The sequence below is a fragment of the Lolium perenne genome, chromosome 3 (assembly GCF_019359855.2).
Source record: "Lolium perenne isolate Kyuss_39 chromosome 3, Kyuss_2.0, whole genome shotgun sequence".
Lineage (NCBI taxonomy): Eukaryota > Viridiplantae > Streptophyta > Magnoliopsida > Poales > Poaceae > Lolium > Lolium perenne.
Genome location: NC_067246.2, coordinates 174,395,360 through 174,467,448, shown reverse-complemented (window position 1 = coordinate 174,467,448; position 72,089 = coordinate 174,395,360). Strand labels below are relative to the sequence as shown.

General features: G+C 44.4%; 1 protein-coding gene across 1 annotated transcript; it reads left to right on the top strand.

The window, feature by feature from the left end:
• Positions 1 to 41,777: 41,777 nt before the first annotated feature.
• LOC127342650 (uncharacterized) lies at positions 41,778 to 44,347 on the top strand. Its single transcript, XM_051368637.2, has 5 exons — positions 41,778 to 42,182; positions 42,629 to 42,751; positions 43,328 to 43,427; positions 43,556 to 43,722; positions 43,970 to 44,347. Exons 1-5 carry the CDS (start codon positions 41,829 to 41,831, stop codon positions 44,198 to 44,200), a joined length of 975 nt encoding a protein of 324 aa, XP_051224597.1. The 5' UTR covers positions 41,778 to 41,828; the 3' UTR covers positions 44,201 to 44,347.
• The last annotated feature ends 27,742 nt before the right edge of the window (positions 44,348 to 72,089 follow it).

The window sequence follows — 72,089 nt, the reverse complement described above, 5'->3', positions numbered from 1 at the left end:
AAAGTGCAAAGCCCCTTTGGGGCAAGGCACCATGATTCTTATTTTTTCTTATATGAACCCATCCCAAGTTTTTACTTTACAAGTTTACTGTTTTTTTTCTAAATGAGTTACTTTATAGTTAACGTTGGTCAAAGAAAAGAAGTACTAGGGTGGTAAAGTTAGCAAGCGATTATCAATGCAAGCTAGACTTTGCAAGTTAACCCCAGTGCAAGATAATACTCTAGCCCATTGCAAAGCTCACTATGAGCAAGGCATTACCCTCTTTACGTTATGCTTATGATCCTATTTCCCAGTTTTACTTTACAATCTTTATTTACTTTTGTTTTATCAAAGTACTTTTTGATTCATGATTCACTTGGTTAGTATTGGATTAGTACAAGAGTATCAAAGTTAGCCTAGAAGCAAAGCAAAATACTTAGCACCCCTCATACCTAGATGCTAGTGCCAATTTTGAAAGTGACTACTCCATTTGGGATTTTGGAATTTGAAATGACTTTGAAAACCTTGGAATGATGAGTCATTCTATTGAGAGATTTTGAAGGTGAATATGACTGGTGAAAGACTTGGTGAATTTTACAAAAAACACTGATGGTTGGGTTCGGATGCGATACCATTCCAATTTACAAGTACCCCCACAATACCTGAATCTGGGTAGGGCTTAACCGGAAATTTGTGTGTCTTAGTATGGGTTCCCTCTAAACAAGCGTCATCGGGGTTATGCCGAAAGCTGCCTCTACCACCATAGAAACGATATGATGCGAAATGAGGTGAATGTCCGGCCCAAGCCCTGTGCGCTCCTGTGCCGACTGTCTGTCTTCACCGGGAGGCCAAGCTCATGGGGAGAGGTGCCTATACTAGGGTATGTAAATGAAAGGTTATGATTGGTAGTTCGCGTCGCGTACGATAAATCAGGGCCAGTTACCCCTGACGAGCTATTGCAATTGTTGTGGCACAAGTGTACAACCTCTGCAGAGTTAAACCTATTCGAATAGCCGCGTCCTCGGTTAGGGACAGTTGGAAAGGCCATACTGTTCCGTCATCAGAACTTTTCGAAAACTATGAATGGTGAAGGGTGACTTGTGGTTTTAAACTTGAAAGGTGACACTGATTTTTGAATCACAACCGAGTTGTGGGAATGACACTAATGTTCCCACTTGAGTTAGTTAGCGCATACAGAGTTGTTTACAAAAATGTTTGTGAGCTAAAATTGGCTTTATGCAAAATAAACTAGAGCTTAGCACTCCTTACTAGAATTGTTAGTACTTACTTTAGTATTAGTTTGCGAGTACTTTAAAGTACTCACGGCTGTGTCCCTGGCTATTCAAATGGCCAGACTATGAAGCAGAACAGCCGTATGAAGAGGACGACCAGCAGGACGCCCACGACAACTAGGAAATCTTCTGACGTCAGACGTTGGCCTGTGGACGCAAGAGTCCCTTCTACTTACGCTTCCGCTATGAAACTATGAACTTTGTGTCCGTTGATCAATAGATCAACTATTTGTGTAATATGGATCATGTGATCTCTATTTGTAAGACGACTATGGTATGTAATGAATAATGACTTATGATATTCAACTGTTATGTCTCGCAACAACAATATTCCTGGGATTGCGATGTATGGCATAACAGGCATCTGGACTTAAAAATCCGGGTGTTGACATAGGTGCACTAGTTCGGCGAAGAGATAGTGAAATACAAGTGGTATGAATGAATATGAGCAGTAGTAACGGCGCCAGAAAATAGCTTGCTGGCGTGCAGTTGATGGTAGTAATATTGCAGGAAGTGAAGATGCAGTAGAACAGTAAATAAGCGATGATTGCAGTATTTGGAAACAAGGCCTAGGGATCATACTTTCACTAGTGGACACTCTCAACATTGATCACATAATAAAACCACTCTACACCCTCTTGTTGGATGATGAACACCATTAATTGTGTAGGGCTACAAGAGCACCTCAATGCCGGAGTTAACAAGCTCCACAACATTCGATGTTCATATTTAAATAACCTTAGAGTGCATGATAGACCAACGCAATTATACCGAGTACTAACATAGCATGCACACTGTCACCATCAAGCTATGAAAGGAGGAATAGATCACATCAATACTATCATAGTAATAGTCAACTTCATAATCTACAAGAGATCACAATCATAAACTACGCCAAGTACTGCATGATGCACACACTTTCACCATTACATCATGGAGGAGGAATAGAGTACTTTAATAACATCACTAGAGTATCACATAGACGAATAGTGATACAAAGCTCATATCAATCTCAATCATGTAAGGCAGCTCATGAGATCATTGTATTGAAGTACATATGAGAGAGATTAACCACATAGCTACCGGTACAGCCCTTAGCCTCGATGGAGAACTACTCCCTCCTCATGGGAGACAGCTGCGGTGATGAAGATGACGGTGGTGTCGATGGAGATGCCTTCCGGGGGCACTTCCCCGTCCCGGCGGCGTGCCGGAACAGAGACTCCTGTCCCCCAGATCTTGGCTTCGCGATGGCGGCGGCTCTGGAAGGTTTCTCGTACCGTGGCTTATTCGTATCGAAGATTTAGGTCACGGAGGCTTATATAGGTGAAGAGTCGGAGTCTGAAGGGCTACGGGGCAGCCACACAACAGGGGGGCGCGCTCCACTGGGCCGCGCCGCCACCATGTGTGGTGGCCCTGGGCCTCTCCTCTGGCCCCTCTTCGGTGCTCTGGAAGCTTCCTTGAAATATAAGATATTGGGCGTTGATTTCGTCCAATTCCGAGAATATTTCCTTACTAGGATTTCTGAAACCAAAAACAACAGAAAACAGGAACTGGCACTTCAGCATCTCGTCAATAGGTTAGTTCCGGAAAATGCGTCAAAACGATATAAAGTGTGAACAAAACATGTAGGTATTGTCATAAAACAAGGATGGAACATCAGAAATTATAGATATGTTGGAGACGTATCAGCATCCCCAAGCTTAGTTCCTACTCGTCCTCGAGTAGGTAAACGATAAAAAGAATAATTTCTGAAGTGACATGCTACCAACATAATCTTGATCATACTATTGTAAAGCATATGATATGAATAAAGCGATTCAAAGCAATGGTAAAGACAATGATTAAACAACTGAATCATATAGCAAAGACTTTTCATGAGTAGTACTTTCAAGACAAGCATCAATAAGTCTTGCATAAGAGTTAACTCATAAAGCAGTAAATTCAAAGTAAAGACATTGAAGCAACACAAAGGAAGATTAAGTTTCAGCGGTTGCTTTCAACTTGTAACATGTATATCTCATGGATAGTTGTCAACATAAAGTAATATAATGAATGCAAATATGCAAGTATGTAGGAATCAATGCACAGTTAACACAAGTGTTTGCTTCTAAGATGGAAGGAATAGGTAAACTGACTCAACATAAAAGTAGAAGAATGGCCCTTCGCAGAGGGAAGCATGGATTGCTATATTTGTGCTAGAGCTTTTATTTTGAAAACAAGAAACAATTTTGTCAATGGTAGTAATAAAGCATATGTGTTATGTATAATATATCCTACAAGTTGCAAGCCTCATGCATAGTATACCAATAGTGCCCGCACCTTGTCCTAATTAGCTTGGATTTACATGGATTATCATTGCATAGCATATGTTTTAACCAAGTGTCACAAAGGGGTACCTCTATGCCGCCTGTACAAAGGTCTAAGGAGAAAGCTCGCATTGGATTTCTCGCTTTTGATTATTCTCAACTTAGACATCCATACCAGGACAACATAGATAACAGATAATGAACTCCTCTTTAATGCATAAGCATTCAACAACAAATAATATTCTCATAAGAGATTGAGGATTGTTGTCCAAAACTGAAACTTCCACCATGGATCATGGCTTTAGTTAGCGGCCCAATGTTCTTCTCTAACAATATGCATACTCAAACCATTCAACTCATGATAAATCACCCTTACTTCAGACAAGACGAACATGCATAGCAACTCACATGATATTCAACAAAGGTAATAGTTGATGGCGTCCCCAGAAACATGGTTACCGCTCAACAAGCAACTTATAAGAAATAAGATACATAAGTATATATTCAATACCACAATAGTTTTTAGGCTATTTTTCCCATGAGCTATATATTGCAAAGACAAAGAATGGAATTTTAAAGGTAGCACTCAAGCAATTTACTTTGGAATGGCGGAGAAATACCATGTAGTAGGTAGGTATGGTGGACACAAGTGGCATAGTTTTTGGCTCAAGGATTTGGATGCATGAGAAGTAATCCCTCTCAATACAAGGCTTAGGCTAGCAAGGTTGTTCGAAGCAAACACAAGTATGAACTAGTACAGCAAAACTCACATAAGAACATATTGCAAGCATTATAAGACTATACATTGTCTTCCTTGTTGTTCAAACCCTTACTAGAAAATATCTAGACCTTAGAGAGACCAATCATGCAAACTAAATTTTAGCAAGCTCTATGTATTTCTTCACTAATAGGTGCAAAGTACATGATGCAAGAGCTTAAACATGAGCACAATAATTGCCAAGTATCACATTATCCAAGACATTATACCAATCTACCACGTGCAGCATTTTCTGTTTCCAACCATATAACAATCAACGAAGCAGTTTCAACCTTCGCCATGAACATTAAAAGCTAAGAACACATGTGTTCATATGAACCAGCAGAGCGTGTCTCTCTCCCACACAATGAATGCTAGGATCCAATTTTATTCAAACAAAACAAAAACAAAAACATACAGACGCTCAAAGTAAAGCACATAAGATGTGACGGAATAAAAATATAGTTTCAATAGAAGAAACCTGATAAATTGTTGATGAAGAAGGGGATGCCTTGGGCATCCCCAAGCTTAGATGCTTGAGTCTTCTTGAAATATCCAGGGATGAACCACGGGGGCATCCCCAAGCTTAGACCTTTCACTCTTCTTAATCATATTGTATCATCCTCCTCTCTTGACCCTTGAAAACTTCCTCCACACCAAACTCGAAACAAACTCATTAGAAGGTTAGTGCATAATAAAAAATTCACATGTTCAGAGGTGACACAATCATTCTTAACACTTCTGGACATTGCACAAAGCTACTGGAAGTTAATGGAACAAAGAAATCCATCCAACACAGCAAAAGAGGCAATGCGAAATAAAAGGCAGAATCTATCAAAACAGAACAGTCCGTAAAGACGAATTTTTTAGAGGAACCAGACTTGCTCAGATGAAAATACTTAGATTGAATGAAAGTTGCGTACATATCTGAGGATCACTCACGTAAATTGGCAGATTTTTCTGAGTTACCTACAGAGAACACTGCCCAAATTCGTGACAGACAGAAATCTGTTTCTGCGCAGTAATCCAAATCTAGTATGAACCTTACTATCAAAGACTTTACTTGGCACAACAATGCAATAAAATAAAGATAAGGAGAGGTTTCTACAGTAGTAACAACTTCCAAGCCTCAAATATAAAACAAAAGTGCAGAAGTAAAATAAACACATGGGTTATCTCCCAAGAAGTGCTTTCTTTATAGCCATTAAGATGGGCTCAGCAATTTTAATGATGCACTCGCAAGAAATAAGAGTTGAAGCGAAAGAGAGCATCAAAAAGAAAATTCAAAACACATTTAAGTCTAATCCACTTCCTATGAAAAGGAATCTTGTAAATAAACAAATTCATGAAGCATAATGCAACAAGCATAGAAAGATAAAACAAGTGTAACTTCAAGATTTTCAGCATGTAGAGAGGTGTTTTAGTAACATGAAAATTTCTACAACCATATTTTCCTCTCTCATAAAGATTTTCAGTAGCATCATGAGCAAACTCAACAATATAACTATCACATAAAGCATTCTTATCATGAGTCTCATGCATAAAATAATTACTACTCCCAACATAAGCATAGTCATTCTTATTAATTGTAGTGGGAGCAAATTCAACAAAGTAGCTATCATCAAATATAGGAGGCATATTGTAATCATAATTAGATTTATCCTCCATAGTAGGCGGCACCAAAAGACTACTATCATTATAATCATCATAAATAGGAGGCAAAGTATCATCAAAGAAAATTTTCTCATCAATGCTTGGGGGACTAAAAATATCATGCTCATCAAAGCCAGCTTCCCCAAGCTTAGAACTTTCTATATCATTAGCAACAGTGGTGTTCAAAGCATTCATACTAATAACATTTCCATTAGCATGCAAATATGGTTCCATAGGTTTTTTAATTTTTGCAACACACCATTTATGTCTTAACTCAGGAAATAGATTAAAAAGCTCAGAGCTGTTTTCCATTATGCCTTACTAGTGTTTAACAAGAAACAAAAAGATGCAACTGCAGGATCTAAAGGAAATAGCTTCGAGCACTCACCCAGAAAATAACTTAGTTGCTGAGATCTGGAGTGTGAGTGCCTTTTACCTTTCCTCCTCGGCAACGGCGCCAGAAAATAGCTTGATGTCTACTCACGCTTCTTTTCCTGTAGACAGTGTTGGGCCTCCAAGAGCAGAGGTTTGTAGAACAGCAGTAAGTTTTCCCTTAAGTGGATCAGCCAAGGTTTATCGAACTCAGGGAGGAAGAGGTCAAAGATATCCCTCTCAAGCAACCCGGCAATCACGATACTAGAAGTCTCTTGTGTCCCCAACACACCTAATACACTTGTCAGATGTATAGGTGCACTAGCTCGGCGAAGAGATAGTGAAATACAAGTGGTATGAATGAATATGAGCAGTAGTAATGGCGCCAGAAAATAGCTTGCTGGCGTGCAGTTGATGGTAGTAATATTGCAGGAAGTGAAGATGCAGTAGAACAGTAAATAAGCGATGATTGCAGTATTTGAAAACAAGGCCTAGGGATCATACTTTCACTAGTGGACACTCTCAACATTGATCACATAATAAAACCACTCTACACCCTCTTGTTGGATGATGAACACCATTAATTATGTAGGGCTACAAGAGCACCTCAATGCCGGAGTTAACAAGCTCCACAACATTCGATGTTCATATTTAAATAACCTTAGAGTGCATGATAGACCAACGCAATTATACCGAGTACTAACATAGCATGCACACTGTCACCATCAAGCTATGAAAGGAGGAATAGATCACATCAATACTATCATAGTAATAGTTAACTTTATAATCTACAAGAGATCACAATCATAAATTACGCCAAGTACTGCATGATGCACACACTATCACCATTACATCATGGAGGAGGAATAGAGTACTTTAATAACATCACTAGAGTAGCACATAGATGAATAGTGATACAAAGCTCATATCAATCTCAATCATGTAAGGCAGCTCATGAGATCATTGTATTGAAGTACATAGGAGAGAGATTAACCACATAGCTACCGGTATAGCCCTTAGCCTCAATGGAGAACTACTCCCTCCTCATGGGAGACAGCAGCGGTGATGAAGATGGCGGTGATGTCGATGGAGATGCCTTCCGGGGGCACTTCCCCGTCCCGACGGCGTGCCGGAACAGAGACTCCTGTCCCCCAGATCTTGGCTTCGCGATGGCGCCGGCTCTGGAAGGTTTCTCGTACCGTGGCTTATTCGTATCGAAGATTTAGGTCAGGGAGGCTTATATAGGTGAAGAGTCGGAGTCGGAAGGGCTACGGAGCAGCCACACAACAGGGGGGCGCCCCCCCTGGGCCGCGCCGACACCATGTGTGGTGGCCCTGGGCCTCTCCTCTGGCCCCTCTTCGGTGCTCTGGAAGCTTCCTTGAAATATAAGATACTGGGCGTTGATTTCGTCCAATTTCGAGAATATCTCCTTACTAGGATTTCTGAAACCAAAAACAGCAGAAAACAGAAACTGGCACTTCGGCATCTCGTAAATAGGTTAGTTCCGGAAAATGCGTCAAAACGATCTAAAGTGTGAACAAAACATGTAGGTATTGTCATAAAACAAGCATGGAACATCAGAAATTATAGATACGTTGGAGACGTATCACCTGGACACATTCTGTGCATTATGTTGATGCTGCTAAAAGGATCACTGCCAAGTTTAAAGTGCTTAGGAAGGTTTTGAAGGAGTGGGCTAAATCCCTCTCCTCTCTCAAGGATGAAACTGAGGACTGTAACTCTGTCATTGCTCTCTTGGACTCAGTAGAAAATTACAGATCCCTGACTCCTTCAGAGGTTGATCTTAGAGTTTCCCTTAAGAAACATCTTACACAGCTCCTTAAACAGCAATTGGCTTACTGGAAACAGAGAGGAAAGATCAAATGGGTCACTTTGGGAGATTCCAATTCAAAGTTTTTTCATTCTATAGCTACTGTTCAAAAGAGGAAAAATCATATCGCATCTCTGACACACTCTGATGGTTCCATTGCTACCTCTCATGAGAGCAAGGCAAGGCTGCTGTTGGATTCCTATAAAGAAACACTAGGCCAAACTGCTCCAACTTTAAACTCCTTTGATATGGCTAGTTTGCTTGCTTCTCCTGTGGATCTGTCTTTTTTTGGAAGAACCTTTTTCATCTAAGGAAATAGATGATGTGGTCAAGGAGTTTCCTAATAATAAGTCTCCTGGTCCTGATGGATTTAATGCTGAATTTTTAAGGAAGTGTTGGCCAGTGATAAAAAAGACTTTCATGATCTTGGTATTCAATTTCATTAGGGTGATCTTTGCCTAGAGAGTATCAATAACTGTTTCATCACTCTTCTGCCTAAAAAGCAAGATGCTGCCACCACCAATGACTATAGGCCAATCTCCCTTCTTAATTGTACTCTCAAGCTAATGACAAAGCTTCTGGCAAATAGACGTCAGAAAGTGATCATGCAGCTAATCCATGAAAATCGGTATGGTTTTATTAACTCAAGAACAATCCAGGACTGTCTCTCTTGGGCTTAAGAATATTTGCACCAATGTCACAAGTCAAAGAAAGAGTTGGTCATTCTTAAACTGGACTTTGAAAAAGCTTTTGATAAGGTGGAACATAGCTTCATTATGCAGGTTCTAGAGCACAAGGGTTTTGGGCATAAATGGTATCAGTGGATAAAATTGATTCTTAATTCAGCTACTTCTGCAGTTCTTCTAAATGGAGTACCTGGATCTTTATTCCACTGTAAAAGAGGGGTTAGGCAAGGAGATCCTCTTTCCCCTCTTCTCTTTGTGTTGGTTGCTGATTTCCTTCAAACCATTGTTAATAAGGCTATGAGAGATGGGTTTCTAACCAGGCCTCTGCCTTTAACCTCTTTATTGGACTTCCCCATTATTCAGTATGCTGATGACACTCTCCTCATCTTGCCTGCTGATGAGGTTCAGTTGTTGTTTCTGAAGGATCTGTTGATTGATTTTGGAAATGCCACAAGGTTAAGGGTCAACTATGATAAATCAAATTTAATTCCAATCAACATTTCTGAAGATAGGCTATAGGTTCTCCTACAGACCCTTCAATGTCAGAAAGGCTCTTTACCTTTCACATACCTTGGATTGCCCTTAAGTACAACCAAACCTGCAAAGGAATTCTTCATGCTTATTCTTCAGAGTGCCCAGAGAAGACTTTCTGCTTGTTCAATGTACCTCAGTTATGGAGATAAGCTCAGACTGGTTAATTATGTATTGTCCTCTCTGCCAACATTCTATATGAGTACCCTCAGATTATATCAATGGGTAATTAAGGAGTTTGATAAGTATAGGAGACATTGTCTTTGCAGAAGGAAGGATTTAGAAGAACATGGCCAGCCCCTAGCTGCATGGGAAATGGTGTGTAAGCCCAAGGATCAAGGAGGGCTAGGAGTGGTGAATTTATCCACTCAGAATAATTGTTTGCTTATGAAGCATCTGCACAAATTTTATAATAAAGCCAATCTGCCTTGGGTGAAGCTGTTATGGGAAGTCTACTATGCCAATGCTTTGCCTCCATCTAGGTCCAGAGATATTTCCTTTTGGTGGAGAGATTGCTTGAAGATTTTATCAGATTTTAAAGGTTTGACTAAGTGTTCCATTGGAACAGGATCTTCTGTTCTGTTGTGGATAGATTCTTGGATCAATGTGCCGCTAAATATGCAGCTTCCACATCTGTATTCCTTTACAGTTAATGAAGTGGTTTCCATTCATCAAGCAAAATCTTTAGAACAACTGTTAGCTCTGTTCCATCTACCTTTGTCCAATGAAGCTTTTGCTCAGTTTCAAACTCTACAAGATTTTATGATCAATCTTCCTGACAGTTCTGATTCTGATTCTTGGGAGGTTTTTGGAAGCAATACGATTTTCAAAGTCTGTAAGGCATATAAGCACTTTGTTGGTCAGTGTCCTGCTATCAAGAAGCTCTGGAAAACGTGCTATCATTCTAAGCACAAAGTCTTCTTCTGGCTGCTACTGCAAGATAGGCTAAATACAAGGCAGCTGTTACAAAGAAAGAAAATATACCGTCTGACTATTCTTGGCTATGTGTGGGTCTTTGCACCTAGAATCAAGAACTTATTTGTTCTTCACATGCCGTTTTGCTCTCATGTGCTGGCAATATATTTGTCCAGGATGGTCTATTCCTGTGAATTCAGGGCAGCCCTCTTTGCACACAGAGGTCATTGACTCACTCTCTGCTGCTATTGGGAAATCATTCTCATTGGACATTATCATCCTTGGCTGTTGGTCAATTTGGAGAACTCGAAATGATTTTCTATTAAAAGATGTCACTCCCAATTTATACAGATGCAAGAAATTATTCAAGGAGGAGTTGGCTCTCTTGGTCTTCAAGGCAAAAAGGAAATCCTATGCGGGACTTGCAGATTGGGTGAAGCTTTTCAGTTAGTTTCTTTTCTGTTTTTATTAGTTCTGAGGTGCTTTACTCTAGCACCTTGTTTAGGTGTTCTTTAGACTTTTAGACTCTTTTTATTCTTATATAAAATAAATAAAACACACAGTGGGGAAACTCACTGTTCAACCTCAAAAAAAAATAACACAAGGGTAATAAAGTATCTTGAATTAATAGAAAAAACAAATAGAAGATCCTGAACTAATGGAAAATATTGAGCAACAAAAGAAGCAAAGAGATGATCCTTTTCTGCACTATGAAGGGGATACATATGTGGAAGAGATATATGGAGAAGAGGGGTAATCAAAGGCTGATGAAGTGCATGAATAAGACTATTTTGCAATAAGTTGAAGCTAGCGAGGCGAGATCCAACTAGTAGATCATGTTATGAGCCAGAGGCTAGTGAGATGTGTTATTTTGTATCCTCATCTAATTAGGACACCAACCCCATAGACTTGGGTGATAGTGATGACGATGAACATGTTGCAAAAGTTACACTTCCAAGTGGAAATAAGAGGAAGGTGAAGAAGCCAAATAAGAGGGTTTGTTATGATGAGTCAAAGGCCGATCCATGGAGAAAATTTTCCTGAAGTTGTGCTTCACTAATTTTATGAGTTCAAAAGAGCTCTTAGATTTTCCACATAGCTCAACTAACAAACTTTATATCACAGAAACAATTGTAATATAATTATAGCTAAATGCAGTGAAGACGTCTGTCCATTCTACATGACGGCTTAAAACATTGCACATAAGAAAAAAAAATCATTAGGAAATTCAGAAACAAGCACACCTGTATTGCCCATGGAGAGAACATAAAGTAGCGACTGATTAGGTGGCCTACTAATCTAAGCATTCAATTAGAACAAATACAAATACGTGTTGGCATAGTAATGGAAATACTAGAGGGCTAGAGCTTAAGAAGTACATGGATGAAGCAAGTTATCCCTATGCCAAAAATGGTTTTACCATGCAATGGAAGCTCTGGAAATAGATTGTGAGAATCGACATCATGACCTCCATATCTCATTGTGGCCACTTCTACTCCTTTGCTCTCATACGTGTGTGATATGTTGCTTTGTGTTTTCTTCTTTCATTTGTTATTAAAGATTTTTTACATTTGCATTTTTTAGCGAAATAAAAAATTAATTAACTTTTCTTAGTAGTATATCCACCAAGAACGGTGTTTTGGAGCTTGCAAACGATGTTTCAACATTTCAAAAATAAATGAAACAAATATACAAGTACATACGGACGTGTCCCACAAGTATGTAATTTTTTTTAGTATGAATACCAAATAATCCGGCTGCACAAAACATGACGAAAGTGTGGAGATCTAAGATCATCTCCAGCCGCGTCCCCCAAACCGTCCCCCAAAGGGCGCCGGATCGAGCGTTTGGGGGACGTGTTTTGTTCGTGCCGCGTTTGGGGGACGTCGCTCCCCAGCCGCGTCCTCCAAACGCCGCCCCCAAACATTAAAAATAATTTAAATAGATAGAAGAAAACTCTTTACTATAATATTCAAATCGGTTCAACTTAAAATTACATATAAAACTTCGAAAAAACATAATTAAATTACATATAAATTATTTTAAACTACTTCGTCTTCTTCTTCGATGATGGCCCCGCCTCGTCGTCGTCATCACGGTGGCGCTTTCTGCTCGTCACCTCTTCCGAAGAGGCGGTGTCGGCCGACTCGTCGGAGGAACTAGTGTCCTCCTCGTCGTCGCCGGTGCTCACCGGCTTCGCCTTGGCCTTGGCCTTGGCCTTCGCTTTCGCGTCCGCCTCCGCCTTCGCACGGGCCGCCGCCGCCTCCTCTGACCCCAGCCATTCCTCCTCGCTGTCAAGTGCCGGCAGGGAATCATCACCGCTGCTGGACGTCTGGGTTCTGTCCCACCAATGGCGAAATCCAGCAGACTTGCCCTCGCTGGAGGTGTCGGATGGAAGCTGCGAGATGTAGCTCATCGTCGCTGGAAGCTTGGATCAATGGCGGGCGGTTGAAGATCCGAAAGCGCCTACGTACGGGTCTTCTTATTGAGCGCGGATGAACGGCGACGCAGAAGTCGAAGAGAGCGGCGGTTGCTCTTCCGAGTAGTCCACGCTCCATTCCGGCGGTTGGGGCATCGGGCGACGCGGTTGCCAATGCGACGGTTCCGCTTCCGGGCAACTGCACCGTCGCTACGTAGGCGGCGGTTGAGCATCCGAGCCGCTGACGCGTCGGCCCCGCCACTCCCCGCCTCGCTTTTCGTTGTGTCCGGCGTGCCCGGAGCGTCCCCTGTGGGATGGGGACGGGCTCGGGGCGCCGGACACCGTATGGGGCGCGCCGGACAAAAATGGGCTTTGGGGGACGCGGCTGGAATGGTTTTTTTGTCCGGCGCACCCCAAATCCCTTTGGGGGACGGTTTGGGGGACGCGGCTGGAGATGCTCTAAGAAAGGTCACAAATTTAAATCCACCCAAATTATCATAATCTGTCATTTTTCGTGTAGCCCAATGTATAAGGTTTATTTTATATAGAAGAACTATTCAGCCTCGAGGATGCAGAAAAGTTAGTTTGCACCCAACATATTTTTATATTGCTACATTCATAATTTTATGTTCCTATACTAACAATTAAGTTCATATTGACTCACAACAAAAAAAATCAACATAAGAAACGCAATGTATGAGTCATTACACTGGAAAAAAAAACACATACAATACGTTTTTAGGTCATATTTTTGCACATCACGTAAGAAAAAAAATACATCATGTCAATCTTTCTTATGTTCTACTACACTCAACTACCGAAATAAGGCAAAATTTACGTGATGTGAAAATCATATACGGTTGGCAAGATATAAGATGGATGTAGAGCAATTATTCCGCACACCATCGACTCCAATAGCGCGCCACAAGTTTGTAGAATACATCTATACATACATGTACATTTTTACAGAATTTTCTGAACTTTGTAATCCCAGTTTCACTAATTCTTAAAATTCTTAAAACCATACATGTTCATATTGACTCACACTTGATTTTCGGTATATTCACGCTTCTGGGTGCAACATCCTTAATAACTCTTGAAAGATAAGCAGACGAGCGGCAGCACCAAACTTTGTATGCAAAGTCCACTCGATGTAACGTCTGATCCACCAGGCCGTACAATGCACGTTTCAAAGGTAGATACTGCGATATTTTAATGTTTTAAGAATGCAGATACTTTTTCTGCTTTGGATTAAACAAAGGTATGCCAATACATGCACGGCGCTGTCGATGATGGACCGAATCAAACGCGTAGAAAACACTGCAGCAAGCAGAGAAGCGATCACGTTCACTCGCGCTAGTGGCTACGATTATTTGTCGTCCAACATTGCTTCGTGGGGAGGCGACTTGGACCATGGAAGGGCCGCAGCATGGACCGTGACGCACGTCGTGTTGCCTCATCCCCGCGGCCGATCTAGGTTGATTTCGTTTATTACACAATTATTATTTACACCCCCTCCGTTTTCAACTTTTCAACACTGCAAGGTATTTCCTTCATTTTTTATATATACTTCACTCTATTCGATCTGGTTAAACCTTCAAAAGTTTGTCAACAAATATACGGGAAAACATCCATATCTATGATACCGAACACATATAATATAAAACTATACTTTACGAACGATTCTAATACAAGCGATTTTATATTGTACATGCTGATAATTTTTCATAAATATTTGATCAAAATTTACAAAATTTACAAAATTTTAAATTTAACTAAACATAAAACGGAAAGAGTACTATGATTTGGACGTTACTTCAATGACATCTACGTTGATTTTGTCTACCAATAATCATACTCTGCTCGCAGGAATTCTATATTTGTCCTCACAAAACCAACATAATTTTGATTTTTCATATCTGCCTTGAGAAGAGTAAAAGACTGTGTCATAGAAGAAAAAGGAGTTTGAAAATCTCTGGTCAAAGATTGTGTTATAAAAGAAAGATTTTGAAGATCTAAAAAAATTGCTCATTTCTTTTTTTTGAACAGGAAAGGTCCCGAAGGATCTAGGGCTTCATTTCTTCAGCGATGGAGTACATTTTACAGATAAGGTCTAAAGAAAATAGGAAAATTACAAGCTGGCCCTTATAAATTGCCCTGAGGACCTGGAAATAAAACCGGAAAAAGCGATCAGGTCCAGCTCCTTCTTCACCGCGCCGAAGCTCCCCGGAGTCAACCTCTACGCCGCCGGGGACGAGACCACTTGGGGCACAGAGGTGGGAGCCAACTCCGACGAAACTGGAGAGCCTCCGAGCCGGCAGAAACGCCTGACGGATGTTGCTGCTGCCTTGAGGACATCCTATCACCGTCACATGAGGGTGGAGGGGCCGCCCTTCGGCCATGAGATACGGCGACAGAGGCGCCATGTTAATCCTCCGATGGAGGGGTTTCCTTTCAGCCATGGGATATGGCGACAACGGCGCCGTGGAGAACCTCCGAGAAGAAGCCAACAAGCTTCCCTGCTGCAGATGTGACGACCAGCCAGAGACAGCAAGCAACAACTCCTCCCTCTCGCACCCCGACGAGGAAGAAGAAGAAGCTTACTGCTGCACCTCTGGCCACCAGATCCGCCAGTAACGGCCTTATTTACGGAGATCTTCGTCTCCCCCACCGCCACATCTCCGGCTCCAACCACCGGAGCTCGACGAGGCAGAGAAGGAGAACAAGGCAGTACCAGATCCACCGACGAGATCTGCCACCTCCCTCCCGGCATCAACGCCATACGCCAAATAGGACCATCAACTAAACCTAATACTATAGCTATCTACTTCGGCGCCATCTCCTCTCCAGCTAGCCCGGCGGAGGGGAGGGAGAAGAGGCCCGGTGAGAAGAAGAGTGAGGTCAGGTACTGTAGCGGCTTGAGAGCGAGAGAGGGGGGAATGAGCCGCTTGAAGTTAATTGCTCATTTCTTTTAGACTTTATTTTATAATGCATGGTTATGTATTTCTACCATGTACTATTCTCTACTATAAATATACCATGGTATTGATTGTCAAAACAAGGTATCACATCAACCTTAACATAAAAAAGACACCAAGACAATTAGCTAGCCCTAGTTTTATCCCTTTTGAAAAAAATGAAAAGAAAGAAAACATGGAATGAAAGGAGTAGCTCTTTGCTTCAAAGCTTAATCCTCCCAAGTACCCTGCGTTTGGTGCATAAGAACCGATAAGACCAGCTCATAACTTAGGCCATTGATTGTCAAAACAAGGTATCACATCAACCTTAACAAAAAAAAAAGACACCAAGACAATTAGCTAGCCCTAGTTTTATCCCTTTTGAAAAAAATGAAAAGAAAGAAAACATGGAATGAAAGGAGTAGCTCTTTGCTTCAAAGCTGAAGACTAGTCACAATGGGAAGTATCATACACTAGTATCATGCACATGATACTAGTTTATGATACTACCCTCATAATGCATAGTATCATAAGATAGTATCATCATATTTAATGTTTTGTAGAATCTTGATGCAAATTACTGTACATGATGTGTTTGCCATTAAATTTTCTAGTTTTACGTGTTATGATACGGTATCATATTATGATAGCACTCCCATCTCTCACCTCATTAATTAGTGTGCCACATCAGATTTTTGCCAACATGGCATGCATGATACTACTTATGATACTCCTATTGTGGCTAGTCTAATCCTCCCAAGTACCCTGCGTTTGGTGCATAAGAACCGATAAGACCAGCTCATAACTTAGGCCATATATACACTTAATACACCATTTTTTAGAAGATTTCAGGGCAGAGTATATCCTCTTGAATACCTCACTGAAAACATTATAATTGCAGGACCAGACTCCCGGCTTTCCTTTCATTCCATTGGCCATGATTATATGAAATCTAACACTTAAATATTGAGAGGGTAACAGAAAAGTAAACCTAGACATGATGGAGGAAAAGAAACAACAAATGCCATCACCCAAACACCGTCGTGCCGTTGTGCACGAGGACCATCACCAAATAAACCATCTCAAGCACCTGCAAAAAAGAACCCGAAGCAGTAAAGTCACTTCTCTATCCAAGGACATCGATCGACCATTTAGCTCGGATCCAGGAATTTGTCGAAGCCTGAGCGCGAGGACTAAATTTTTTCTCTAGCAGGTCGAGGAAAAGACATCAGAACAGGGAAACTCCTACCGTTTTCATTTTTTGCGTTTTTTGCAGCCAGAGATTAGATAATGAAAAATGGTCCAGACTGGAAACTTATATTCCGCACCATGGAGCCATGGCGCATGCGCCTGGTGTAGGTCCGCTCTGCCATCTCTCGGAACAACCCGCGATCGCGACAAGGACCCGGGTGGGACCTCATCAACAACATGATGTTGCTGGCGCTCTACCGATGTCGAAAGTCGTTGCAGGTCTTTGTGGAGGCCTGGGTTGTTGCGAGGGAGAATCGCAACAACGAGGCGTTGCAACGGGAGGCCAACAAGGGGAAAGATGAGCACGAATATCACAAGTGGATGCTGGAGAGCCTCGTGATTTCAAAACGACTTTGCACATCCAATGAATATCACCCAACGATTTGTAGAACACATCTTTAATTTTCTTGTTCATGATATTGGAAAACAACACAAAGGTTAAAACATTTGTCCATGAGGATCGAAAATAAACGCGCACAAGGAAAAAGTGTTTGCATGATACAAGTAGCTGCTCACAAGTTTCAAAATAGATGTTCTGTGATTTTCTTTTGCTTATTTCTCCCCATTTTTTTCAAATATATATTGTTCTTGTTTGTTCTTACAAACTAAATTTCTATGTGTTTTCCTAATTTTAAACAAGCTCCAAGTGCTCAATATGTATCGGTTGTACAACTCTTTAAGTAGTATCGGACGGTTATTTTTGGTGGTTTCATGTTTTGGAAGACATATGATTCTTCCCGTTCATAAAAGGATGTTTTAACATTGACTAAATTTAGATATATCTAGCCCTGACTTAGTAGATAGGTACACTCAAATTTTGTCAACATCCTTTGGGGTGGGTAGGTGGGTGGGGGGTAGTATTCGCTGTAACGGATGAATCAGTTTCATTTGCAAAACAAAAAATGTTTTGAGCTGAATAGATCAAAACAGAAGAAATGAACCAGAGCAAAGACTAGCGGAAAGAAGCAAGAGAGCAATAGTGAGTCGTCGTGGCCGAATCTGGTCGCAGACGTGCTCGTCACTGCGTTGTTTTTTCCCACGATAAATCAAGTCATTTGTGGCCTCTTTTTTTTCACTTCGAACACGGCCTAGACCCTTAGATGTGCCCACGAGGCCCCCCTAGTCAGATCTGATTTTGTCGCTCCAAACGCACTCGAGCAGGAGGCGAACAGCACCGAAGCCTGGGCACTGGGGCACGCGCCCGGGTTGGAGGGGCGCTGCGTCCGCCGATGGCACCACGAGTAGGTCACCCGATGGTAGCCAATCTTAATTTACCGCCGTGAAGTGCGGAAAAGAGTTAATTACACTTGTAGTCGTACAAGTTATCCATCATGTGAAGGTTTAGTCCTAGATCTTGCAAAACGAAACCGTGGTCCTACAACTTGCAAATCATGTAAATGTTTGGTCCTTAATCAATCAGAACTTGACACATGGTGTTCTAGTTTTTGCACAAAGATCCCTAATATTTTTTATCTAGCACATGTGACCTTGGCACCACCTCGCTGTAGCCACTAGACCATGCAAGTGTTTGCGTTCTACTATAGGATGTTTCATTTATATCCAAAACTGCAGGAAAGAGAAATGACATGAAACAACTAAAATTTTACTTGTTGGGCCAAGTGTTCGAACTTTCAAACTCGACAACAAGTGGTGGCGCTTGCACGCGCCTGCCACTTTTCTACACATTGCTTTGTGTTTTTTACCTTGAGGAAGTATTGTTCTTATACACACTCTCTTTGTTCAATTTTGTAAATGTCTTATAGCAAGAGTTCCAAATACAAATCAACTTCATATTTGAAACACCAAGCACAAGATCTTTAACGTATGTAAGGAACCAGAGCAGATGGAGGCGCCTTGGTGCCGAGGAACGTCAACTTCCCGGCCGCATGGGGCTCCTCCCAATCCAAGCTTTCAGTGGTGGAGTGGTGGAGGGTTTCGACGGCGGAGCGTGCTGCTCGATGAAGACGGCGCTAGGACCTGGAAGGACTATTATATGATTTTTCTTTGTTCTAGGTTTTTCTGTAAGAATCTTGGTTAATATTATCGTTTCCTTCTGCAAAAAAAGGAACCAGAGCAGATGAGGTTTAGAATACACACAAAAGTATTTCTTTAGCATTCTTAAAATATATCCATCGTGTACAACATAATACATGGCATATATTTTTTTACATGACGTATATAAGTTGGGCTTCATATAACATCATGTTCCCTTAATATGAGAATCCACATACCTAAAAAAATTGCGAATAAGAACTTCAAAACAAAATGTTTTAATGGACAAATCAGTATTGAAAAGACTCGTCGCCAAGAAAATACATGAGTTATCTTTCATACCTTGTTAGTAGAACAAAAGAGTTGAACATCATTTCAAAATTGAGATTACTAGATTTAATATAGACATATTGACTCGTTAAACTTTGTGCACCCAGCTAAACATTTTCAGTAATATTGATGTGGGAATAAACCATATTTTCATTCCAACCAACTACATCATTTACATAAGAAATGCATACAATAGCAACAACATATTTTACTATGGTAGCAACATTCAGTACAAAATATCTAAGCATCTAAACTGAGTTTTAAGTAACAAATACATACATTACCCTCTAATAACTGAGAGCAGCTAAGTGTCTTCCTGATGCAGAAAAGAAAAAGAAAAAGTTCTATAATAGAATAACTTCCTCAAGTAGAGCATAAAGAAGTGTCTTGTTAGGCCGTAGTCGGGTATATGCGCCAGTACTTGCTTTTTGAAATTTTGAGTTCGAACCCTTATCTCCGCAAAATTAATTTTATTTGTTTCGTCAACCATTCCATGTTTTTCTTTCCAGCTGTCTCTATAAAAAAAACTAAACGTCTTCAAATACTTCATAAATCATAGCAAGGTCTACTAAGACTGCTCCTAGTGGGAGTAACATAGCTAGTAACATCACACATCTCAAGGCATTTTGGTGACATGGTATGCGAATAAATAAAGAAAGAGAGTGATGTGGTAACTAGCTATGTTACCATAACATCACACACCCCAAAGCAAAATGAGTCTACAACATAATAAATGACACAATGCATGACACCACATATAAGTTACTACCCACTATAAAGGTAGTAACCTAGACTAGTAACATGACATATGTTACTAGTCTAAGTTACTCCCCACTATGAGCAGCATAACCGGGCTGCTGTGATCTTCAGAGATCGCGAGGTCACACCTGGCCTGCCAAAATATTTTATTTGTTTCGTTCATATCACTGACAGGCAGGACCAGCATGTAAGGTGGTGCCAAGGTTACATGTGCCGGATAAAAAAATACTAGGGATCTTTTTGCAAAAGTTGTAAAGCCATGTGTCAATTTCTGATTGATTGAGAACCAAATTTTCACATGATTTGAAAGTTGTAGAACCGTGGTATTGTTTTTTACAAGATCTAAAACTAAATCTCACATCTAAAACTAAATCTCACGTGATAAATAAGTTATCGGACTATAGATGTAATTAGGGCATCTCCAACCGGCTGACCCAAACGGACGCGCTGGGCCGTCCGTTTTGGGCCGTTTGGGTGGCCAAGCGGACATCCGGACAGCGGCCCGCGTCCGCGTGTCCGTTTGGGTCGCGCGCTGCGCCCAACGCGCGGACGCAGCGCATTTGTAATAAAATAAAACAAAAATGAAAATAAAAAGGAAAACAACAAAACATAAATTTAAACTAGTTGGTCATTAAACTTAGCCCTATTTTGGGCAAATTTTACACAAAAGAAAGCCATATATGGCTTTAAACTAAATAAAAACCCTAGCCAGGGTTTGCGAGCACGCGGTGGCCGCCGGCAGTACTACCCCCAGTAGTACTCGTCGTCGTCGGCGTCGATGACGACGACGCCCCCCGGCGGCGACGCGCTGTTCCGACTCGAAACGCCGGAGGGCACCGGGGACTCCGGCCAGGGCGACCACTGCGCCCTTTCCCAGGCGGAGTCCGGGTTCGGCGGGCTCGCCGGCCTGCGCAGCCGTGCCCTCCGCGCGGACTCACCGCGGAGCTGCTCCTCCGCTGCGGCCTGCAGCTCCTCCTGTAGCCGGAGCGTGGCCAGCGCTCCTCCTCCGCCAGCGCGCGCGGCCCGGCGCTCCTCCTCCTCTGGAGCGCCGCCGACGCGTTGCCTCCTCCCGACGGCGCGCCAGCTCGAGGAAGGCCCACGCCTCCGCCTGGGCGTCCTCCTGGGCCTTCCTGGCCGCCTCCTCCAGCGCGGAGGCGCGCAGCGTCTCGGCGAGGTGCGGCCATTTGGCCAGCTCGTCGAGATCGCTCTGCTCGCGGGAGGCCGCGAGCGCCGCCTGCAGCTCCGGGTCGTCCTCCTCCGCCGCCTGGGCCTAGGGCTGGTACGGGGCCTGGGGCTGCTCGCCGATGTAGAGGCCGCCGGGGCGGTGGCCAGCCCGCCTAGCAGGTGTGCGTGGCTGCGCGCGAGGCCGCGCCGTCGCGGAGGTGAAGCACGTGTGCCGGCGCGCATCGTGCTCCACCTCGAACCACAAGTCCCAGTTGGGACTTGCGTCGCCGTAAGCGGGGTCCTGCTGGAGGTCCGCCTGTAGGATAACGTTGCATAGAAAACAAAAAAATTCCTACCGCGAGAACGCAATCCAAGCCAAGATGCAATCTAGAAGATGGGAGCAACGAGGGGATGAACGAGACTAACCCTTGAAGATTTCCAAAGCCTATAAGAGTAGGCTCTTATTGCTGCGGTAGATGATCACTTGCCGCTTGCAAAAGCGCGTAGAAGATCTTGATCACGATCGCTTCCGGCGCCACGAACGGGCAGCACCTCCGTACTCGGTCACACGTTCGGTTGTTGATGAAGACGACGTCCACCTCCCGTTCCAGCGGGCAGCGGAAATAGTAGCTCCTCTTGAATCCGACAGCACGACGGCGTGGTGTCGGTGGCGATGGAGAACTCCGGCGGAGCTTCGCTAAAGCTACGCGGGAGATATGGAGGAGAGGGGGGCGGCTAGGGTTTGGGAGGGGGTGGCCGGCCACTTCAATGGGGCGGCCAGCTTGTGGTCTTAGGGTGGCTGGCCCCCTCCCTTGGCCCCTCATTATATAGGTGGAACCCCAAGTGTTGGTCTCCAAGTCTTCGAATAAGACCTGAAACCAAAACCTTCCATATGAAAAGGAAACCTACCTAGGGTGGGAATCCCACTTGGGGTGGGATTCCCCCCTTCCATATGGGGGGGTGGCCGGCCCCCTAAGGGGGAGTCCACTTGGGACTCCTCCCCCACTAGGGTTGGCCGGCCAGGACTCCACCTTCCTTGGTGGTTTCTTCCGGACTTTTCTAGAACCTTCTAGAACCTTCCATATAACCTTCCGAATCATTTTAATTCACATAAAATGACATCCTATATATATGAATCTTATTCTCCGGACCATTTCGGAACTCCTCGTGATGTCCGGGATCTCATCCGGGACTCCGAACAAATATTCGAACTCCATTCCATATTCAAGTTCTACCATTTCAACATCCAACTTTAAGTGTGTCACCCTACGGTTCGTGAACTATGCGGACATGGTTGAGTACTCACTCCGACCAATAACCAATAGCGGGATCTGGAGATCCATAATGGCTCCCACATATTCAACGATGACTTTAGTGATCGAATGAACCATTCACATACGATACCAATTCCCTTTGTCACGCGATATTTTACTTGTCCGAGGTTTGATCTTCGGTATCACTCTATACCTTGTTCAACCTCGTCTCCTGACAAGTACTCTTTACTCGTACCGTGGTATGTGGTCTCTTATGAACTTATTCATATGCTTGCAAGACATTAGACGACATTCCACCGAGAGGGCCCAGAGTATATCTATCGGGATGGACAAATCCCACTGTTGATCCATATGCCTCAACTCATACTTTCCGGATACTTAATCCCACCTTTATAACCACCCATTTACGCAGTGGCGTTTGGTGTAATCAAAGTACCTTTCCGGTATAAGTGATTTACATGATCTCATGGTCATAAGGACTAGGTAACTATGTATCGAAAGCTTATAGCAAATAACTTAATGACGAGATCTTATGCTACGCTTAATTGGGTGTGTCCATTACATCATTCATACAATGATATAACCTTGTTATTAATAACATCCAATATTCATGATTATGAAACTAATCATCCATTAATCAACAAGCTAGTTAAGAGGCATACTAGGGACTTCTTTGTTTGTCTACATATCACACATGTACTAATGTTTCGGTTAATACAATTATAGCATGATATATAAACATTTATCATAAACATAAAGATATAAATAATAACCACTTTATTATTGCCTCTAGGGCATATCTCCTTCAGTCTCCCACTTGCACTAGAGTCAATAATCTAGTTTACATTTGTAAAGATATAACACCTTGGCCTTCCGGTGCTTTATCATGTATTGCTCACGGGAGAGGTTTTAGTCAACGGATCTGACACGCTCAGAAACGTATGTATTTTTTAATTCATTTGCGTCTCAACGCATCACTCATTTCCAAATGAGTCGGCATAAAATATGGTTGGTCTTCTGGTGGAACCTTAATTCCGCGGTCTGAAATATGTCACTAATATTGTCACACACAATATAGCTTCAAAGTTCTGACTCTGTCGGAACTACACCAAGTTCTCAAAGAACTTCTTGACTCAACATCCTCAGTCATTTGTTAAAACAATGACATACTATGCCTTCGTTTGTAGAATCCGTCACAATATTTAGAACTCTTCTAAATCTAACATAGACAACTTCTAGCTCATTGTGCTACCTTTAAAACAACACTTAGTCTAATTTGAGATTGAAATTCTATTTTTATATGTGACAAAACAAATATCGGTGTAATCACATTACAGCGATTTGTTTGTCATTTCTCCATACAAAACTATATATGTATCCTTGGTTCTTCTAAAGTACTCAAGGATACTCTTACTGTCGTCCAATGATCATCTCATGAATCATTCTGGTACATGCTCATAACATTTTAGAGCATAGGACATCTGATTGTGTACATATTATTCGTGATTCATAATCACTCATGTGTTTTTACTCATTGAGTATCAGATACACTCAAGTCTTGTTAAAACTTCTCATGACAAGAACATTTTCTTAATATTTCTATATGAACTATTTCAATATCCATTCTATGTACTTTGACTTAAACTTATTTTGTGTTTCAATCTATCTTCATAGATCTTGACACTAGATATGTTTCAGTCCATATCCTTTCATTGAAATTAATTTCTCAATGAAACCTTTTAATCAAGTATATAATTACATCATTTATAACCAACTATATGTCACCTACATAAAGTATTATAAATGTGTCTTAGCGCTCCCACTTAATTTCTTGCAAATGCAAGCCTCTTCATCGTCTTTGATGAAATCAAAAACTCTTTGACTATTTCATCTGGTGAAGATTCCAACTCCGCGATACTTACTTCATCCAATTGAAGTTCGTATACCTATCTAGTATTCCACGGACCAGCAAAACTCTTGGTTGTATCTTGTATACACCTTTAATACATACTTCTGATAAGTAATGTATTTTGCCATCCTACTAGCATATCTCATATAAGAAATATGTAGTGATTACTAGAATAATCCACATAGACTATAAGCATTGCTACGGAAGATCTAATCTTATCGTAGTCAACTCTTTGAACTTTGTCGTAAACAATTTTTTGACAAGTCGAGCTTCTTCAAGGATATTTCATCCAAGTCTATAGATCCATTTACTTTCAAAAAGTATTCATCTATTATGGATTTTATGGCGCATGGCCATTTTAACGGAGTCATGGCCCATCATAACTTATTTGTTTGTAGTTGGTTTATCATTGTTCAAAATCAATCCTTTGTCCACAAATCATTTATTTGATCACAAAGTAAACCATACCTACAAGGTTCAATATGTACTTCGATCTCCATGGCTAAAACACTTTGTAGTCATGGGAGCCATGATCGTCGTGGCCGCTTCCGAAACCAATTCCGATGCTGCGCTACTCTGATCATTATGCTCAGGTTCATAAACCTCATTATATTGTCCTCCCACTCAAATACTTCACTAGAAACAATTTCTCGGAAATAAGAAACATTGACAAACACTTTTGTCTTTGTCTCGTGGGAAGAATTCCCAATTAAATCTCTGGGATAACCAACAAAGATATTCATCCGATTTTGGTTGTATACTCTTTAGACCAAAATTTAAAGAAAGGACTATTAGGTTTTATACCCATGCCATAACTTGTATGGTGTCATTTCATCGGATCATGATGATGTTCTATTCAGTGTAAAAGCGGTAGTCACTAAAGCATAATCCACAAAAATATAATGACATCAATATTTTATCTCATCATTGACCCAACAAGGTTTGGATACATCTCTTGGATACTTCATCATCACTATGATACTCCAAGAAACGTGAGTTGTAGAACAATTTCATAACTCTCTTAGATGTTCGCTAAAACTCGTAATTCAAATATTTCCACCATGATCCAATCATAGATATTTGACTTTTCTATTACGATTATTTCCACTTCATGCTGAAATTTATTTGAATCCATTCAAATGTTTCAAACTTCTTCCTTATTGAATATATCCACATATATACTCAATTCATTGTTGAAAGTTTTCATGAAGTAGAAGAATCTCCCGCACACAACTATCCTCAGTGAACCACATACATCATTATGTATTTTTCCACTAAGTTTGTTGCCCGTTCAACTCTTGGCCTATGAACAGTATTTTAATCATTCTATTTAGAAAAGATTTGCAAGCGCCAAATGATTCAAAAATCAAATGACTCCAAAAATCCATTTGCATGGAGTTCCTTCATGCATTCCTTTCTAACATGACCTAAATGGCGGTTCCACAAATAAGTGGAATTCAAATCATTTGCCTTATGGCATTTTAGCGTCAGTGTTATGTATGTGTGTTTCACCATTAAGATTTATAATAACTTATCCATCGTATATGGAGTAATGTCATAATTTGAACAACTCATTGTTTTCATTTGACCAGAGTGACACGCGTACAGCACGCGACCGTTGGGAACCCCAAGTGGAAGGTGTGATGCGTATAGCAGTAAGTTTCCCTCAGTTAGAAACCAAGGTTTATCGAACCAGTAGGAGTTAAGAAGCACGTTGAAGGTTGATGGCGGCGAGATGTAGTGCGGCGCAACACCAGGGATTCCGACGCCAACGTGGAACCTGCACAACACAAACCAAGTACTTTGCCCCAACGAAACAGCGAGGTTGTCAATCTCACCGGCTTGCTGTAACAAAGGATTAGATGTATAGTGTGGATGATGATTGTTTGCAGAAAACAGCAGTAACGTATTGCGATGATTGTATTTCAGTATAGAAAATTGGACCGGGGTCCACAGTTCACTAGAGGTGTCTCTCCCATAAGATAAACATCATGTTGGGTGAACAAATTACAGTTGGGCAATTGACAAATAGAGAGGGCATGACCATGCACATACATATTATGATGAGTATAGTGAGATTTAATTGGGCATTACGACAAAGTACATAGACCGCTATCCAGCATGCATCTATGCCTAAAAAGTCCACCTTCAGGTTATCATCCGAACCCCCTCCAGTATTAAGTTGCTAACAACAGACAATTGCATTAAGTATTGTGCGAAATGTGATCAGTGACTACATCCTCGAACATAGCACCAATGTTTTATCCCTAGTGGCAACAGCATATCCATAATCTTAGAGGTTTCTGTCACTCCCCCAGATTCACGGAGACATGAACCCACTATCGAGCATAAATACTCCCTCTTGGAGTTACAAGCATCTACTTGGCCAGAGCATCTACTAGTAACGGAGAGCATGCAAGATCATAAACAACACATAGATATAAATTGATAATCAACATAACATGGTATTCTCTATTCATCGGATCCCAACAAACGCAACATATAGAATTACAGATAGATGATCTTGATCATGTTCGGCAGCTCACAAGACCCGACAATTAAGCACAATGGGGAGAAGACAACCATCTAGCTACTGCTATGGACCCATAGTCCAGGGGTAGACTACTCACACATCACTCCGGAGGCGACCATGGCGGCGTAGAGTCCTCCGGGAGATGATTCCCCTCTCCGGCAGGGTGCCGGAGGCGATCTCCTGAATCCCCCGAGATGGGATTGGCGGCGGCGGCGTCTCTGGAAGGTTTTCCGTATTGTGGCTCTCGGTACTGGGGGTTTCGCGACGAAGGCTATTTGTAGGCGGAAGGGCAGGTCAAGGAGCGTCACGAGGGGCCCAGATGACAGGGCCGCGCGGCCAAGACCTAGGCCGCGCCGCCATAGTGTGGCGGCGCCCCGTGGCCCCACTTCGTCTCCTCTTCGGTCTTCTGGAAGCTTCGTGGCAAAATAGGCCCCTGGGCGTTGATTTCGTCCAATTCCGAGAATATTTCCTTACTAGGATTTCTGAAACCAAAAACAGCAGAAAACAGCAACTGGCACTTTGGCATCTTGTTAATAGGTTAGTTCCAGAAAATGCACGAATATGACATAAAGTGTGCATAAAACATGTAGATATCATCAATAATGTGGCATGGAACATAAGAAATTATCGATACGTCGGAGACGTATCAGCATCCCCAAGCTTAGTTCCTGCTCGTCCCGAGCAGGTAAACGATAAACAAAGATAATTTCTGGAGTGACATGCCATCATAACCTTGATCATACTATTTGTAAAGCATATGAGCTGAGATCAAATCATTCAAAGCAAGTATCTATATTGACATAAGAGATGATAATGCAAGAGTTAGACAAGCTAGAAGTTTTCATGAACTATTGCTTTAAAGACATGCAACCGTACAAAGTTCATTAAAGATGTATTAAGTATTCAGCATAGAAGTTCTATCCTTCATTCCAAGCATCAAGTAAATTTTCACAACATAAGAAGGATTCAGTCAAGTAAACATAAACATGAACGTCATGAATCAACTGTTTCGAAGTCTACTCAACCGGTGAGCACAAGCATTTGGTATTAGCACCAGGATGTTATGGCATAAAGAACGTTAATGGGGGTTTGGAAGGCCAAATGGAAGAAAGGCTTGCAAAGCTGTAAATGACCATTAGACAAGAGGAAGCCTTATGATCGAAGCTATGCAAGGAGTAGTGATTGCCATGCAACGGATGCACATAGAGCTATATGTGTATGAAAGCTCTCCAATGGAACTAGTGGGGGTGCATCCAACTTGGTTGCTCACGAAGACCTAGAGCACTTTTGAGGAGGCTCATCATTGGAATATACAACCCAAGTTCTATAGTGTAAATTCCCCACATAGTTATACTAGTAAAACATGAAAACTCTCTCATATGAATGTAGGTGCTAAACATGAGCACAAATGATGACTATGAATAATGCGGGTGCTAAAACATGAGCACAAGTGTGGATAAAAGATAGTAATGCTGCCCCCTTTTTCTTTATTCTCTTTTTTTTCTTTTTCTTTTTCTTTTCCTTTTTTTCTTTCTTTTCATTTTTTTTCTTTCTTCTCTTTTTTTTCTTTTTGATGGCCTCCACGGCTCTTTTCATTTTTAGGGGCAACATCCTAATATGACAACACACTTTTTGGTACAAATAACTCATAATGAATGAAACATGATGTATGAAACTGTATGCCTCTGCCAGTGTAGCAGGATGTGCAATGATCTAGCGTAACATGGGTAAACCACACATCAGCTGTATATGATCATGCATAGCAATATATAAATAATAAATGACAACATGGCATGTAATGTAAAAATGGATGTTGCATGGCAATATATCTCGGAACAGCTATGGAAATGCTGTGGTAGGTAGGTATGGTGGCTGTTTTGAGGAGATGTATGGGCTTATGTGTAGGAGAACAAGAGAAAGTTCTCCCACGGGTTTGGATGTACCGGCGAAGTATGCACAATTCTCAATGTGAGCAAAAGGCAATGCACAGTACCGAGGAGGCTAGCAAATTTGGATGGTGGAAGTGCCAAAAACCGTAGCTTAACATTAGTCAAAAAGAACTCACAAGCTTATTGCAAACAACTAGCAGGTTCATCATTAAGAGCATGATTAAAATTTACTCCAAGGAGGGCCGTTCACGGTGGCACAAGTACCCCGCTAGCTCCCTCGACCTTCAGCACAACTTAGTTATTACGATGAACTCTCAGACATGGAAAGCTATCAAGTCCAACTACGCCTTCAACTATTTAAATAGAGTTTGTAGTACGGCACAAGCTTAAAGACAACAATCCACTACTAATTTTAACTTATTTATCCAGCAAGGCTTACCATCTAAATATCTCAAAACATTTGCAAAGAATCAAGTTATCAAAGCTCAATGTTCTACAAGTATTTTATTATAAATTACCACATGCAACATTTCCCGTTTCCAACCATACAACAATTTAACGAAGAAGAAACTTCGCCATGAATACTATGAGTAGAGCCTAAGGACATACTTGTCCATATGCTACAGCGGAGCGTGTCTCTCTCCCACAAAATGAATGCTAGGGTCCATTTTATTCAAACAAAACAAAAACAAAAACAAACCGACGCTCCAAGAAAAGCACATAAGCTGTGATGGAATAAAAATATAGTTTCAGGGGAGGAACCTGATAATGTTGTCGATGAAGAAGGGGATGCCTTGGGCATCCCCAAGCTTAGACGCTTGAGTCTTCTTGATATATGCAGGGGTGAACCACCGGGGCACCCCCAAGCTTAGAGCTTTCACTCTCCTTGATCATGTTGTATCATCTCCCTCTCTTGATCCTTGAAAACTTCCTCCACACCAAACTTAGAACAACTCATTAGAGGGTTAGTGCACAATCAAAATATACATGTTCAGAGGTGACATAATCATTCTTAACACTTCTGGACATTGCACAAAGCTACTGAAAGTCAACGGAATCGAAATATCCATCGAACATAACAAAACTGGCAATGCGAAATAAAAGGCAGAATCTGTCAAAAACAGAACAGTTCGTATTGACGAATTTTATCGAGGCACCAGACTTGCTCAAATGAAAATGCTCAAATTGAATGAAAGTTGCGTACATATCTGAGGATCACTAACGTAAATTGGCATAATTTTCTGAGTTACCTACAGAGAATTTTGCCCAGATTCGTGACAGCAAAGAAATCTGTTTCTGCGCAGTAATCCAAATCTAGTATGAACTTTACTATCAACGACTTTACTTGGCACAATAAAACACTAAACTAAGATAAGGAGAGGTTGCTACAGTAGTAAACAACTTCCAAGACACAAAATAAAAACAAAGTACTGTAGTAAAAAACATGGGTTGTCTCCCATAAGCGCTTTTCTTTAACGCCTTTCAGCTAGGCGCAGAAAGTGTATATCAAGTATTATCAAGAGACGAAGTGTCGACATCATAATTTGTTCTAATAATAGAATCAAAAGGTAACTTCATTCTCTTTCTAGGGAAGTGTTCCATACCTTTCTTGAGAGGAAATTGATATTTTATATTACCTTCCTTCATATCAATGATAGCACCAACAGTTCGAAAAAAAGGTCTTCCCAATATGATGGGACAAGATGCATTGCATTCAATATCCAAGACAACAAAATCAACGGGGACAAGGTTATTGTTAACGGTAATGCGAACATATCAACTTTCCCCAAAGGTTTCTTTGTAGAATGATCAGCAAGATTAACATCCAAATAACAATTTTTCAGCGGTGGCAAGTCAAGCATATTATAAATTTTCTTAGGCATAACAGAAATACTTGCACCAAGATCACATAAAGCATTACAATCAAAATCTTTGACCCTCATCTTAATGATGGGTTCCCAACCATCCTCTAGCTTTCTAGGAATAGAGGCTTCGCGCTCTAGTTTCTCTTCTCTAGCTTTTATGAGAGCACTTGTAATATGTTGCGTGAAAGCCAAATTTATAGCACTAGCATTGGGACTTTTAGCAAGTTTTTGTAAGAACTTTATAACTTCAGAGATGTGGCAATCATCAAAATTCAAACCATTATAATCTAAAGCAATGGGATCATCATCCCCAATGTTGGAAAAAATTTCAGCAGTTTTATCACAGCGATTTGCAGCTTTAGCGATTTCAGGCAGTTTTTCGCGCTTTGCATTAGAAGTGGAAACATTGCTAACACCAATTCTTTTATTATTATTAGTAGGAGGTGCAGCAACTTGTGTAGCATTAGCATTAATAGTGGTGGTAATAGTCCAAACTTTAGCTATATTCTCTTCTTTTTCATTTTCTTCTCTTTCCCACCTAGCACGCAATTCGGCCATCAATCTTATATTCTCATTAATTCTAACTTGGATGGCATTTGCTGTAGTAGTGATTTTATTATCTATATCCTCAGGTTTAGCAGCCATTTTATTAATTAAAGAAGATTGTGACGCAGACATGTATGATATTCGGTTTTCAGCATTAGCAAGTTTAGTTTGCAACCCCGAAATCTCCATATTCAAATTTTCAAGTTGATTTCCTATATTCTTCAACAAGGTAGATTGCTCATTCATAGTTTTAGTAAACAATTTATTTTGCTCATATTGTGATTGCATGAAGTTCTTGGTGGATCTTTCAATTTCTAACATCTTTTCCTCATTAGGTGAAGCGTATCTACCATAAGAGTTACCATTAGCAGGATATGGCATAGAGTTATTGTAATTGTTATTCTTAATGAAATTCACATCAACATATTCTTTTCGAGCAGCCAACGAAGCTAACGGAACATTATTAGGATCAACATTAGTCCTACCATTCACAAGCATAGACATAATAGCATCAATCTTATCACTCAAGGATGAGGTTTCTTCGACAGAATTTACCTTCTTACCTTGTGGAGCTCTTTCCGTGTGCCATTCAGAATAATTGATCATCATATTATCAAGAAGCTTTGTTGCTTCACCAAGAGTGATGGACATAAAGGTACCTCCAGCAGCTGAATCCAATAGGTTCCGCGAAGAGAAATTCAGTCCTGCATAAAAGGTTTGGATGATCATCCAAGTAGTCAGTCCATGGGTTGGGCAATTTTTAACCAAAGATTTCATTCTTTCCCATGCTTGTGCAACATGCTCAGTATCCAATTGTTTAAAATTCATTATGCTACTCGTCAAAGATATAATTTTAGCAGGGGGATAATATCTACCAATAAAAGCATCCTTGCATTTAGTCCATGAATCAATACTATTCTTAGGCAGAGATAGCAACCAATCTTTAGCTCTTCCTCTTAATGAGAAAGGGAACAATTTTAATTTTATAATGTCACCATCTACATCTTTATATTTTTGCATTTCACACAATTCAACAAAATTATTGAGATGGGCAGCAGCATCATCGAGAACTAACACTGAAAATTGCTCTCGCATAACAAGGTTCAGTAAAGCAGGTTTAATTTCAAAGAATTCTGCTGTAGTAGCAGGTGGAGCAATAGGTGTGCATAAGAAATCATTATTATTTGTGGTTGTGAAGTCACACAACTTAGTATTTTCAGGAGTACCCATTTTAGCAACAGTAAATAAAGCAAACTAGATAAAGTAAATGCAAGTAACTAATTTTTGTGTGTTTTTGATATAGCAAACAAGATAGCAAATAAAGTAAAACTAGCAACTAATTTTTTTGTATTTTGATTTAGTGCAGCAAACAAAGTAGTAAATAAAACTAAGCAAGACAAAAACAAAGTAAAGAGATTGGGATGTGGAGACTCCCTTGCAGCGTGTCTTGATCTCCCGGCAACGGCGCCAGAAATTTAGCTTGACACGCGTACAAAGACGCGACCGTTGGGAACCCCAAGTGGAAGGTGTGATGCGTACAGCAGAAGTTTCCTCGCTTAGAAACCAAGGTTTATCGAACCAGTAGGAGTTAAGAAGCACGTTGAAGGTTGATGGCGGCGAGATGTAGTGCGGCGCAACACCAGGGATTCCGGCGCCAACGTGGAACCTGCACAACACAAACCAAGTACTTTGCCCCAACGAAACAGCGAGGTTGTCAATCTCACCGGCTTGCTGTAACAAAGGATTAGATGTATAGTGTGGATGATGATTGTTTGCAGAAAACAGTAGAACAAAGATTGCAGAGATTGTATTTCAGTATAGAGAATTGGACCGGGGTCCACAGTTCACTAGAGGTGTCTCTCCCATAAGATAAACAGCATGTTGGGTGAACAAATTACAGTTGGGCAATTGACAAATAGAGAGGGCATGACCATGCACATACATATTATGATAAGTATAGTGAGATTTAATTGGGCATTACGACAAAGTACATAGACCGCTATCCAGCATGCATCTATGCCTAAAAAGTCCACCTTCAGGTTATCATCCGAACCCCCTCCAGTATTAAGTTGCTAACAACAGACAATTGCATTAAGTATTACGCGTAATGTGATTAGTGACTACATCCTCGAACATAGCACCAATGTTTTATCCCTAGTGGCAACAGCACATCCATAATCTTAGAGGTTTCTGTCACTCCCCCAGATTCACGGAGACATGAACCCACTATCGAGCATAAATACTCCCTCTTGGAGTTACAAGCATCTACTTGGCCAGAGCATCTACTAGTAACGGAGAGCATGCAAGATCATAAACAACACATAGATATAAATTGATAATCAACATAACATGGTATTCTCTATTCATCGGATCCCAACAAACGCAACATATAGAATTACAGATAGATGATCTTGATCATGTTCGGCAGCTCACAAGACCCGACAATTAAGCACAATGGGGAGAAGACAACCATCTAGCTACTGCTATGGACCCATAGTCCAGGGGTAGACTACTCACACATCACTCCGGAGGCGACCATGGCGGCGTAGAGTCCTCCAGGAGATGATTCCCCTCTCCAGCAGGGTGCCGGAGGCGATCTCCTAAATCCCCCGAGATGGGATTGGCGGCGGCGGCGTCTCAGTAAGGTTTTCCGTATCGTGGCTCTCGGTACTGGGGGTTTCGCGACGAAGGCTATTTGTAGGCGGAAGGGCAGGTCAAGGGGCGTCACGAGGGGCCCAGATGACAGGGCCGCGCAGCCAAGACCTAGGCCGCGCCGCCCTGTAGTCTGGCCGCCTCGTGGCCCCACTTCGTCTCCTCTTCGGTCTTCTGGAAGCTTCGTGGCAAAATAGGATCCTGGGCATTGATTTCGTCCAATTCCGAGAATATTTCCTTACTAGGATTTCTGAAACCAAAAACAGCAGAAACAAAGAATCGGCACTTCGGCATCTTGTTAATAGGTTAGTTCCAGAAAATGCACGAATATGACATAAAGTGTGCATAAAACATGTAGATATCATCAATAATGTGGCATGGAACATAATAAATTATCGATACGTCGGAGACGTATCACAGAGCAAAATAACAATTATTAAGTTCTTTATTATAAATTCTAAGGGCTAGATAGAATGCTAACGATGAACATAATAACACTTTATTTTTGTTCCAGTCGTGCATTCCTATCATATTCCTTGTCAGTCACTTAGGCCATTGTATTCTTGTATTGCGTTGTCTTGTATGACTCTTCATACCAACCAATATAGTACTAATACCCAAGAATTTCATAGTGTGACCTAACTAGGAATACAACCATAACATGTATATCATTTATATACACCTGAGCTAGACTTTTTAGTCTTTTCTTTCTTTCTGCCAAAATATCTTTTGCAGTTTCTCTTTTAGCTTTCCTCATTATTCAGAAAAACACTTCAACATCAATAACTTCTAGGTTTGTTGGTCTAATATCAATAACCTTGAGGTTCTTATTTTGAAGTTGATCATCATATGACAAGTGTTCTAGATTTCACTATTAGTAACTTTGTAATACGATGAACAATTTCACTCATAACTTTATCCATCAATTCATGACAACTTTCTGAGGCCATGTCTGTACATGCTAGGCTCATAAAGTTTAACCTTAGTATTCGCATGTGCAAATCTGGCTTGCACCCATTGTATGCACACGTAGAATCTATCACACCCGATCATCACGTGATGCTTCGATACGACGAGTCTTAGCAACGGTGCATACTAAGGATGATAACTTCATGGATATGCGAATATCGTTAGTGCCCCAATAGTTGGAGGATTGTGACGCCTGGCGTCTTCAACCTTCATACATTCCCATAAAACTTATGAGTTTATGTAGTCTCACCAAATTATATTCTATCATCTTGCAATAAGGTCTTAGATATCACATATATCTCATACCTTGATTATTTCTGAAAACTAAATTTTCAGCTCCTTACTTTTCAAACAAATTTGAACTTCAAGTTTGACGGAGACAAGATAACTTTAGGTACTAATTGAAACCATAGCTCTTTGAATCAATAATGTGAGGTTTACTAAAAGTTTGCAATAGGACTTAATCAATTCTTGATTCTTTAACAATACGGTACCAATCCGTAAAGTTTCTTGTCAGATTTTAACAGTATTTCTATCTCAATAACAAGACTAGCGCATGGTAGAAAAACGGATGCCAATACTACAAAATTAATTCAAAATACTACTCAGACTATGTTTATGATAATTAGTTCATGTTTTAATCTAATTACTAATGAACTCCCACTTAATACAACATCCCTCATAGTTGTTAAGTGGTACACGATCCAAATCCACTACACCAAAACCGATCATCACGTGAGATGATGTAGCTTCAATGGTGAACATCAACATGTTGATCATATCATCCATATGACTCGTGTTCAACCTTTCGGTTTCCGTTGTCCCGAGGCCATGTCTCAGACATGCTAGGCTCGTCAAGCAAACCCAAGTATTCGCGTGTGCAACATTGCTTACACCCGTTGTATGTGAACGTTGAGTCTATCACATCCGATCATCACGAGATGCTTCAAACGATTTAACTGTACAACGGTGCATACGAGGGGAGAACACTTTATTATCTTGATATTAATGTGAGGGATCATCTTATAATGCTACCGTCGCGTTCTAAGCAAAATAAGATGCATAAAAGGATTAACATCACATGCAGTTCATATGTGATATGATATGGCCCTTTTGTCTTTGCGCCTTTGATCTTCATCTCCAAAGCACGGACATGATCTCCATCATCTTCGGGCATGATCTCCATCATCGTCGGCGTAGCGTCAAGGTTCATGGCGCCGTCTTCATGGTTGTTCACCTCATGTAGCAACTATTACAACTACTTTGAAATACTACTCAACATGAAATTTAAAGACAACCATAAGGCTCCAGCCGGTTGCCACAATACAATAATGATCATCTCATACATATTCATCATCACATTATGGCCATATCACATCACCAAACCCTGCAAAACCAAGTTAGACGTCTCTAATTTGGTTTGCATATTTTACGTGGTTTAGGGTTTTCGAGAGAGATCTAATCTACCTACGAACATGAACCACAACGTTGATACTAATGTTTTCAATAGAAGAGTAAATTGAATCTTCACTATAGTAGGAGAGACAGACACCCGCAAAGCCTCTTATGCAATACAAGTTGCATGTCGAACGAGGAACAAGTCTCATGAACGCGGTCATGTAAAGTTAGTCCGAGCCGCTTCATCCCACTATGCCACGAAGATGCAAAGTACTCAAACTAAAGATAACAAGAGCATCAACGCCCACAAACCATTGTGTTCTACTCGTGCAACCATCTATGCATAGACACGGCTCTGATACCACTGTAGGATAACGTTGCATAGAAAACAAAAATTTTCCTACCGCGAGAACGCAATCCAAGCCAAGATGCAATCTAGAAGATGGGAGCAACGAGGGGATGAACGAGACTAACCCTTGAAGATTTCCAAAGCCTATAAGAGTAGGCTCTTATTGCTGCGGTAGACAATTACTTGCCGCTTGCAAAAGCGCGTAGAAGATCTTGATCACGATCGCTTCCGGCGCCACGAACGGGCAGCACCTCCGTACTCGGTCACACGTTCGGTTGTTGATGAAGACGACGTCCACCTCCCGTTCCAGCGGGCAGCGGAAGTAGTAGCTCCTCTTGAATCCGACAGCACGACGGCGTGGTGTCGGTGGCGATGGAGAACTCCGGCGGAGCTTCGCTAAAGCTACACGGGAGATATGGAGGAGAGGGGGGCGGCTAGGGTTTGGGAGGGGGTGGCCGGCCACTTCAATGGGGCGGCCAGCTTGTGGTCTTAGGGTGGCCGGCCCCCTCCCTTGGCCCCTCATTATATAGGTGGAACCCCAAGTGTTGGTCTCCAAGTCTTCGAATAAGACCTGAAACCAAAACCTTCCATATGAAAAGGAAACCTACCTAGGGTGGGAATCCCACTTGGGGTGGGATTCCCCCCTTCCATATGGGGGGGTGGCCGGCCCCCTAAGGGGGAGTCCACTTGGGACTCCTCCCCCACTAGGGTTGGCCGGCCATGGAGGTGGAGTCCCTCCGGGACTCCACCTTCCTTGGTGGTTTCTTCCGGACTTTTCTAGAACCTTCTAGAACCTTCCATAGAACCTTCCGAATCATTTTAATTCACATAAAATGACATCCTATATATATGAATCTTATTCTCCGGACCATTCCAGAACTCCTCGTGATGTCCGGGATCTCATCCGGGACTCTGAACAAATATTCGAACTCCATTCCATATTCAAGTTCTACCATTTCAACATCCAACTTTAAGTGTGTCACCCTACGGTTCGTGAACTATGCGGACATGGTTGAGTACTCACTCCGACCAATAACCAATAGCGGGATCTGGAGATCCATAATGACTCCCACATATTCAACGATGACTTTAGTGATCGAATGAACCATTTACATACGATACCAATTCCCTTTGTCACGCGATATTTTACTTGTCCGAGGTTTGATCTTCGGTATCACTCTATACCTTGTTCAACCTCGTCTCCTGACAAGTACTCTTTACTCGTACCGTGGTATGTGGTCTCTTATGAACTTATTCATATGCTTGCAAGACATTAGATGACATTCCACCGAGAGGGCCCAGAGTATATCTATCGGGATGGACAAATCCCACTGTTGATCCATATGCCTCAACTCATACTTTCCGGATACTTAATCCCACCTTTATAACCACCCATTTACGCAGTGGCGTTTGGTGTAATCAAAGTACCTTTCCGGTATAAGTGATTTACATGATCTCATGGTCATAAGGACTAGGTAACTATGTATCGAAAGCTTATAGCAAATAACTTAATAACGAGATCTTATGCTACGCTTAATTGGGTGTGTCCATTACATCATTCATACAATGATATAACCTTGTTATTAATAACATCCAATGTTCATGATTATGAAACTAATCATCCATTAATCAACAAGCTAGTTAAGAGGCATACTAGGGACTTCTTTGTTTGTCTACATATCACACATGTACTAATGTTTCGGTTAATACAATTATAGCATGATATATAAACATTTATCATAAACATAAAGATATAAATAATAACCACTTTATTATTGCCTCTAGGGCATATCTCCTTCACCGCCGGCAGCTGCGCGCGGCGCCTCCGGATCTCCGCGACGCGGGCGCGGCCGGACATCGGGGTGGGCGGCACCGGAACCCGATCTGGGCTCAGGTGCCAGCCGTGGGGGAGGTGCACGTCCCCCCACGGCATTGGGACGCCGGCGTCCCAGAACATCTACGCCACCGCTACGGTGACGTAGATTCGGTCGCGCCTGGGCGTCGCCGGCGGGCCCAGTAGCCGGCCTCGTGGTCGTTGGCGGACGGCTGGAACTTGCGCTTCGGGGCCATGGCGGCGCGGAAGCTTCGAGCTCGCGTGTGCGGCCGGAGTGGAGAGAGTGGGGACTGGATAGGGACATTCCCCTTCCCCAGTCAATATTTAATAGGACTGGGGCACCGACAGGTGGGCCAGTCACGCGGACGAGGCGGACACGCGAGGACGCCTCGTGCCATCCGCGGCCACGCAAACCCGGCCCAGATTTGGACCGGGTTTGCGTCGTTCCGGACTCCGCGGCCGTCCGCTTTTGTGGTGCGTCCCCGCGTTGGGCCGCGTTTTTGTCCGGCTCAACCTTAACGGACGCGCGGACGCGGTTTGGGTCGCGAGGTTGGAGATGCCCTTAGCTCTGCGGAAAACGTCAGGGATGGCGGACGAATTGATCACCGCGTTAATGCATGCCCCTATCGCCGCACTGCATATAGTACTCCTACGTGTCACCTCAAGATGCGATGGAACGGCGCCGTCGCCACTGGCCGCGTCGACGTCTGCTTTGCCCGCATACGGCTGCCGGTCGTCTGTGTGGGATCGTCGTTTATTTATTGCTGGCGCCTGTGGCCGGCAGGGCGCACCAACGGAGTATGGGCGTCGGCTCGGTGGTACACCATGCGCTACTGTGGTGCCCGACTCGTACAAGTACTAGAAAGGACAGCGACAACCATTTTTTCATGTTACGAGCTCTCTCACTCTCAGCCAACTTATTTCTACTCCTCGGAAGTTTGTGTGCTACATATATAGCCGCCGCCCGGGATTCTTCTGCCGCGCGGACGTATATATAGACCAACGCTCCGGATCCATAATGGCGTGATAAGGTAGAGTGGTCACCTCGATAGGTGACGATCTTACTTTCGGTGACCATGACCTAACCATATATAGAAGTTCATAAGATCTGCATCTATACTTGGAAGAAGCATTGCCAGTGCTACCCTTGTAGAGGTAGCGAGCGCGGCCTCCCGTAGCTCCATTTCCCCAAAGTAGTACTCCACGATACATTTCAATAGACTAGTTCTAGTCCACACGCTGATTACGACATTTGAGTCCCACCTCGACTTTCTTTTACATCCTCTAGAAACAGGTCACCGTCAACTCGTCGTAACTACACATTGCTGCAAAAAAACTACACATTGCTGCACCAAGATCAAGATGGGAGGCTAACACATGCCGCACGTCCATGTTGGGCCAGACCAGCATTATTTTTGCCACATTCGGTTTTCCTTTTTTTTTTTCTATTTTCTGTTTTTCTTGTGCTTTTAATTTCGATCTTTTTTTAATACGATGCTTTATTTTTAGTTCCAAAATCTGATTTTTTTTAAATTTGAATAATTTCTGTTTTTTTCAAAGAAGTTAATATTTTTAAAATATGAACATTTTTTGAATATGCACAATTTTAAAATTAAACTTATTTGAATTTGAACATTTTAAAAAATGTAACAATTTTAAAATTTGAACAATTTCCAACTTCAATTTTTTTAAAATTTAAATGATTTTTGAATTGGATTTTTTTTTCATTTTTTTGAATTTGAACAAAAGAAAATAGAAACAGAAAAGAAAACAGGAAAACAAACAAAAAGAAAGAAAAAAAACAAACGAAAATGGGCGACCATAGATGTGGTCGGTGTATAGGACTGGCCCACGAAGATGGAGGGGCCGTAGTGGCTGCCTTTTCATGGACACAATGGGTGTTGCCATACTTGACTTTAAGCCTAGACATAGGCAACCCGACTCGGATGGCCTGACCTGGGCCGGGTCTGAGCTTGATATTTGAGTATGAAGGCTGGCCAGTGTCAAGCTGGGAAATGCGTTGGTTAAACCTAAGGTCCGACCCAAGGCACGATGCCAACCGAGCATTTTGTGTGTCTCCCTGGGCTTTGGCCCGATTTCCGGGCTCAATGGTCGGTCTGAAGCCCTGCTCGGCCCGAGCTATGGACTGATAGCCATGTTTCCAGGTATACTTGAATCCTTGTAGCACATTGTGTTGTAGATGCCTTCGCCTGCTCACCGAAGTCCATAAAAAATAGGGGATTGTGACCAGATACACCATTGAACACATGACAACACTAACACACTCGTCTCTCTTTCTGTCGCCGCTCGCCCATCGACTTCCTTCAAGCGTCGCTCCGTGTCCTCACCGCTCACCACACTCATCACTATGATACCCTAGCGACCACTACACTTGCCATTCTCCTAGTGGATGTGTTTGCCCCTTTCCCTCGCTTGACACGCTCGTCACTGTGACGCCCTACTGAGTTAGCACTTAACAACATATCTTCCCATAAGCATGTGTTGGAACCGTTTTCAACTTTGAATGCACTTGTGTCAAATATTTATTCTTCGACCCTTGTTAGACTATTTAATGGAAGTACATGTTCCCTAGCAACTCTTGTTACACCGCGTTCTCATTCAAAAACTTAACTACAAATCCACTTGCAGAGAAAACATTTAACATTTAACTTGGAAGCGTAAGGTTCAACCTAGTTACGTGAACGCGTGGTTAGGGCAGATTAAGTATGTTATAATATTATGAAGCTCCACTTGTGAAATTTTGGACGTGTAAATAGCTAGGTACGTGTGTATGAGTTCTACGATCATATACCAGTACCCGCTCTATCCATTGGGATGGTATTTTCCTATTTATATACCTATGGATAATTTTTTTATCCCATACTCATACACTTAATGGGTTTACCCCGGATACACGGGTAGTGGTCCACATTGCTATCTCTACCTCTAGTTAAAGGCATCAGCCACACCCTTACCCATGATTTGAATATTTTGTGGATCTGATAAATACTAAGACATATGAAGACGATTTTTTGAGAATTTTCCACTTCGTCTAGAGAGAAACCCAAACTAGCGCTAAATGGACCCTTTTACCCTCAATTAGCAGCGCTCGATGCATTAGTTATTTAATTCCTTCCTAATTCCTGACATCGTAGTTTTTTTTTTGCTTTCTTTTCCCTTTTTTTCTGAGGAACAAATACTAATGGGCCGGCTCAATATGGCTTCCCGTGTGGGTGGACCGGTACTAACACCTGGACGATATGGCTCAACAGTAGGGCCCAGGAATATCCATTGAAGCGCAGAAAAGATGGGAAATATGGCGCCAACCCACACGTCGCTCCCGCCGAAAGGAAGCAATTTATCGGCAATTTCCCCGCCCACCCCGATCCCCGATTCCATCTCATTCATTCCCAACGATGGCGGCGTCGGCGCCGACGGGCTGCTTCAAGTGCGGCCGCCCGGGCCACTGGTCACGCGACTGCCCCTCCGCTCCGCCGTCCTCCTCCACCAACCCAAACCCGACCGCCGGCGCCTCTTACCCGCCGTCCTCTTCCCGCCCCGCACCCTACCAGCCGAGACAGCCACCCAAGCCCGCGGCGGCGGCGGCGGAGGGGGAAGATGCGCCGCAGGAAGGCGGCAAGAAGAAGAAGAAGGAGAGGGTGACGCGGCCCAAGCTCACGCCGGACCTGCTCCTCTCCGATGACGGCCTAGGATACGTCCTCCGCTACTTTCCCAAGGCATTCAAACCCCGCGCCCGGCCCGGCCACGAGGTATATGCTTGCTGAGGATCAACTCTAGCCAGGGGACAATGATTCCTCCTCTCCTCTCTGCAGTTTCTCTGCAATTAGCTGATAACTTTGTGTAGATCCAGTCACTTTCGTTACTCGCTGATGCTCCCCGGTCTTGTTATACATTTTTTTTGTTGTTGCAGTGGGTTGATCTGTTCGGTCTGTGGTACCTATTTTGTGATTGCAAGTCGGTATGATATATGGGCTGTTTTGTTTGCGAAATCGAGTCAAATTACAATATCTGCAAAAGACAAAGGACAATCGACGCCCTGTAAATTTCAGTAATTCACTGCATATTTGTCACCATAAGTAAAAATAATAATCCAGGGATGATTATAGCTTGTGTGTGGCATATGAAGCTGCTATTGCTCACAGTGCACGTGTGCTTGTTCTGGCCTCCTAATTTTGACTTTGTGTATTGCTGTCAGGTGGAGGATCTTGGCAATCTGATCAAGCTTTATGCTGACTGGCACTCTCGCTTGATCCCTTATTACTCATTTGAGCAGTTTGTGCGCAAAGTTGAGAAAGTTGGGGCCAGTAACCGTGTTAGGGTAAGCTTCTTTTTTTTTCCCATGCTGTTACAGGTGAATTGAGCAGTCTCCATAACATCCTCAACTGAACTGGTTTTACGTTACCTCATTTCTCGTTGAATTAAGTTTATGTGTTTTTTCCCGCTTGATAGGATGCCCAAAACATAATTACTTGATCTAATATGCTATTTCACAATGACATGCTGGCTTTTTAAATCTCAAAAATCATTTGAGGGAGTGTATTTTAGTGACTAAAGGCAGTGAAAAAGGCAACTACCTGCAACACATCCACATGAGGACTTCTGTAGGGGAACATGACTATTTCATAATTCAAAAACACATCTGAAAGAAAAAAGAGTTTGTCATGCTCCTTAGTCCTTATCACTCTTGGTCACAAAGGAATGTTACAAGAGTATGAATATGTGCACAAGTGATGTGTCCCCTAACTATTTCACAAATTTTAATATGTCTTATGGTGTAGCATGCCTTGACATTGACATCTAGCTGTGTATATTATATTTCGTGGCTTCTATCATGCCGATCTACCTTGTTCTTCCTGGAAGTATGTATTCTGCACTGACACTATCCTTGTTTCAGAGATGCATTTCTGAACTAAAGGAAAGGGTGGCCAGAGGGGGAGATCCTACAAAACTGCATGAACCAGCAGTGGAAGAAGTGATGCCAGAGGGAGAACTTGGTCTGAGTTCTTTGTTTTGTTTGCAGTGCACACATCTTTAGGCGTTTATGTTAGAAGTGCACTTGTCTGGATCCATAACCTGTGTTTCAGATGGTTCTGATCATAGCATTTCTCATTACCTGTCGCAGATGGAGCCACACAGGAAGACCCAATCCTGGGGACTGAACCTCCGTCGACGGACAGTCATGTCACGGAGTTGGTGCAAGAAGATATAGATCCACCACTGGTGGAAAGTAATGATGTTGATCCCATGCAAGAGGATTTGCTGAATGAAATCTACCAAAACACAGCTGATGTAAGTCATATTATACCTTGATGAACTTTATTACATAGCGGTTCTCTGCTCTAAGAAACACACATGTAAGTTCCATTAAATAAAATAGAAGCTTCATAAAAGATCCGATTTTGTTAGTAGACATTTGTTTTTCGGATCAATTCCCCTCAAGCCTAGGCATCCTGTGCAAATTAGTTTTCGAACCTTGTTGTTTGGTATGAATGTTTTGCGGACCTGTGATACTGTGTTATTGTTGATGATACAACAGGAACCTGGAATCAGACCTGGTGAGGGAGGTGCTGGAGAACCCTTGGCTCCAAGAGAGACCGAGAAGCATCAAGATGGAGGGACGAGTGGTGGAAGCAAGCCAAGCAAAATCGAATTGACAGATGAACAGAAGGCACGCATGGAGGCTAACCGGCTCAAGGCGTTGGAGAGAGCGGCAGCAGCACGGGCTCGTGCATCCCAGTCACAGCCTACTGCTGAAACTACCACCTAGTCGGGGCATGCAGGATGCTCAGTCGCTAGGCCTTGTATGCTGCTTGTGCTTTCTTGAAAGAGGTCAATATGGTGTTTATTGAACCTGAGGTGTAAAACGCACAAAACAGTTCCTTTCTGCATTATGAAGATGGTGTTTTGTTTGCCAGACTAGTTGTGAAAGCTTCTTTATTTCGGCTCTTATGGCAGACAAGCCACACAAGAGATTTGGCCAAATATGCATCTCTCCGTTTTCATGTTTTTTGGGTGCATCTGGTGTGACTCTTACCTAGCCAATGTATAATCCGATGGATTTCTCACTTTTACGACTTGCCATCTTGTACTTGTTTAAAAAGGATATAATACTCTCGCTGAACATGCAGATCATTGCTGTGAAAAATAACATGTAAAATATTTGCTAACTATATATTATATTATTAAGATGGTAACTGTTCATTAGTAGCATGGTACCTGTACTACAGACAGTTGATGGAAAAAAATGAATGTCTTTTTTTCTTCGCGGGCACGCGAAAAGCGTGCCATATCTTTATAGAAGAGAGCAACAACAATTACAAGAAGCCAGAGGGGGATGCGAACATCTGCCCTTAGCCAACCCACACACACACCACTAAACTCAACGCCTACTCTCGCAACATGATTCTCCGCTCCCCTCCCCTCGCAGCCCCCAGAGGCTGAACTCCTCCAAGACACAATCTATGGTTTGCTCCATGGAAAGCTGTCTGTCAAAGTTCCCAAAGACCCGGGCATTCCTTTGCTTCCAGAGCGTCCATGCGATCAGCAAGACAAATGTGTCAAAACCTCTCCTGTCCTCCCGCCTCAATCTCTTCCTCGTTTCTGTCCACCATCTCTCCAAATCGGTGTTCTCCTGCGGCTCCTGGAGCTGTGATCCCACTCTTCTCAAGCAGCCAAACCAGACCAACTTGGCGTACGGGCACTGCGACAGGATATGGTCAACATTGTCCTCCTCCTGGAGGCAGGTGGCGCAGGGATCAGGGCGGTCCTGTAGGCCATGTCGTGCCCTCCTATCCGAGGTCCAGAGCCTACGCTTAATCGCTAACCAACCGAAGATTTTGCATTTGAGGGGTGCAAATGATCACCAGATTGGTTTGGCCATACTCCAAGTAATCCTCCCCATGCAAAGCATGTTATAAGTCTCCCTGGCTGAATACCGCCTCAACGCCGAGCCTTTCCAGGTGATCTGATCCGGCCTAGAGTCACCCCGAGGCACTCTGCCCAGCTGTTCCCAAAGGAGGGTGCATTGCATCCAGCCCTCAATGGACAGCTCTCCAGACATGTCTGATAACTATGAGTCCTCAACCAAGGCATCGCTAACCTTCCTCACATTCTTCCTTCTAGTCGGGACTAAAGCCGCTACCTCTGGCGCGATCTCATCCACTCTCCGGCCATTGATTCATCTATCTCTCCAGAAGAGAGTATTCTCACCATCCCCCACATCAACGCACGCCAGGCTTTGAAACACATCATTGGCTTCAGCGTCATTGATAGCCGGCAGCCCTTGCCATGGCCTCGATGGATCCGTACGGTGGAGCCAACACCACCTCACTCTGAGGGCCAAACCTTGCAGACTCAGGTCCTTGACTCCAAGGCCTCCGAACCGAGTCGGCTTGCAGATTGTGTCCCACGCTACTAGACATTGCCCACCATTAACTTCCTTCTTCCCTGCCCAAAAGAAAGCTCTCATCCATTTAACCAACTCCTCCAGCACCCAGGCTGGCGCCTCTGCGACCATGAGTTGATGTACAGGTCTCGCACTAATCACCGATTTGATGAGAATGAGCCTCCCTGACTTCTGAATCATGCATCTCTGCCAAGCCGGAACACAGTGAATGACTTGGTCAATCAGCGGTTGCCATTCCGCTTAGTCAAGGGTCTCAGCGCCAGCTGCATGCCAAGGTATTTGATGGGGAACCCCACCACCTCGCACCCCAGCGTCTCCGCAACTCTCACAACGTCTCCATCTTGCTCCCTAATCAGCGTGGCTGAGGTCTTTCTATAGTTGACGCACAGCCCGGAGGCCTCCCCAAACACATGCAGAATGGCCTTTACCGCCTCAAGCTCGGCGCTCAGTGGTTTGCAGAAACTAACCACATCGTCAGCGTATACCGAAATCCTCTGGAGCTCCGAAATCCCCGCAAGCCTTGTGAGAAGCTGTCTCTCCGCGGCTTTCTTGATTGCCGCTGTCAACACTTCCATAGCCGCCACAAACAACATCGGTGAGGTGGGATCTCCTTGTCTAAGCCCTCTGGCATGCACGATCCCCCCCGGGCACTCCGTTTACCAACACTCTAGTGTTCGTCGTGTTCAGCAACAAGGCGACCCACTTTAGGAACCTCTCTCCAAACCCCATGCGCCGAAGCACCTCAAACAGAAAGCTCCAAGAAATCGAGTCAAAGGCCCTCGTGAGGTCCAGTTTGAGGAGCACTCCCGGCTGCCTCAGCTGGTTAATCCTCCTTGCAACTTGTCTCACCAGAATGAAGTTGTCATGCAGAGAACATCCTCTAACAAACGCCGACTGGTTGGTACTGACAACATCACCTAACCTCCTCTGGAGCCTGTTCGCCATCACTTTGGAGAACAACTTTGAAAAGCTGTGCACCAAACTAATGGGGCGATAATCCTTGACCTCCATGGCGTCCGGTTTCTTGGGGATCAACGTGATCAGGCCTCTATTGAGTCGTGCGAAGCCACGACCATCTCCCACACTTAGTTTAAACAGCCCCGCTAGGATATCTCTTTTGATGATGGGCCACGCTCTCTGATAGAAGGCTCCGGTGAACCCATCCGGCCCTGGCGCCCTATCCGGGGGGAGGTCCTTGACCACCCCCCAAATCTCCTCCTCCGTAAACATGACCTCCAAGTCCTGTAGCTCAGCTGTGGGGATATCAAGCTCGTCCAGGTTCATAGTATGCTCTCTAGTCTGGACCTGCCCAAGCAGTTGGGAGTATGCCTCTGTGAAGGCCTCCACTTTCAAACTCTGCTCCGTAACAAGCTCATCACCGACCTTTACCGCAGCGATGTGATTCTTCACTCTTCTCCCATTCGCGACTGCGTGAAAAAGCGCAGTGTTGGCATCTCCCTCCTTCAACCAGTGAATCCTTGATCTTTGTCTCGCCATAGTCCGCTCTAGCGAGGCGATCCCGAGAACGGCTTGCTTAAGCATCCTCCTCAACCAAATCTCCATTGGGGTCAAAATGCGCCTCTCCTGGGCCACATCCAAGCGTAGGATCAGGGTGTTAGCAATCGCAATATTTAGCTTAATGTTCCCCACTCTCTTTTGTCCCCAAGACTGTAGGCGCTCAGCAGCATTCCTAAAAAGTGCATCTAGCCTCCGGAAGGGGTCTACAATATTAGGGTCACAAACCCAGGCTTCCCTCACCGCCTCATCGAACCCCTCCAACTTGAGCCAAAAACTCTCAAATTTAAACCTTCTCTTAGGCCGAAATGCCGCATTTAGGGCCAAGTGGAGTGGTGCATGGTCTGACACTGAGGATGATAGGCCTTGCAGAACTGAATCGAAATGCTGCAGATCCCAGTCCACAGAGACCAACACCCTATCAATGCGTGTAAGGGTAGCTCTCTCCCTCTCATTACTTCAGGTATATTTCCGGCCATGCATGTAGAGGTCCTTTAGCTCATGCTCGTGCACAAAAGCTCTGAATCTCTGCATCATATTCCTGTCCAGGTTCTCATTGTTCTTCTCCGAGGCATTTAGGATCATATTAAAGTCTCCAGCTACAACCCACGGTCCGGGGCACAACATCCTCCTCTCCGACAGCTCTTCCAGAAACATGATTTTCTCCTCAGCCGCCTGGGGCCCATAAACAGTAGTGAGCCACCATTTGGAGTCATCTCTAGCCGTGACCTCTCCGGTAATGGCGTAAGTGTCAAAACTCACATGGTCAACCTGGATCACCGAGGTGTCCCAAGCCATCACCACACCTCCTCTTGTCTCGTCAGTTGGCAAGAACACAAACCCGTCAAAAGACGGCCCCAAACACTGCGAGACGTAGAACTCATCAACCTCCGTGATCTTAGTCTCCGAGATACACACAATACACACATGCAAACTAGTAATGAACTCCCGAATAGCACTCCTTTTAGCTGGATCGTTCGTGCCTCGAACATCCAGAACAACATCTCTAGATTACAATCCATAAAAACTACTGATACAACTCCACTCCGATGGACACCTCCTAATGTGCCGCAACCACTACTCTACAACCCTCCTGCTGGTCGAAGCTCCGGGGCACCAACTTGCCAAAGATAGACGCCATGACTCTCACATGCCGGTCTCCAAGCGGTGAGTCGAAGATCTCGTGGAAGCTGGCAAGGTGCTCCTCATCCACAGACAACTCCTCGGGGCATATTCCCAACGCCTTAAGCAGCACCATCTCCGTCGTCGATGCCTTGGACGCCTTCTCCCCCCTCTTCTATGCCTCCAACGCAGTGCTCCTGGTCAAGCGCCTAGGCGTGAACGGCTGCGCGTCTGCGCGTAGGCCAGACGAACCCTCCACCTCTCGAAGCAACGGTGGCGCCAACTTCTTGAGGATGGAGGAGCAGAACCTCCTGATGCGACAAAGCGCGAGCCTCTCCTGCTGCAACTTTTGCAGCTCCGTGTCATCATTCCCAACTTCCGCTGGCACCGACTCCTCCAGATTTGGTCCCTCAAAAGCACGGCGCGGCATCATCTGCATGTCGCTGTTAGGCCCCGTATAGGAAGGGCACGGGGAGCCTATCGGGTCACTCTCCAAACTCGCCGATCTGTCCTCCACCAACTCAACACTGAAGCTCTCCCCCATCGGCTTGTCCTGCTCCTGCTCCTGTTCTGACAGGGAAACCTGGAAGTATTCCTCCTCCTCGCTCCCATCCACGGACGAGCTAGACGCCGTGACCGAGCGAGAAACCAGTGGCGTGCACCTCCGAGCCACAAGTGGCGTGCAACAGTCCCGACGCGTGGAGCTGGGCTCGCTCCGATCCTTGGAGGCGTCCACCAGAGCCTCCTCTGTCCCTTTCATGGCCCCCACCTTGGGCTCGCTCCGATCGTTGGAGGCATCCACCAAAACCTCCTCTGTCCCTCTCCTGGCCCCCACCTTGGGCCCATCCATCAGCCCAGCAGGCAGGCGCAGCCACGCAACCCACGGTCAAACTCGCTGCGCCCAACTCCTGCTCCAGGCCCACGCCGGTCCCACCGACAGGAGAACCCTCCACAGCCAGGCCAGCGTGATCAAACTCGGGATCCAGCATAACTGGCGGCAGTGATTCCAGGGTGTCCTGCCACAGCAGCGACTGCCCCGTATGAGCCATCAACATCCACGGCCCCACCTCGGGAATATTCCCAGCATCTCCCTCCATCTCCTCAACGGCCACATGCTCCCCACCGCGCGATGGCGCAGCAAGGTTCAATCCAACGGTTGCATGCCCCTGTTGAACCGCACCTTGACCAACACTTTCCGCCTGAGCGCCGACAGAGAGGACAGGGCCTGATGCAACCGTGTTCAGCGATCCTGTTGTTTGAACCGTCCATGGCCCAGGTGAAGCCAAAGGTGGTAGGCCCCACGAGCCTCCGATGTCCACTGGTAGCGTGCCACCTGTCCCACATCGTCTCGGAGCGGGAAAGGGACCTGGCCCACCACGTTGATCCACCACTCCTCGCTTCGAGGGTAGAGATCTTCTCCGGCGACGGCCGACCTCTCCGCCGCCGCCATTACCATCCCTTGGGCCAGCACCCCGGCGGCCCGCATCATCTCCGTCCTGCGCCCGGCGACTCGGCACCAGCTCCTCAGACTCCAGCTCCTCTACCTCTACGACAAGGATTAAGACCCGGTATTGCAACGTCTTGCCCTCCGCCACCTGTTTGGACGCCGATGCTGGCGGCGCCCCTACCTGGACCACCGCTGCCCCCGGGAGCTCCCTCGCCGGCGGTAACGGCCTCTCCACCTCCAGCGGCTCGGGCACCGCGAGCGTGCGCGCCACAGGGATGGCGTCCAACTCCGACGTCCATGCCGTCAACTTGAACAGCGAGAGATCCATCCTCCAGCGTGTCTCCGGCGCCACTTCCGCCATGGCGCAAGATTTTGCGAGCAAATCCTCCACCACTTCGACGTCCCATGCATGCGGCGGGATGCCCTCGAGCACCAGCCAAACCTTCGTCGTGAGCGGCGCATGTTTGGCCTGCGACTGTCGGTTCCAAGGGCGGAGCACCATCGGTGCCCCCGCCACCAGCATGGTCGGCAGGCCCGCGGCGTGCCTTCTCAGCTCTTCCGACTCGAGTACCACCAGAAAATCCTCGGGCGCGAACGTGTGCACGGAGAAAGTCGTAGCCGGAATGCCGCGCCACCTCAGGGCCGCCGCCAGCTGCTCCGCCGAAACCGCCGGCCTCCGTCCTCCGACAGAGGCGACCATGGTGAAGCGGAGCCTCCACTCCAAATCGCTCATGGCGGCCGTTCTTCTCACGGCGCAGAGCGCAGGCGCCTCGTGCACACGCGAGCTCCTCGGAACATGCTCAGGCTCTGCGCACAGAGGCGGCCACGCCCCCATGGGAGGGAGACTCAGGGGGAGAGGGTCGAGTGGCGCGGCAGGGGGTGGTGGTGGTGGTAGTGGCAGCGGCGGCGGGGGTGGTGATGAGGACATCCCTACCTCACTACTACCTCCGTCATTGCAAGTTGAAGATGATCCTGCTGTGAAGCTCAAGTCCAATGAAGTTAGGATTGGACCAATGACACGAGCTCGTGCGAAGCTACTTAAACAACAGGTGAACTTGTTCCTAAATGATACTTTGATTGATGAGAACTTTATACTGCCTAAGTGCTATTACTTATGTATGATCAGGTATGAGGAGGGAGCAAGCATCGCACGAGGAGGAGAGGAGCAGCTGGACCAGAAGATGGACGTGAAGCTGGACATGGAGCTGGGCATGAAGACATCCCATGAACGCGCGAGGGAGGAGCGGGAGGAATGCGCGAGAGGGGAAGCTGAAGTTCAGGCCGGTGCCAGATCCGGTCCGACCGGCCGTGCCGCCGGACCAACCGGTCCCAGGCTTGGTCCAACCGGATCCAGCGCCGTGTCCGTCCGGTTTCAACCGGCCGCGGCGCTTGTGCCATCCGGGCACTATCTAGTAAGCCCGGAAGCCTCGCCCGGTCGCCGCCCGGCGCCAGGCCCGGTTTGAACCGACTGCCGGTCCTGCATCTGCCGATCGGGCCGCCGCACCGGCCGACTCCGAGTCCGCTCGACTGCAGATCTATTCCTCGGGTCGGTTATTTTCGTACTTTTTCGACCTGAGGTTGTCCTGGACGCCTATATAAGTCCATAGGACACCCCCAAAGTTGCTTTAGACCACGTTTAAGATAAACCCTAGTTCTTAGTTGTTTGCTCTGCAAAACTATTGAATTCCCTACACCATATTGCTTGATATTGTGTAGATCCTGATAAAGTTTTGTGTGATCTGCTGTTCCATTGGGAATTAGACGGTTGCAACTTACCGCTTCGTGGTCGGCGGCTACGTGTGCAAGTGTGTGGAGTTGCGAATATCTTGCAGGGTTGAGAGCTGTTGCATTGGCGACAGGGACCAATCGAGAGATCTCGTTGCGCCATACAAGTTATCATCCACTACTTCACCGTGTTTCTCCGCTGCTATCACCCCGTGATCATCATCACCACCGTTGCTTACTGAGAAGATCGGGCCACCCCATATCATCTTGGTATCAGATCCAGTTTTCCTCGGTAAGCCATCCACAATCCACCCCATAGTTGAGTTCTGAGTGTTTCCTATCCAGAAAAAGCCAAAAAAAAAATTAGGGTTAGGGTTTGCCATAGCCTTAGATTGCACTAATTTCGAGTTTTAGTTGCTTTTCGTAGTTGTTTTTGCGTATCTTTTCTTGCATCTAGTATTGTTAGGGTTTGAGTCTCTATAATTATCTAGTTTCAGTTATTGTTACTCCGAGTCCACATAGCGTACAGTGTGTTTGTTCCCAACCATAGACACAGCCTATCGACATAAAGTGACTAGGAACTTCCCCAGAAGAGACTAGTTTTACCGCTCGACAGGCTGCTCATTATGGTTTGGTGCTTTGCATATCTTGTTGGCCGTGTTATCAAGGAGTTGAGTCATAAAAATAAAAATAAAAAACAGAAAATTGAAAAGAAGCAAAAAGAGCTACATAGGTGCGTTATAAACGAAAAATCCAAAAAGAAAAATGAAGTGCTAGAAGAATCAAGTGAAGGCCTAAGTTTACTTTACTGCACCCGTAGTTGAGCAATCTTGTGCCTGTCTCGTTGAGCATTGCTAGCGTCTCTCTAGTGCATTGCAACCTTTCCTACATATAGTTGCATTGCCACATTTATCGCCTTGTGTGAGTATCATTGGTTATCTACGGTCAGCGCTAGAGCTTGTTATTGGTGCAAATAGGTAGCCTACCTACAACCCCACATATATCCTGCTTTGTCGTGTGATGTGTTCTTATACCCTTGATATTCGCTTCGCTACATCCGTGCATTAGTTGTCACTACAAGTGGTAAGCAATATTAATTCACTTTGGAGCGGTAAGATTTCCTTTTCTTATCAGTTTTTTTTAGTGAGTTGTGAGAGTTCCACCATATATTATTGATTTAGTGCACTAATCTACTAACGATGTCTGGTAGTGATCAAAAACTTGTTAACCAGGAAAACAAGAGTGCTGCAGATCTGATCACATGGAGGGAGTTTGAGGCTCTTCGTAATTTATCATACATTCTGATCATGAAGCTTTAAAATACCTGAAAGCTCAGTCTACTTTGCATAAGCGTCTTGCTAAGTGGGTTGAGTTCATTGAGTCTTTTCCATACATTATTAAGCATAAGAAGGGAAAAGATAATATTGTTGCTGATGCTCTATCTAGGAAGAATATGCTATTAACTCAACTTGATGTTAAAATTCCTGGATTAGAAGTGCTATGTGATTTGTATGCTATTGATCATGATTTTGCTGAACCATATCACTTATGTGCTCTTGGTAAAGCATGGGAAAAATATCACATACATGATGGGTTCTTGTTTAGAGCTAACAAACTATGTGTTCCAGAGTCGTCTGTGTGTTTGCTCTTATTACAGGAATTACATGCTGGAGGTTTGATGGGTCACTTTGGGCGTGAGAAGACGCTACTCATGCTAGCTGACCACTTTTATTGGCCAAAGATGAGGCGGGATGTGGACAGGTATGTGAAGAGGTGCATTACTTGCAACAAGTCCAAGTCGAAGCTGAAGCCTCACAGTTTGTATACTCCTTTACCGGCACCTACTACACCTTGGGAGGATATTAGTATGGATTTTGTGTTGGGTTTGCCGCGTACTAAGAGAGGCCATGATTCTATATTTGTGGTAGTGGACAAATTTTCAAGATGTCACACTTTATTGCTTGCCACAAAAGCGACGATGCGTCACATATTGCTAACCTGTTTTTCAGGGAGGTTGTGCGACTACATGGAGTCCCGAAGACTATTGTTTCTGATCGTGACGTGAAGTTTATGAGCTACTTCTGGAAGACGCTGTGGAGAAAGCTGGGGACGAAGCTACTTTTCAGAACTACTTGTCATCCCCAAACTGATGGTCAAACTGAAGTGGTGAATAGAACATTGTCACAACTGTTGAGATCCATGATCAAGAAGAACCTGAAGGAGTGGGAAGGGTGTTTTCCGCATGTGGAGTTTGCTTACAACAGGGCGGTACATTCTACCACGGAATTATGTCCTTTTGAGGTGGTGTATGGTTTCAAACCCATTACCCCACTTGACTTGTTGCATTTGCCCATACATGAGCGAGTTAATATAGAGGTATCCAAGAGGGCAGATTTTGTGCGAAAGATCCATGTGAAGACTAAAGAGTTAATAGAAAAGAAAGGCAAGAGCAATGCTGCAAGGATGAACAAGAAGCGCAAGGAGATCTTGTTCAAGCCTGGTGATATGGTCTGTGTACATTTTCGCAAGGATAGGTTCCCGAAGCTGCGGAAGTCTAAGTTGAAGCCTCGTGGTGCTGGTCCTTACAAAGTGCTTGCCAAGATCAATGATAATGCATACTCAATAGATCTTCCAGTTGATGAGTTTGGTGTCAGTAATTCTTTCAATGTTGCTGATTTGACACCATATGATGGAGAAGACCTTGGAGCGTCGAGGTCGACGCCTTTTGAAGGGGGAGGGGAGATGATGAGGACATCCCTACCTCACTACTACCTCCGTCATTGCAAGTTGAAGATGATCCTGTTGTGAAGCTCAAGTCCAATGAAGTTAGGATTGGACCAATGACACGAGCTCGTGCGAAGCTACTTAAACAACATGTGAACTTGTTCCTAAACGATACTTTGATTGATGAGAACTTTATACTGCCTAAGTGCTATTACTTATGTATGATCAGGTATGAGGAGGGAGCAAGCATCACATGAGGAGGAGAGGATCAGCTGGACCAGAAGATGGACGTGAAGCTGGACATGGAGCTGGACATGAAGACATCCCATGGACGCGCGAGGGAGGAGCGGGAGGAATGCGCGAGAGGGGAAGCTGAAGTTCAGGCCGATGCCAGATCCGGTCCGACCGGCCGTGCCGCCGGACCAACCGGTCCCAAGCCCGGTCCAACCGGATCCAGCGCCGGGTCCATCCGGTTTCAACCGGCCGCGGCGCTTGTGCCATCCGGGAACTATCCAGTAAGCCCGGAAGCCTCGCCCGGTCACCGCCCGGCGCCAGGCTCGGTTTGAACCGGACCGGACGGTCCCAGACCCGGTCGACCGGCCGCCAGACCGGCCGACTCCGAGTCTGTCTCGACCAGATCTATTCTGGGTCGGTTATGTTCGTACTTTTTCGACCTGAGGTCATCCTGGACGCCTATATAAGTCCATAGGACGCCCCCAAAGTTGCTTTAGACCACATTTAAGATAAACCCTAGTTCTTAGTTGTTTGCTCTGCAAAACTATTCAATTTCCTACACCATATTGCTTGATATTGTGTAGATCCTGATAAAGTCTTGTGTGATCTGCTGTTCCATTGGGAATTAGACGGTTGCAACTTACCGCTTCGTGGTCGGTGGCTACATGCGCAAGTGTGTGGAGTTGCGAATATCTTGCAGGGTTGAGAGCTGTTGCATTGGCGACATGGACCAATCGAGAGATCTCGTTGCGCCATACAAGTTATCATCCACTACTTCACCGTGTTTCTCCGCTGCTATCACCCTGTGATCATCATCACCACCGTTGCTTACTGAGAAGATCGGGCCACCCCATATCAGGTGGTGTAGGCGCGGGAGGCGGCGTTGGCGACCACGGAGGTGGCGCAGGCGCGGCCGCACGTCCAGGGCCCCTGCCAGGACCCCTCCAGGCCCCAGCAGGCTCACCCCTGACCGTCGACCGGCACCGCGCGAGCTTGGCTAGCGCCAGGGTCCGTAGTTCCTCCTCGGACGAAGGGCTTCGGGGACGCTTGCACTCCCTCGCCGGATGGCCCCGGAGCCAGCAGCGGACGCACACCTCATCGTTGGTGCAATCCCGCTTCCGGTGGCCGGGCTCGTAGCATCGGAAGCAAAGGCCGTCCATCTCCGGCGCGACGGCGCCCTGACCCGTCGCATCGTCGTTCCGAGCCTCCACGCGGCGCCGCCACATCGTCTTCTTTGATGGCCTTGGCTGCTCCCAGCCAAGCCGATGCTGGACACGACCCCGGCCCGCCACCGGAGCCGGCATCTCCATCTCAGCGCGCGGCGTGACCACGCTGTTCCCCGACGAGGAGGAAGAAATCCCCAGGCCGGAGACATGCTCGTTTCTTGCCGATGGCACGGACGCCGGGCTCCCAGCCTCCTGCCACCTCTGCGAGAAACCCGGAGGGTGCGAGGCAGAGGACTCCATGGCGGAGCAGGGGGAGGAAGGGGAAGGGAAGGGAGAGGGGGAGGGAGAGGTTGGCCGGGGACCTGGGGGTCTCCGGCAAGGAACCGCCGCTGCGGCGGGGGAAGCTCTCACCTACCTGCGGGAGCTACTCGGAACTTGGCCAGTGCAAACTCGAAAAAAGAATGTCATCGGCACATATATTCAATAAGCACATGTTTTAAAGTTCTCGTCAAGATGAACCCAGGGGTTGGGAATATTCTTTGCATGTACATAGTATGTGATCCCCGCCGTCTTTTAGGCACAAACATGTATAGATAGTGCCATTTGGGAGCACTCTATGCAACTTTGCAGAGTAGATTATTCGTTGTTTAATAGGTTGAATATTTGGTTTATGTGTGGCCTGTCACATTTTTTTGAGTAGGCTAAAGTCCATTTATGTGTGATGTGTCACACCTTTTGATTATGTTATCTTTTTTTTGTTTGGGTTGCAGTAAATATTGTATACATGCATGTAGGGAATTTTCTAAATAAAGCGTCTATTTTTTTTAAAAAAGTGTAATATGGCAAGAATCATCAATCTCCTCGTACACACGTAGTGCTTCCAAAACCGATAGAACACTTACTGCGGTGGTGGCACTAGCCCATCAACGAAGCATGGCAAAACTACACAGTGGTGTAACCTAGATTTTGCCTTAGAGGGGTCGGGATGCTTACTTTTTATATTAAGAAAAGGTTTTGCCACCACGTATGTCACGGTGTCTATTAGATTCGCCACGCGAGCCTAGGTGTCCGCTCGAGGTTATCAGGCTGTTCTGCCACTGACACTGATTTTGTTTCAGTACCCTTAATTTTGAGCCGACTCCCTCTTTGACATTAGAGTAGAGGTTCATGGCGTCCACGACTAGTACTCTTGGTCATCTTGCTTGTCCCGCAAGTCTTCCCTATAAACCCCATCAACCGGTCTTGACGACTAAGATTTCACTTCTCCGATAATTGCCGGATGCAGCGTGGCTCAAGCGTTAGCGGAGGCGATACCCAATGCTTCTCCCACGACGCGGTGGGCTTCAAAACTGTCATATTTGTTGCCTTCAAGGGGACACCTTTCTTCCTTCTTCGGATAGTGATGGTCTTGCTTTTGGGGAGTGAATATTCAACTTTGTTGGATCTTGCTTAGGTGGGGCCATCTAGCTTCTTTAGTTTATTTGCCTTGCAACGGTGGTTGGCCTCGCCCACACATGGCGCCACTACTGTTGTCATGGAAATAACGTAGCTCTAGGGATATATCAAGTCATTTGCGACACAATATGATTAGGGGTGTGTCCGACAACTTTATAGTGTAAGTTGTCATACACCTAAGAAAGTTGATAAGTCGACCTCTTTTGAATATGTTTGCGCCCCTTGTTGAAGCGCAACCTAGTCCTATATTACGAGAGCATCTAGGCGCTAGCAAAACTTTTGGGTCATATTTGACTTCCCAAGTGTCACCTCATAGCCCCCTCTTCCTAGACGTTTTTTGGGATGCGAGTCGAGTTGGACTCCTTGAAGTCAACATTAGGGCTCTCTAAAATGGTCTTTGAGTTCCTGGCAAATGACATATGATGCCCCTTCAGACTTTAGATGAGAAGGGTAGTTTTAATGCATTTGGTCCACTCTTCCACGGTGGACTAGTGATTTGGGGTAAGTCAGAGTCGATCTATGTTGGATTAGCCCACACATCCCTCCATCATCTTCGACTTGTTCTTTTACCCCTCTTCAATTTTTTTTGACTTAGTTGAGTATAGTTGAGGCCTGGATTTTTGTTGACTTTCTTTTACGTTGATGATTTTGTTGCGCATGATTTGGTGAGACATGGGATAAGGTTTAGTTATTATACCATAACAATTTCTATTTTTTTACACCCAACATCTGCATTACTAAGATGTACACAGCCGTCACACAGCCGTTCGAGTATCAAGTCCGAAAACAAATAACATATAAAGGTAGACAAAAAAGGCCAACTAGACTAAGCTTCATTGGCTTCAATCCACCTAATATGCAGCCACCCATGTTGGAAAGCAAACTCGTTAGCTGTGTTTTCCAGCCGTGTAGACACCTCCATAAAGAGATCTCTGTCCTCCAAGCGTTGAAGTGGCGACCATGAACAGAGCAAAGCAGTACATTGATAAATGACCTACATCGATAACCTTGTCATTCCTACATAGCCAAAGCGTCCATACGACTGCAATCATGCCCACTCTGATAAGTGTTTTATACCTAGTATCTACCCATTAACCAATTGCCAAATATGTTTGCAATGCTACGAGGTGGGTATAAGGTAGAACCGATTTGAATGATTGACCACCGACAGTTGAAAAAAAGGTGTTTGCCATATAGATCTATCATAACAATTTCTATAACAACAGAGATGCTTGCCACATAAAGTTACAAACAACGCAGAGATTCTACATAGTGGTGGGTGTCCTGTCTTATCTGACGGTTATCATTGTTCTGAGATGCGTGGTAGACAATTTTACATTTTCAACCTATACATTGTGCATGTTCGCGTTACTATAGGAACCAAGATGAACCTTGCACATCTTATCTTCTCACCCGGCCAGACCCTCTCCTCCTTATCATGTCCTGCCGCGGTGCAGCCACCATTTCCTCGTCCTCTCCCGAGCTCCACGGCGGTGGCGCCTCCGTCCTCGTCGTCCTCTACTCCGGCGCCACCATCCCGATCTGGAAGAGAGCGACGCCCCTGTTGTTGCGTGGTTCCCGACGCCACTCTGGACCGCTCCAGGTCCTCCACCACCGACAAGAATAAGATGGCGCAGCTCGCGAAGCTCGCCGGCCTCGTTTCGCCGCCATACTTCTCCGTCGGTGGGGAGCGCCCGTGCGAACTGCTGTGGGCGACGTCCTCGAAGCCGATTTGTTCTTCCATTTCTTTTTTCAATCAGTTTTCCTGTTCGAGATGTATTCTCTTCCAATTTTTCCTATTTAGACTCTATTTTTCGTAACACAGTCCGGTGATTTGCTTTTCCATTCTTCCCTATCTATATTAGGCTCCTAACATAATCTGGTCCAGATCCTGCATGTGCGCCGGAGAAAGAGGTCCATATTCAATTAACGTACTGGAAAAAGTGGTCCAGGTCCATGTTCAATTTGTATGCTGATTTGTTCTAAACATGATCGAAATGAGTTTTGTTCTAAACATGATGGATACTTTACCTATTGAATTCGCTACGAACAAGATTATGTATGTTTGATTTTCGGTAACATTCTTCATTTTCTGATTGTTCTAAGACTGGATTATGTATGTTTGATTTTTGGTAACATTCTTCATGTTCTGATTTTTGGTAACATTCTTCATTCTGCTGCAAACTTTTCGTTGCATGATGGATTTGAATACTGGATTGCAAACTAATTATGCCTAATACATTACTAATTGAAGTAATATTGTTCTGCACTATATTCTGAAACAAAAGAACTCTGAGGTTTGGAAAGGAATCACTTCAGAAAGTGGAGGTTTGGTATGCATAATGGGCAAGGACTCTGCTACGACAGTATGTTTTGGTGGGGGGTGTTGACTGCAAAAAATAGGCACACATCTTGATGCAAACATGACTAAATGGATGGCAAGTGATAAGACGGTGACCCCCACATATATGTAGACTTGCATTTTTGAGTTACAAAGAGCAAGAATCACCAAAGTTGAACACGTGTTGTCATTTGCATCATCAATGACACGAATGTTAATTAGGCGTTTTTTTATTACAAAATATAAGATAACCTTCTTGTTCATTTAGCAAGCAAGTTAGCTGTATCTAGCCTCGAGACAGCTTCCACGCGTAGGTGAGCTTCCCTAGATCAATCTATGGGAGTCTGCCACAATCTAATCACATTTTTTTTCGTGACGCGTCATTATGCTTGTTTCGTAAGCTTCTACTTCTCGAGATGTCAATTAACTATTCTGTTGGGAACAAATAATATAATATAAAAACAAAGAAATAAAAAATAATGGATCTGGGCCTGCCGGATCCCCACGAATGAGTATATAGTACATGAAGAACATCTGTTCCGATGCTCCACATAAATATTTGAGGAAATAAGTTCTTGATTACAGATAGAAGAGGGAAATAACGAAGTGCGTTGCACTGGTGAAGGCTTGTATATGCAGTAGTGAATAGTTTTTTTCTACAGGAAAGTAAAGAACCTCTGTAGGTATCGTGCGTGTGTATCAGCAAAAGGCGATCCTGGTATCAACGTATGTGTAAAGGACTTTTTAGAGATCTTGTATGATGAGATTTGAGTTAGTTACTGGAGAGGTTATCTCCTTGCTTGTATTTTCAATAAATAAAAAGAAAATTCTTGCATAATCTAGAGAGAAGAAAAACAAGATTCTGAAAGATGATCCTCAAAATGGTGAAGGGTTGATTAATAAGGATCCATATAGAAATTTCCAAGGTAAGAAACCAAATGAAAACAATTTACGACCTCTTTGATTCGAAGGTGTTGAACGATAGATAGAGTTAGAGAGATATGCGAAATATGTTGGATGTTGTATTGAGCCTCTCCGGCGAGTATATATAGGGGTACAAGTCTTAGAGAGCCAAGAAGGCTATCCTAAAGATAAGGCAGGAGATGATTACAAATCATATACTACCAAATACACATATACCAAATATATATCTAACACCCCCCCGCAGTCGTAGCGGTAGTGACATGAACAACAGTAACGTCGCGGACGGTCAGGCTGGAGAGAAGCCAAACGTAGGAACCAACGGCCTGACACTCCCCCGCAGTCGTAGCGTGAGCGTCGTGGACGATGTCACATCGCGGATACTTGGACTGTAGAAGAAGCCGAGGTGCTCATGCTAGGTGATAGCCCATTGTGCCGATGTCGAGGTAGCCGAGAGTGTGGGTGCTGCAACCTTGGTCGAGAGAGTTGAGCGAGGGATTGCCGTGGTCGATGTCGTGGCCGGGTGCCGGTGTTGATGTAGCCGCATGCGAGGTGGTGTGCGAGGAGAGTGACGGAGACACGCCGAGGCAATCGTGGAGATGGTCGATACCGAAGTCGATGCAGTCTGAGCCGTTGAGGACGAAGTGCAACCATAGTTTTGCCAGAACCAGGCGCACGTCAGGATGAAGGCATACTCTGGTTTTGCCAGAACCGAGTACGCATAGAAGAACTCGGCGGTGACGCGGTCCAGGCAGTCGTAGAGGCGATGCCGATGAAGACGTCGTCGAAGCCGATGAAGACGAGGCGCCGGTCCGAGCTTGCCAGGCCCGGGGACGAAGGCACGTACTGATGTTGCCAGTACCGGGCGTGCAGGGGTAGGGAACATTACAAAGTGCGCACCATGTCGGGGTAGACTAGCAGAGGAGGTCTCGACGACGGGTGTCGGAATAGAGGAGCAGGTGGCGTAGTCGGGAAAGAGGCGAGGACGCTGGCGGCAAAGTTGTAATGTACGAAGACGTAGAAGGCGGCTAACCCAGCGGTGACCTGGGGTGGTCATGCTGGACACCTAGACGGGTGTTGCGGTGGTCGACGAGCTCAGCGCGACATGGAGTGTTTGACGATCCCAGCGGTGACCTGGGCTGGAAGCACGCTGGTGGTACACGAAGTAGGCGAGGAAGACCCGGCGGCGTGACGAAGACCATGCGCGGACGGAGGCAACCTGCGCCCAAGGGGCGGCGCTGAGGTGGCCTCGGACGTCGATGCGCGGGGGACGGTGAAGGTGACTGCGTGCGGCGACGCCACGGCCCGAGGGGCCGGCGTAGCTGCAGGGCGCGAGTCGGTGCAGCGGCGGGAGACCAGCATCGACGTACACACCTCGGAAAGCGCGTCAGAGGCCGGTAGCGTGGACCAAAGGCGGCGGCGCTGCGACCCGAAGGGGCGATGCACCGGCAGTCCGATGCTCAATCGGAGGTAGGCATGTGCTCGGGGACGTGCTTGGCGGAGACATGCGCGGGGTCGGTTGATTAGACCTACGGAAACGCTACACGTGCCATGGCATGGACGACGTGCCGCAGGAGTCATTGGCGACGTTGTCGGTGATGTCCCGGGCGATGACGGCGAAGAAGAACATGCGATGGAGACCGTGCAGGCCAAAGCGGCTGGCTGCGACGCAAACGGCTTCCCATGTGCATCGCGTGCAGCCGTGTCCCACGGTAGATGGAGGCGGGTCGGCCGAGGTGGAGACGACGTGGGCGAGCCGGCCGCGGCATCCTACTAAGGCAGGCGCTGTAGCCAGCCAGCGAGTCGATCGCGGTAGCCGGTGTAGGGCGGATGATGGAGGAGAGCCGGTGCGAAGTCGACACCGAGGTTGGAGTAGAGGCGCGTGATGATGGCGGCGGTGGGCGACTCAATCCGATCTATGATCGGCAAAACCAAAAAAGAAAACGCCGATCGAGCGACTGACGGACAAAAAGAAAACCGATCTAAAGATCGAAAAAAGACTCGAGGGCAGCGGATCAACGGATCGGCAGACGAACCCTCATACGGGTTGCGCGGCCCCCAGAGTAGTTCATGGAGATCGACCTCCCCGAGGGCGGCGCGGCGCGGAAGATTGGGCGGCGGCTAGGTTAGGATCGGCGCCGCTCTGATACCATGTTGAACGATAGAGAGATATGCGAAATATGTTGGATGTTATATTGAGTCTCTCGGGCGAGTATATATAGGGATACAAGTCTTAGGAGTAGAGATAAGGCAGGAGATGATTACAAATCATATACTACCAAATACACATATACCAAATATATCTCTAACAGAGGGATTTTCCCAAAAATAATTTTGGTGGACTGAGATTCTTAAATTTTGTCATTGATGGTTACGAATAGCAACGCTCGTAGGTCAAATTCTTGCTCGTTGTGCTCATCCCACACAGGTACACCTGGTTTGGCCCACAACTCCAAAAGTTCATCAACTAATGACCTTAGGTACACATCAATATCGTTGCCGAGTTGCTTTGGGCCTTGGATAAGCACTGGCATCATAATGAACTTCCGCTTCATGCACAACCAAGGAGGAAGGTTGTAGATACATAAAGTCACGGGCCAGGTGTTGTGACTGTAGCTCTGCTCCCCAAAAGGATTCATGCCATCTGTACTTAGACCAAACCATAAGTTCCTTGCCTCACCTGCAAAATCCGGGAACTCTCTCCCGATGTTTCTCCACTGCCGACCATCAGCGGGGTGCCTCAACATCGCGTCTTTCTTACGTTCTTCCATGTGCCATCGCAACAACTTGGCATGCTCTTTGTTTCTGAACAAACGTTTCAACCGTGGTATTATTGGAGCATACCACATCACCTTCGCAGGAACCCTCTTCCTGGGTGGCTCGCCCTCAACATCACCAGGGTCATCTTTTCTGATCTTATACCGCAATGCACCGCAGATCGAACATGTATTCAAATTCTCGTACTTCTCACCGCGGTAGAGGATACAGTCATTAATGCATGCATGTATTTTCTGCACATCTAATCCTAGAGGGCAGACAAGCTTCTTTGCTTCATAGGTACTAACGGGCAATTCGTTATTTCTTGGAAACAACTTCTTTAGTATTATCATCAATTTTTCAAATCCCGAGTCAGTCACACCGACCTCTGCCTTCCATTTCAGCAATTCCAATATGCTACTCAGCTTTCTCTGCCCATCTTCACAACCTGGGTACAACAATTTGTGGTGGTCCTCTAACATCTTGTTGAACTGCAACCTCTCCTTATCCGTGCCACAATCTCTTCTTGCATTAGAAATGGCCCGACGAAGATCATCATCAACAGGATCATCTGCTGCCTGTTCTTCACCTCCTTCTTCTTCATTGTCTTCCATTGCGGTATCATCGCATTCAGAGAACATAGATCGGTACTGGTCATCGTTATCTTCTTCTTCATCGCCATCTTCCATCATAACCCCTTCTTCTCTGTGCTTGGTCCAAACATTATAGCTGGACATGAATCCAAACCGAAGCAGATGGCTCTTAATGTCTCTTGAGCAAGAGTAATCCTTCTCGTTCTTACATTTCAGATATGGACAACACATAAAACCTTGCTTTGACTTGTTGTCCTCGGCCACAAGCAGGAAAGAATTCACGCCCTCTCTGAAAGCGGGAGCACATCGGTTACCGTACATCCATGGATGACTCATCTGTATCATAAGTACAATTATGTATCAGATGCAATCACCTTGCTAAAATTAGTATTGTATGGACTATGTATATACGAGAAAATAGTTGGTAACCTTTTAGGATCGAAAAGAGGAGAAATATTATCAAATAAAATGAAGTGGCATCCCTCATACACATTTCATCAAACACCTCTTGTGCACATGAAGAAAAATGAGCTAGCATACACCTCCACCTTTCACCACCAAGGAAAAAAATGTAGGAAAGGTGGAGGGGGCTGACTGTGTGTATATATAGGCATGGCCCTTTTGTCGCAGGCCGTATTACGACCCGCGACAAAAGGGGTGCCGACAGGAGGCGCCAGAGCTCAGACCCCTTTTGTCGCGGGTTGTGATACGACCCGCGACAAAAGGGCGCGACAAAAGGCCCGGCTCGCTCCGAATGGTTTCGGGGCGACGTGGCTGCTGGCGCGTAGTTGACGTGGGAGTTAGAAATCTTGTTCCTTCACGTTCCCCGGCAACGGCGCCAGAAATTTAGCTTGACACGCGTACATCACGCGACCGTTGGGAACCCCAAGTGGAAGGTGTGATGCGTACAGCAGTAAGTTTCCCTCAGTTAGAAACCAAGGTTTATCGGACCAGTAGGAGTCAAGAAGCACGTTGAAGGTTGATGGCGGCGAGATGTAGTGCGGCGCAACACCAGGGATTCCGGCGCCAACGTGGAACCTGCACAACACAAACCAAGTACTTTGCCCCAACGAAACAAATGAGGTTGTCAATCTCACCGGCTTGCTGTAACAAAGGATTAGATGCATAGTGTGGATGATGATTGTTTGCAGAAAACAAGAGAACAAGTATTGCAAGAGATTGTATTTCAGTAAAGAGAATTGGACCGGGGTCCACAGTTCACTAGAGGTGTCTCTCCCATAAGATAAACAGCATGTTGGGTGAACAAATTACAGTTGGGCAATTGACAAATAAAGAGTGCATGACCATGCACATACATATTATGATGAGTATAGTGAGATTTAATTGGGCATTACGACAAAGTACATAGACCGCTATCCAAACATGCATCTATGCCTAAAAAGTCCACCTTCAAAGTTATCATCTCAACCCCTTCCGGTATTAAGTTGCTAACAACAGACAATTGCATTAAGTATTGCGCGTAATGTAATCAATAACTACATCCTCGGACATAGCATCAATGTTTTATCCCTAGTGGCAACAAAGACATCCATAATCTTAGAGATTTGTCACTTCCTGCATTCACGGAGACATGAACCCACTATCGAGCATAAATACCCCCTCTTGGAGTTAAGAGTAAAAACTTGGCCACAGCCTCTACTAATAACGGAGAGCATGCACGATCATAAACAACACATAGATATAAATTGATAATCAACATAACATGGTATTCTCTATTCATCGGATCCCAACAAACACAACATATAGAATTACAGATAGATGATCTTGATCATGTTCGGCAGCTCACAAGACCCGACAATTAAGCACAATGAGGAGAAGACAACCATCTAGCTATTGCTATGGACCCATAGTCCAGGGGTAGACTACTCACACATCACTCCGGAGGCGACCATGGCGGCGTAGAGTCCTCCGGGAGATGATTGCCCTCTCCGGCAGGGTGCCGGAGGCGATCTCCTGAATCCCCCGAGATGGGATTGGCGGCGGCGGCGTCTCTGGAAGGTTTTCCGTATCGTGGCTCTCGGTACTGGGGGTTTCGCGACGAAGGCTATTTGTAGGCGGAAGGGTAGGTCAGGGGGCGTCGCGAGGGGCCCAGGAGACAGGTCGGCGCGGCCAAGGGTGGGGCCGCGCCGCCTGCCCTCCTGGCCACCTCGTGGCCCCACTTCGTTGACTCTTCGGTCTTCTGGAAGCTTCGTGGCAAAATAGGACCCTGGGCGTTGATTTCGTCCAATTCCGAGAATATTTCCTTACTAGGATTTCTGAAACCAAAAACAGCAGAAACAAAGAATTGGCACTTCGCATCTTGTTAATAGTTTAGTTCCATAAAATGCACGAATATGACATAAAGTGTGCATAAAACATGTAGATATCATCAATAATGTGGCATGGAACATAAGAAATTATCGATACGTCGGAGACGTATCAGCATCCCCAAGCTTAGTTTCTGCTCGTCCCGAGCAGGTAAACGATAAACAAAGATAATTTCTGGAGTGACATGCCATCATAACCTTGATCATACTATTGTAAGCATATGTAATGAATGCAGCGATCAAAACAATGTAAATGACATGAGTAAACAAATGAATCATATAGCAAAGACTTTTCATGAATAGTACTTCAAGACAAGCATCAATAAGTCTTGCATAAAAGTTAACTCATAAAGCAATAATTCATAGTAGAAGCATTGAAGCAACACAAAGGAAGATGAAGTTTCAGCGGTTGCTTTCAACTTATAACATATATATCTCATGGATATTGTCAATGTAAAGTAATATAACAAGTGCAATATGCAAGTATGTAGGAATCAATGCAAAGTTCACACAAGTGTTTGCTTCTTGAGGTGGAGAGAGATAGGTGAACTGACTCAACAATAAAAGTAAAAGAATGGTCCTTCAAAGAGGAAAGCATTGATTGCTATATTTGTGCTAGAGCTTTGATTTTGAAAACAAGAAACAATTTTGTCAACGGTAGTAATAAAGCATATGTCTCTACTACTATAATATGCGAGTTTTGAATTTGGATTGGCGACCTACAACAATGCATACCAAATATTAGCCGTTGATTCGTTCCACTAGGTGGATATCTGCCATCCATTGGTACACAATCAAAGTGATCTAACGGCTGAAATTTCATGGATTCGCTCTGTACGGACTGGCGCCAAAGCAAAAGTTGCCTGCTCGCGGCGTTCCTAGGACTTTCTAGACTTCTCGCGGCGCTGCCTGCTCCCTCCGCTCCTGCTTGGCCGACTCCCCTATTCTTGCTGGCCCAGGCACAGGGGCGCTCGGCCACTGCACGCGAATGTGCAGAGCAAGCGCAAGAGCACTGCAGCAGGTTGCGTGGATGGGCAGCTCGCTGAGTCGAACTGCGGCCGGAGCATCGCTTGAGAGCTGAGCACGAGTTCGGTGCCGCCCATCAGAGCAACACATCATCCGCCGGCCAACCGGCCGTCCGGCCCAAGCTCGAGGCCGTTGGAGCAAGACGCTGCATCCGTCGGTCGTCCGGGTGCTCCGGCCCAAGTTGGAGGAATCCGCAGTCGTTGGTCTTCTTGGTCCTCCAATCCATGAAGATTCAGATCTTGTTTCTTGGTCTTCCATCTCTGCAACCCCGTCCCCATTCCTGCATGGGCATTCAGCCGGCAATGCACACAACAATTAGCCGATTTCACGGCTCGATTTGGCAACATTTTGTGAGGTTCAGAAGGGAAAAGGGGAGAGGATTTTTTTTTTTGACTCGATTTCATCAGAAGAGGCTGATGAAGAGATAGAAATACAATTGTTTTATGCTTAGGCCAGTACGGAAGACGGCCAATACTGCAGAGCATTTTCACTAAGCTAAATTGAAACCAACATGTTAGAATAGCCACCCAGAAGCAGAATAAACGCTGCGCTTGCTCTTACAGCAATTCAGCAAATTGCCTCAATTTTTGTGTGTACTGTCAAGTCACTGGACTCCGTACTCTCTAAATAAGAATTGTCGATTTCTGTTAATAAATGGCAAAGAGTAGCTTATATATGTGTTGTTTTATTTGTCGATTTTGTACTTTTATAACTACTAGGAGAGTGCTTTTTTTAAGTGTGCCTGCCCTCTAATCGGCAATGAAGTTTTTACAACCAAATTACTTGCTGTAGCTGTATATTTTAAGGTCTGCACAATAAATTTTGAAAATCCATCCAATTCAACAATTAAAAAAATATCGTTGATCTTAGCAAGACTCGACCAAAATTTGAAAATCCATCCATAAACGAATTTTGCTTGTATTATTAATCTTCCTAAGTTCATAATAATTGTATAACGGATGCAGTATTTTTAAACCATGTTCGTAGGCTTATCATAGAACGCTACGTGCATAGCACGTACCTTCTACTAGTGTTATGTAAATTATATCTTACAAGTTGCAAGCCTCATGCATAGTATACTAATAGTGCCCGCACCTTGTCCTAATTAGCTTGGATTACCGGGATTATCGCAATGCACATGTTTTAACCAAGTGTCACAAAGGGGTACCTCTATGCTGCCTGTACAAAGGTCTAAGGAGAAAGCTCGCATCGGATTTCTCGCTATTGATTATTCTCAACTTAGACATCCATACCGGGACAACATAGACAACAGATAATGGACTCCTCTTTTATGCATAAGCATGTAGCAACAATTAATTTTCTCATATGAGATTGAGGATATATGTTCAAAACTGAAACTTCCACCATGGATCATGGCTTTAGTTAGCGGCCCAATGTTCTTCTCTAACAACATGCATGCTCTAACCATAAGGTGGTAAGTCTCCCTTACTTCAGACAAGACGAACATGCATAGCAACTCACATGATATTCAACAAAGAGTAGTTGATGGCGTCCCCAGGAACATGGTTATCGCACAACAAGCAACTTAATAAGAGATAAAGTGCATAAGTACATATTCAATACCACAATAGTTTTTAGGCTATTTGTCCCATGAGCTATATATTGCAAAGGTAGAGGATAGAAATTTTAAAGGTAGCACTCAAGCAATTTACTTTGGAATGGCGGAGAAATACCATGTAGTAGGTAGGTATGGTGGACACAAATGGCATAGTGGTTGGCTCAAGGATTTTGGATGCATGAGAAGTATTCCCTCTCGATACAAGGCTTAGGCTAGCAAGGCTATTTGAAACAAACACAAGGATGAAGCGGTGCAGAAAAACTCACATAAATGACATATTGTAAACATTATAAGACTCTACACCGTCTTCCTTGTTGTTCAAACTCAATACTAGAAATTATCTAGACTTTAGAGAGACCAAATATGCAAACCAAATTTTAGCATGCACTATGTATTTCTTCATTAATGGGTGCAAAGTATATGATGCAAGAGCTTAAACATGAGCACAACAATTGCCAAGTATCACATTATCCAAGACATTTTAGCAATTACTACATGTATCATTTTCGAATTCCAACCATATAACAATTTAACGAAGAAGAAACTTCGCCATGAATATTATGAGTAAAGCCTAAGGACATACTTGTCCATATGCAACAGCGGAGCGTGTCTCTCTCCCACACAAAGAATGCTAGGATCCATTTTATTCAAACAAAACAAAAACAAACCGACGCTCCAAGCAAAGCACATAAGATGTGACGGAATAAAAATATAGTTTCAGGGGAGGAACCTGATAATGTTGTCGATGAAGAAGGGGATGCCTTGGGCATCCCCAAGCTTAGACGCTTGAGTCTTCTTGATATATGCAGGGGTGAACCACCGGGGCATCCCCAAGCTTAGAGCTTTCACTCTCCTTGATCATGTTATATCATCTCCCTCTCTTGATCCTTGAAAACTTCCTCCACACCAAACTCAAAACAACTCATTAGAGAGTTAGTGCACAATCAAAATATACATGTTCAGAGGTGACATAATCATTCTTAACACTTCTGGACATTGCACAAAGCTACTGAAAGTCAATGGAATCAAAATATCCATCGAACATAACAAAACAGGCAATGCGAAATAAAAGGCAGAATCTGTCAAAACAGAACAGTTCATAATGACGAATTTTATTGAGGCACCAGACTTGCTCAAATGAAAATGCTCAAATTGAATGAAAGTTGCGTACATATCTGAGGATCACTCACGTAAATTGGCATAATTTTCTGAGTTACCTACAGAGAATTTTGCCCAGATTCGTGACAGCAAAGAAATCTGTTTCTGCGCAGTAATCCAAATCTAGTATGAACCTTACTATCAACGACTTTACTTGACACAACAATGCACAAAACTAAGATAAGGAGAGGTTGCTACAGTAGTAACAAATTCCAAGACACAAATATAAAACAAAATTACTGTAGCAAAATAAACACATGGGTTATCTCCCAACAAGTTCTTTCTTTATAGCCATTAAGATGGGCTCAGCAGTTTTAATGATGTACTCGTATAAGGATGAGAGTTGAAGCAAAGAGAGCATCGAAAAACAAATTCAAAACAATTTTAAACCTAACCCACTTCCTATGAAAAGGAATCTTGTAAATAAACAAGTCAATGAAGAACAAAGTGAATAGCATAGGAAGACAAAACAAGTGTAACTTCAAAAATTTCAGCATATAGAGAGGTATTTTAGTAACATGAAAATTTCTACAACCATATTTTCCTCTCTCATAATAATTTCCAGTAGCATCATGAACAAACTCAACAATATAACTATCACATAAAGCATTCTTATCATGAGTCTCATGCATAAAATAATTACTACTCCCAACATAAGCATAGTCATTCTTATTAATTGTAGTGGGAGCAAATTCAACAAAGTAGCTATCATTATTATTCTCATCACCATAATCATCAAATGTAGGAGGCATAGTATAATCATAATAAACTTTATCCTCAATAGTATGTGGCACCAAAATACCACTATCATCATAAATGGGAGGCAAAGTGTCATCAAAGTAAATTTTCTCCTCCATGCTTGGGGGACTAAAAATATCATGCTCATCAAAACCAGCTTCCCCAAGCTTAAATTCTTCCATAGCATTAGCAATAATAGTGTTCAAAGAGTTCATGCTGATAACATTGCTACAACTATTTTGCAAACAAAGTTCCATGGGTTTTTTAATTTTCTCTTCAAACACCTCATGTCCTAACTCAAGATAAATACTATAAAGATCTCTAATATTTTTGTTGTTTTCCATTAAGCCTAACTAGTGAAATAAAAGCATGCATGGAATTAAGTAAAGTAAAACTAGCAACTAATTTTTTTGTATTTTGATTTAGTGCAGCAAACAAAGCAGTAAATAAAACTAAGCAAGACAAAAACAAAGTAAAGAGATTGGATTGTGGAGACTCCCCTTGCAGCGTGTCTTGATCTCCCCGGCAACAGCGCCAGAAATTTACTTGCTGGCGCGTAGTTGATGTGGGAGTTAGAAATCTTGTTCCTTCACGTTCCCCGGTAACGGCGCCAGAAATTTAGCTTAACACGCGTACAACACGCGACCGTTGGGAACCCCAAGTGGAAGGTGTGATGCGTACAGCAGTAAGTTTCCCTCAGTTAGAAACCAAGGTTTATCGAACCAGTAGGAGTCAAGAAGCACGTTGAAGGTTGATGGCGGCGAGATGTAGTGCGGTGCAACACCAGGGATTCCGGCGCCAACGTGGAACCTGCACAACACAAACCAAGTACTTGCCCCAACGAAACAGCGAGGTTGTCAATCTCACCGGCTTGCTGTAACAAAGGATTAGATGTATAGTGTGGATGATGATTGTTTGCAGAAAACAGTAGAACAAGTATTGCAGTAGATTGTATTTCAGTAAAGAGAATTGGACCGGGGTCCACAGTTCACTAGAGGTGTCTCTCCCATAAGATAAACAGCATGTTGGGTGAACAAATTACAGTTGGGCAATTAACAAATAAAGAGGGCATGACCATGCACATACATATTATGATGAGTATAGTGAGATTTAATTGGGCATTACGACAAAGTACATAGACCGCTATCCAGCATGCATCTATGCCTAAAAAGTCCACCTTCAGGTTATCATCCGAACCCCTTCCAGTATTAAGTTGCTAACAACAGACAATTGCATTAAGTATTGCGCGTAATGTAATCAATAACTACATCCTCGGACATAGCATCAATGTTTTATCCCTAGTGGCAACAGCACATCCATAATCTTAGAGATTTCTGTCACTTCCCTAGATTCACGGAGACATGAACCCACTATCGAGCATAAATACCCCCTCTTGGAGTTAAGAGTAAAAACTTGGCCAGAG

Coding starts and splice junctions, on each gene's coding strand:
- LOC127342650 (XM_051368637.2), top strand. CDS start 41,829: ATGGCGGCGTCGGCGCCGACGGGCTGCTTCAAGTGCGGCCGCCCGGGC. Junction 42,183..42,628: donor GCGCCCGGCCCGGCCACGAG/GTATATGCTTGC, acceptor TATTGCTGTCAG/GTGGAGGATCTTGGCAATCT. Junction 42,752..43,327: donor GGGCCAGTAACCGTGTTAGG/GTAAGCTTCTTT, acceptor TCCTTGTTTCAG/AGATGCATTTCTGAACTAAA.